The 72,089-nt window shown below is 41.9% G+C and overlaps 1 protein-coding gene across 1 annotated transcript; it reads right to left on the bottom strand.

Moving 5' to 3' along the window:
- Positions 1 to 15,772: 15,772 nt before the first annotated feature.
- LOC124798999 (zinc finger protein 628-like) lies at positions 15,773 to 54,474 on the bottom strand. Its single transcript, XM_047262535.1, has 6 exons — positions 54,363 to 54,474; positions 41,735 to 41,908; positions 37,361 to 37,714; positions 30,347 to 31,087; positions 24,042 to 24,428; positions 15,773 to 17,779 (listed from the first exon to the last, which is right to left on the bottom strand). The coding sequence occupies exons 1-6, from the start codon at positions 54,405 to 54,407 to the stop codon at positions 17,369 to 17,371; spliced, it is 2,112 nt and encodes a 703-aa protein (XP_047118491.1). The 5' UTR covers positions 54,408 to 54,474; the 3' UTR covers positions 15,773 to 17,368.
- Positions 54,475 to 72,089: the final 17,615 nt, after the last annotated feature.

The following is a 72,089-nucleotide window of genomic DNA, read 5'->3' as shown; positions in this document are numbered from 1 at the left end:
AAAAATAAATTATGCGTCATATTGATTATGATGATGATGATGATGATGATGATGACGATGACATGTCACAGACTGTTCCACTTGAATAATAAATGCTTTATGATCCATAAAACGCATTTTACGTGAAATCAATTGAAATACACGGTAGCCCTGTAGTGTAAAAAAAGTATGTCGCACAGTAGAGAAGAAAAGCTACCTTTCTCTACTTGCATCGAAGTTTCCAACTTAGCATTTCTTTGTTTAGAAACTATTTCCGTAATTTGCTTTCAGCTGCAATTATTTGTCATACACTTGTTGGTGATGCCTTCTCCCTAGGTTTTTTCTTGTGTAAATGGTAGCTACGTCATAATGTTTAGGCGTCAGAGGTGGTCATGCATTATACTAATACGAAACTGAAACAAATGGTTGTACTATCACGAAAGTGAAACAAATGAAATGGACTCCTAGCTCAGCTCCAGAATTACAGCTACGAATTCTTTTCTTTTTGTCTGTATTTACAGAAAATACTATTAAATGTCAAATACTGTACATCTGGCTGGTCATTAACATTCAACGGTTTGTATTAGTGGAGATGTATCCAGTGTTATGAAATAATAGCATTTGTTTTAAGTAGTGACAGGGTTTGGCAAGCATGTACTTGAATTGACCGCCGAATGATAAATTGTGTAGTTTAACTATGATCGGGAAATGTATACTTTACAGAGACATGGAGCTAGGATAACGTAGCTGTAAGCGAACCCTAAATAACGTTTCGAGCTCATCTGAAAAAGGCGACCCCACATTGTAAGGGAGAGGAAGACGAGAACATTCTTGGAGCTTATTTTAGTCTTTATCAGTTTTGCATCCAAACCTACTTCTTTCTACATCAAAAATTTTAAATTAGTCGTTCATAAATAGATATAAAGCGAAGTGAATAATGCTACATACGACATTAATAAAACATTTTACTTTCGAGACAAGGACATGTTTTCGTATGTCGTCTATCACTATGGCAATCAGGTATGTATATCGAGCACAAAAGGTTGCGTTGATGATATTTCTCAAGAGACAAGTCTTGGTATTCGAATGTTGTGTTATTGCAGCGTTAAATTAGTACCTGTTGTATGGGCATAAAGCCGTTAGCAATAATAGAGTCATACCTCTCTACAGACTTTCACGCTTACAGTTGTAGGTGCCTACGCATTCGTTAAATAACGCCACTCCACGTAGATTCTTACGAAGTGACCCTCCGCGTGGTTGTTCGAAATACGTGAAGGGTTATCACCTGAAATACCGTGTGCTCAGTCTTTACAAGCTAAACAAGAGAGTGGCCTTTCACTAAACTCCAATCAAATGTGTGTGTTGGCATGCCCATTGCAACCTCTCGCAAATTTCGAGCGATGTAAGCGTGTAGCTTGGAAGATCGGATTTGGATTTCATCAGCATTCTCTGTCTTTGAGTATTACTATCAATAACTAACGAACATCATTGCATTTGAGGGTGAAGTAGTGAATCCTATGGATGCCGAAACTGCGGTTTCACATTTTTTTATTCATGTCATTGTGAGTAGTTTGAAAGAAACTGTGTTACGCATTCTTTATAGTGCAGTCACGTTAGAGGAGGATCCTCAGAAAATAAATATGGGGACCAGTCCATGACTGAGGAGAAACGTAGGAACTGAATCGTTACTGTATCCAGAAGTACTATAGTCACTTTATTGTCTAAAGTAGCTCAAACACCAACATAATTTGTACCTTCTCGAATACAGACATGCCACAACAAAAACGATAAGGATCATGTTGTATCTAACATTCATGTATCCGTTTGAAGCCACATAGCAGCCATGTAGGTAAGACGGGACATAGATACTGAGGCACACGGTTGTCGAAATAATTAGTTTCATCTAATTCGACACATCTCGTTTCTGTTCGCTCTCTTATGTAGGAAGCCGTATATTTCACATTTCTGCGTTCGCTCACACTGGCTCATTCCATTGCAAAGTGAGAGTAATCGGTCGTGGCTGCTATTGTAATGCACGGTTAACTAACGAGTACCTGATGAGTAATACAGTGTTTTGGTCTGTGAATAGTGACAAAAGCAAGAGAGGAGAGAATGAATCGCATGAGGAAACGTAACCGGCTTCCATTCCGAGGAAACAATTACACATACGTGCACAACAGTTAAATGGGTAATTTCTTACGATTATTGCATAGTTTTTCAGAACTCTAGTGTTTACGGGCTGCTCGCCAACAGCTGACCTGTTTTTCTGGCCATATTCCAGTGGTCCAAATTATTTCGTGCCAGCAGAATTCATCCAGTTTTCCTCAAGCCGTTTACCAGTCAGAGCCACCAGTTAGACGCCTCGATCGCGAATATTGCTTTTGTCCTGCAACCGGGCTACGGCTGATAGCGTTATTGACTTTGGGTGAAATAATTTCTCTTCTCTTGTAGACCACCTTTTCCCCATTACAAAATCCTTGATTGATATTTTACATTCCATGGTTCTAGCCTTGCTTCTGACTTACGTTTGTACACGTTTCTTTAATAACTAATTCTTTATAAACCCTTTTGTTAGTTACTATTGTTTGTCCATTTGATTTTAATGCACTATACAGGGTGAAAGCGAACTCCACCAATCTTGATTGTTTGTTTACGGAACTTTTTCAGAATACATTACTTTTGGTTTATTACGCTTATTTATTTTTCTATCACTATTGCACTCAAAATATCTGCAACTGTTGACGGTTTGCGATGTGTGTTGTTTGGAAACAAACATGTACCACTCAGACACGGTGCTTGGTGTTAACAACAGAAGAGCTCACTTCACTATTCACCTTGAACCATGTATTAAGTGGTGCTCGGTTCACACTCTGGAATGTTTCTCCAGCAGTGTTAGTTATACATTAACAGTGACAGCAATATGAATAAGTTAGTTGATGGAGAGCTGCAAAACATGTAGAGGAGAATGCTCTGTGATGTGGTCGACACCGGTGCGCGAACAGCTCAAAATAGCGTCCTTGTACCGCTATTCAATTGTATTCACTAAATCCACCCAGAAAACCAATTACACATCAGTAAACCTACCTTAGTGCTGTGTGTATACTACCGGAAAAACAAATGTGCGACATAACTTAACAGTGCGGAATTCTAGCTTGAGGGAAAAGAGCGACAACCTTGAGTAAATGGACAAAGTCGTTTCCTAACAAGACACAAAACGCACCTAGTGACATTTCCAAGACTGTGCGGATGTCTTCAGTGCAATGCAAATATAAATGAGAAAATGTACGATACGTACTTATACTGTTAATGACAACCGGAGGAATTACGGGTCCTCACACCAAAATAGAAATCCTTAGAACAGTCAAGAACTTATCGGTGGATCTGAGCTTCATCCTGTAACCTTGATTATCTTCATCTTCCAAGACTTCTCATTTGCCAGATTTTGCCTCTTTTCTTTCCCTGACTCGTTTGATGCAGCCCGCCACAAATTTCTTGCCTGTGCTACCATTTCATATGAGACTAGCACCTACGTCCTCAATTATTTGCCGCATGTATCCAATCCCCTGTCTTAATCTACAGCTTTTACCCTCTGCAGATCCCTTTAGTACCATGTAAGTTATTCCCTGATGTCTTAAGAGCTATTTTGTCATCCTGTCCCTTCTTCTTCCCTCGACGATTCTGGGGAGAACCTCCTCATTCTTTATCTTATCAGCCCACCCAATTTTCATCATTCTTCTGTATGTTGTTCTGCACAAAGCAGTTTCACGGAGTTCACTTCCTAGTAAATGTATGAATGTACTTCAAAGAAAGATTTTTGCTTGCGCTAGTCTATTGACTATCCACATATCCCTCGGGTGGTGGGTGACATAACTATACCGATACGTCAGAAACACTAGGCTGCATCAAAGCTTCGAATTCTAGGACTTCGTCCACACCTGGAACACCCTCTCCTCCACCTTGACAGTGCCAGACCACACAACGAGCGCTGCGCCATCAGCAACAATCCGAAGCCTAGGGTTAATTATCAGCGATCGCCTTCCACATAATCCAGACTTGGTCCCATCCGGTAGCCGTCTGCTTCCAAGAACACCTTCCAGGACTTCACTTTAATAGTGCCGAAGCGCTGCAAACAGGGGTGAGGTAATGGCTCCGTCAAAAACGTCAAACATTCTACAGTGACAGTATCAACAAACTGAGTATCGTTGGGACAAATGTGTACGTCTCCAGGGTGACTATGTTAAAAATAAATGTGTAGATATGGAGGAGAATGATGTAGAATGATATTAATGTTTATTGTATTTTAAAAGACTTTAAGAGTTTTCACATAATTCGGAGGCATTACTTTTCAGCACGCCCTCTTTCATTCCCAGTAATTTGTTCCTCTAGACAGATGTATGATATTACCAAATTTATTTTGGACAACAATGCTCTCTTTCCCTCCACTAATTTGCTTTATATGTCCTCCTATACTTTATACAGTTTTATCTTCCCCATATCGTGTGTAGAGATAAATTATGACCATAGTGTCACGTTAAAACTCTTCTTAATTTCACATTTACATCCATAACGAATCTGAAGTATGGTGCAGCTGAATCACATTCTACTAGTTATAAGTGACACTGGTGTGACTACGACATAGTACAGCAACTAATGCAAGAAACTACTCTTTTAGAAGCATCTATAACAAGTTCAATCGTCCGACTTCGTTATATCTTTCCATGAACTTCCTCCACAGGATCACTAAATATTCACATTTATTGTGAAATTCCTCCCTATAACGTTCTAAAATGATATTGCGTACATATGCAGCATCGAAGTAAGCTTCTTAATGTTCTGAGTGTCAGGTTGTTAGTTGCGGGATAAGATCTGTGGCGTGCAGGTGGCCAGTAGGTGGAGAGAAAGCCACACATTTGCTAGGTCACTCCTGCGACTCTACTACCTGCTCCTTTCACCGTTTAGCTGGGGAGGAGTCCGCACAACAGGTACATGACGTAGACTGATGTACAGGTCTTCAGATTGGTATGGAAAATTTCATTAAACAAGCTCATAGCGTGTTATATTTTTTTCAGGTTTAATGCCTCCTGCCGCAATCAATACTAGAGGAGCAGTTCTCTAATTACGCTGGATAAATAGATAGGAGTAAAACTGCAGTAGTACTTAGTAATTACTTGGTGTATTCAAGCAGTAGTTCAGATTGGATCTCCAAACAACCTGACGTTGGTTCAGTTTTGCGAAATAAATCAGCAATTTAAAGAAAACCAGCAAAAAAAGAAAAAGTGTTGGTGAGTATGAGTGGGAGACTGTGATTCTTAGTTCATAATATCGCTTGTTTTCCTACTATTCTCCTCTTAGGACAAATTACTTCATCAGTGAAGTGCGTTTGTTGACTGTCTGAAATTGATCCACCTGCCATTTTCAGCACCACTTCATTAGACACAACTCGTTTTTTGGCAGCAACAAAATCTCGAAATGCGGAAATAGGAGGTTACACGTTGCTATCTGTGTCTGACGAATTAGCTGGATGTTCCATCAAACAATCCTTCAGTTCCGCCAGTTTTCCGTTGTGTAGAATCTTCTTTGTGGATGGATGCACTGTGCCGCAGAAGGATGCCATTTTGTTTGCAGTCCAGGCCTTGTCGACCGTCTTTTTTGAACCAGCTAGATAAAAAGTTTTCGTCAATTATTGATTTACTCTGCATCCTGCAAAGTACATTTAACGACCTGTGCAAAGGAAGCAAGATGTCTGTTGTACGTCCCGTCATTACAGACAGAGCACAATCCGAATTTGAGAAGAATGGAAGATGTAATCGTCCGCAACCTTCTCAGAGATCTATCCAGAAATAGGCCTTAATAGAAAAAGGGCAGCCACGAATCAGCATCATACTGAATAGGAGTCCAGTGTCTTAGCTCTGTACTACTAGCTTGCTTCGTCTGATACAGGTACAGCTTTGTTTGAGTTTTCGTTTCTGACGGGACGTAGTGGAGCTAGTTCTTACCCCATTTAATAAATCGGCACATAAAGCCAATACGACTGTTTCTCAAAAATTCATTTTTGCATTTGATTTTGTCGCCAGTCAACAAAGTAGATATTCATCACAAGTACTTCTCATAGTTTATTTTTCTTGTAAAATGCAAACCTTTCAGTTGATGCACATACTCTGGTCAGCCAGAAAATTATGACCACCTATCCAATAGCAGGTAAGTCCACCTTCGACGCGGATAACAGCGGCGACGCGTCTTAGCATGGAAGCAATGAGGCGTTGGTTGGTTGCTGGAGGGTTTGACACCACACTTGAAGACACAAGTCATTTAATTCCCGTAAATTCAGGGAGGGGGGGTAGGGGAGGCGGATGGGCTCAGTTTTCATGTTCAGTGACATCCCAGGTGTGTTCGATAGGGTTCAGATATGACGAGCTGGGGGGTCAGCACGTCAATTGGAGCTCGCCCATGTGTACCTCGAACCACTCCATTATACTCCTGGCCTAGTGACATGGCGCATTGTCTAGTTGAAAAATGCCACTGTTGTAGGGAAACAAGATCGTCATAAAGGGGTATACGTGGTGTGCGATACTCCTTGGCCATCGTGGTGTCTTGCACGAACTCCAATGGATCCATGGACGCCAACGTGAATGTTCTCCCGACTATAATGGAGACGCCACCAGCTTGTCTCAATCCAGTATTACAGGAGCTGTTACCCTGGAAGACGACGGATTCGCTCCCTCCCATAGGCATGATGAAGAAGATACAACGTTCTGCCACTGCAACAACGTCCAGTGCAGATGGTTACGTGCCCATTCCACTCTTAGTTGCCGATGTGATGGTGTTAACATTGGGACATGCACTGGTCGTCCGCTGCGGAGGCCATTCATTAGGAGTGTTTGGTACACTGCTCTATTTTACCAGTCTGCCCAGCCTACGACGCTCGGTATCAGTAATGACGGGTGGCTGTCCAAGCCCCTGGCGTCTGGACGCGGTTTCACCTTGGTTTTGCCACGTGCTGAAGGCATTCGCCACAGTACGGTTTCCGAAACGCTCGCGGCGAGCTTCGGGCCATCAGAATCTGTCAGACTCAGATAGATCGCCCGCATTCCCCATTCTACATATGGACAGCACACATAATGATATTACGTGCACTGTGCGTGGGTCCGGCTACCAGTCATTCTTCGCCATGTGTCGCTGCTGTCGCCTGGACGGGTTTATATCGATAGTATGCCGATCGTCATAATGTTCTGGCTGATCATTACGTATCTCAAGACATTTCATACAACTTTAAAAGGCTTTCTCGCTGTCTTGATATATGATAAATATTTTGGAATTCCTTCATGTGACGGTATTTGCTTACTGGGGGTGGCAGCTAATCCAGTGAAATTATATAAGCACAAAAATCATATATCGATACATGTAAGACTGAGTAATAATTGGGGAAAGTTACTACATCATATTTAAACAAAACGATTTTGTTTTCAACTGAGAAAGTAATAGATACCAAGAGACAAACTTCGTGGTCTATACAGCTATTTTCCTTAATTTCTAACAAAAAATCAATGGATAGCACAATTGATGCTTTTTTAATGTTTAAATTATGCAATGCGATCACTAGCATGTTCGTCCAAGGATGAATAATTTGAAGATGTCACTGTGTTGCACGAAGGTATCGTTATCCCGGCTGCAGGTGTCTGCAGGAGCAGTTCTATAATTAGACAAGGGCCTGTGCCGAGGGTCTGCCGCCTTCCACGTGACGGCAGCGTTTAGTGGAACAACATCGTCCCAGAATCCTTTCCGTTGAGATAGTAGCCACCGTCTGTACGTCGTCACCATGCTCCACGCTAATCAGTGCAACCAAGATGTGGCTAGTTTTGCGTGTCTGCAACACGTGGCGGTTTGTAGTACGTTTTCCAGTCTGCGTCACTCTACAATCTTGCTCTGTACCAATACAGAACACTAAGATTTCTGGAGGACCTTTGCAAACTCTTCGTTTTATCTGTCGTATTCCAAGGATCTTCTTAATTCGCCTGGTATATTACCTCCTTAATTCAGAAGCAAGAAGACTACGCAACAATTGACTCGTTTGTTTGATAGAACTCCCCTTGTACCAATCTACTACTACTGTCACTACTTGCACATTCCAGTTATGAAATTATCCTGATTACAATTTACCCACAATTTAATTCGAAGCAAATAAATTTCATTTCTCTCTTGTCTCGATTTAGCCTTGCCATATTCGTCAAATTTGTCGCCAACGCTGCTATTACGTTCTCTGTGTTGATGGTAAAAAAATACCTATGAAATAATAGAAATCTGAAATTTTCAGTTCATTAAACTTTCTTTCAAAGTTTTGTTTTTCACTATCAAACCTTGTGCCCTTATTATTAATTTAAACTTGCTCGCTTAATCTACGAGTTTTGTACGAAAAATGTCATTTGTTTCAACATAGTATGTGATCCCAATGCATTATTACGAATATTACAGCAAATGTTTCTGACCGCTATGAGCAGTTCCCTAGAGTTAGAAAAACCTCTTTCTCGAGCTGTGAAACCATTTTGCCGGTTATCTCTTAAGTAAACTTTATTTCAACAAATACATGCGCCACCCTTTTAGCATTTCACACCACTGATGATGTAGCATCTGAATTAAATTAGGGACATGGTGGTGAAATATGCATTTAATGGTACTATACCCTGTCAGTCCAAAAGACTAAATTAACGAAAAAAGAAGAGAAGTGAATAGCGCAGTTTTAATGCTTCAAGTGTTAAAACTTTCGCACTTCAGTACAACGCACAGAACGTTCATACAAACGTGTTAAGCTGCAAGCAAAGTCTTTTGGCATTTTGTTCAACTCTTGCGTCACATAGGAATGAATGTTGATTTAATGCATCGATGCGCTGACATTACAGGTGGAGTTCTACACTTTGTCGTTTCTGCTAGGTTGACATCAGTAACACCATGCCTGGTCACCTGTGATCATTTTTTCCAGAAACGGAATGTCCTCGTTTTTCTTTTCAATCAAGTCGCTGCTGGCGCCCACGTTTTGTTGTCTTTATTCGGAAACAAGGTATGAGGGACAAACTTTGTACAATATTTTCTCTCCTTCAAAACTTTCTGGAGAATGTTTCCAGAATGAAATTTCCACACTGCAGTGGAATTTGCGCCGATATGAAATTTTTTCGCAGATTAAAAACCTGTGGTTGACCGAGACTCGAACTCGGTATGTTTGTCTTTAGCGGGCAAGTGTTCTACAAACTGAGCTACCCACGCAAGACTAACTGCCCTTGCCCACAACGTTACTTCCACCAGAACCTACATTATATTATCAAAAGAATCCCGGCACCCCGAAAAACATACGTTTTTCATATTAGGTGCATTGTGCTGCCACCTCCTGCAAGTACTCTTTATCCGCGACCTCAGTAGTCATTAGGCACCGTGAGAGAGCAGAATGGGGCGCTCCGCGGAACTCACGGACTTCGAACGTGGTCAGGTGGGTGTGTGTCACTTGTGTCACATGTCCTTACACGAGACATCCACACTCCAAAACAACCCTAGGTCCACTGTTTCCGATGTAATAGTGAAGTGGAAACGTGAAAGGACACGTACAGCACAAATGTGTACAGGCCGACCTCGTCTGTTGACATTTGAAGAGGGTAGTAATGTGTAATAGGCAGACATCTATCCAGACCATCACACAGAAATTCCCAACTGCATCAGGAAGCTCTGCAAGATGGGAAAACTTGGATTTCATGGTCAAGCGGCTGCTCATAAGCCATACATCACGCCGGTAAATGCCAAAGACGCCTCGCTTGGTGTAAGGAGCGTAAACATTGGACGATTGGACGGTGTAAAATCATTGCGTGGAGGGGCGAATCACGACACAAAGTGGCGATCCCATGGCAGGGTGTGGGTATGGCGAATGCCCGGTGAACGTCATTTGCCAGCGTGTGTAGTGCCGTCAGTAAAATTCGGAGACGTTGGTGTTATGGGGTGGTCATGTTTTTCATGGAGGGGGCTTGAACCCCTTGTTGTTTTGCGTGACACTATCAAATCACAGGCTTACATTTATGTTTTAGGCACCATCTTGCTTCCCACTGTTGAAGAGCAATTTGGGGATGACGGTCGCATCTTTCAACACGATCGAGCTCCTGTTGGCAATGCACGGCCCGTGGCGGAGTGGTTGCACGACAATAACATCCCTGAATGGCCTGACCTGCATAGAGTCCTGACCTGAATCCTATAGAACATCTTTGGGACGTTTAGGAATCCGAATTCGTGCCAGGCCTCACCGGTGGACATAGATACCTCTCCTCAGTGCAGCACTCCGTGAAGAATGGGCTGCCATTCCTCAAGAAACCTTCCAGCACCTGATTGAACACGATTCGCTGATGACATTGCTATCCTGAGTGAAAATGATGCAGAATTACGTAATCTGCTGAATGGAACGAAAGTCCAATGAGTACAGAAAATGAATTGAGAGTAAAATAATGAGAACAGCGAGAAACTTGACATCAGAGCTGTGGATCAAAATGTAGAACAAGTAAAGGAATTCTGTTAAGAGGCAGCAAAGTAACTCATGACGGGCGCAGCAAGGAGGACATAAAAACCATATCAGCAATGGAAAAAAATATCATACCTGGCCAAGAGAAGTGTTATAGTGTCAAATGAGGAGCTACTTCGCACAATCGGCGAGGAAAGGAGCATATGGGAAACACTGCCAAGAAGGAGGAAAAGGGTGTGGAGCATCTGTTACAACATCAGGAAATATCTTCCATGTTACTAGAGGGAACTGTAGAGGGGTAAAACTGTAGAGGAAGACAGAGATTGGAGTACATCCAGTTTATAACTGAGGACATACGTTACAAGTGCTGTTCTGAGATTAAAAGTCTAGCACACGGGAGGAATTGGTGGCGGGCGGTGTCATTAAAAAAAAAGTTCAAGCCTTTATTTTAAAAGCAGCGTTATTAGATATCTAAATATTGGCCGTTAATTCTTTGGTGAGTAGGACTTTCATCCTGTAACACGGACTTTCCACAGCTGCGAGCTTCCTATTGAACAAATTCGTTGACTGTTTCCTAGTAACATTTTCTTTGCAAGAGGTAAGCAATCACAGGACTCAAGGCGGCGCGCAGGTAAGCTCCTAGGTGAAAAGTTTAACGAACTAAGATGGTGAACAGAACACATTTATTCAGAAAGTAAGCGTACTCCTGAACTTAAACATGAAACATATTCGATAATTCTGGCGTTATGGTTGTGTAAGGAAAAACTGAATTCATCATAATTATTCAATGGAGTTTGGGCTGGGTCAGGAGCGCCACATCGAAGCAGATACGCTCATACGCTAAGACTCAGACATTTATGGAATTACCTATAATAATATTTACCTTTTCCGAACCAAAAGTAAGACGTGAAAACTGGCTTCTGCCTCGCTGCGAAAAGGAAATACTACGCTAGTCGGGCTCACAATGCACGGAGTTAATCGCATCCTGGCAAAGTTCTGCACCCTTTGAATTTAATGAAATGATGCGAAGGTAACACTCGCGAGAAACGCATAACGCTCTTCAAAATGACTTGAACTTCTTCCCGTACAAAATCGCCTTTTAAGAGCGCGCCAGAGCAGCACCACGCGCTCTCAGCCAGCAGAGCCGCTCTGCTGTGACTATACTCGTCGGGGCCCTGGTATCTGTCGTACGCAGCCACGAGAGCCTGCGGTACGCTAACGCTTGCAGTTAACGCTCCAACGCCTACCAGCCAAAGCCGTTCCCAGGCTTCTGTCGCAACGCATCATAAAGAAAGTCGTTCTGAATTTACACAGTTCTCGTGTTTGTAATTACACCAACATTTATGCAGTCTAGCGATCACTCATGGTTAGGACCTGTCATTACAGATATATGGTGAGCTGAATGTCTAATTCAACGAGAATGAAAATGGAAGGTATTCAATTTTCGTTCCTCAGCGTGAAGTGAGGGAATTGGTGCTGAGAAAATAACTCTTCAAAATCTGATACATCCACAAAATCATATCAAAGATGGATTAAACCACATAATTATATGAAGTGTGGCTTCATTGTCAGCCTTCAACCTCCGTCTATAAATTTCAGCCCCTACACTTTTCGCTTCAATACCAAGTTTGTCTATTGACGCCTACTAAACTTTACCGTCTTTTAGACGTTTTGTGCCATAAAGATCTTCCACAGCTTATTCCTTATTCGAAGCAGCTATCTAACATTGTGTGGCACTACATTATTGTATTGCTTATTGTTAGTGTTTTATTTCCATATAAAGGTGCCCTGAAGATAAATACTTAAATAAAAAGGTTTCTTGCTGCTAACAGTCTGTATTTACATCCTTCTGCTGCAGTCAGCATTTTTGCGCCCAGAATGGCAAAACCGTTCAACTACATTCACCATCTCATTTTCTGACTCCCTCAGAGTCCCATTATTTAATTCGACTACATTCTGTCACCGTTCTCCTATGTTTATTGATGTCCATCACACAAACTTTTTTCGAGACGCTGTCTGCTTCAGTCCACTCCAACTTTTAAGTATTTTGCCGTCAGTGACACAAATACAAAGTCATAGGTTAACCCATTTTTCTTTTCTGTGAACCCTATCTCATTTCTAACTTTCCATATAGATTCATTTACCCGTGTGCATATGGAATAAATGGCGGATAGTCTACAACCCAGTCTCGCTTTCTTTTCTAAGGGGATCATCTCTAATGAATTTCTCCCCTATAGAAAGGAGCACTTCTTACTGAATACAGAATTGTGAAGTTTATGGACATTTCCACTTTGCATTTGATCACAAATTTAGTTTGAACGTAATGTTTCACAGGTGTCATGGCCCCCTGTCTTTTTAAAATGCTTCAGGATACGTGATGTATTCTTATTTTCCCTACTTTTTTCGTAGACATGGGTTGAAAAACACGGATGTATTCTAGAAGATTCTAACTACCGGATCCTAAGTCGAGGTCTATCTAGAAGACTGTTGTTTAGCTCCACCGTAGGTCTCATGATATATTTGTTTACTTCTTCCTTGCAGAATTTGAGGTACATCTGTCTTATAGTTTCTTGTATGTAGTTCTATTCCACTGTATGTATTATCTGCGTTACAACTGACGGAAATAAAATAATTTACGACCGAAAGGAGCTTTCGAGGAGACCAGTTCAAAGCAACACCGAATAATATACATCATTTGCTTCAACCCTTACCTGCAGAAATTGGATGTACACTCACGCAATAAAATCACAACAATTCCTTTCTGTAATGGAGCCAATGAAGCCTAAATGTTGGGATCTGCCAAATACAGATTCTCTTAGGAGGTATCTCCATGGTTTAACAGCTGCATAGCGGTGTGAATACGGAAAACTATACCCGTCGGGCAGACATTGGTGAAGATAGGTGTAATGGATCCAGAAATAACTTCCAGTGATGACGAAATTTCTAGGATTCATGTTCTGAAAAAAAAAAATAGGTGTACCTATTGGAAGGGCCAACGGCTTTACCGCAGTGCTGACACCGGTTCCTGTCAGAACACAGAACTTAAGCGATGTCGGGCTTGGCCGGTACTTGGATGGGTGACCGTCCGGTCTGCCGAGCTGAGTTGGGCAAGCGGGATGCACTCGGTCCTTGTGAGGCAAACTGAGGAGCTACTTGACTGAGAAGCAGCGACTCAGGTTACGAAAACTGACAAACAGCTGGAGAGCGGTGTGCTGACCATATGCCCAGCCATATCCGCATCTAGCGACGCCTACATGATGAGGACGACACCGCGGTCGGTGAGTACCATCAGGGTCTTCCGAGATCTGTTAGGATGGAGTTTTACCCATTCGAAGGAATATGGTTTTATACATGAATGTTATTGATCGGCTGTGAGTAACCGAAGGGGAGAGAACTGCAGAAGTTGCTTCCAAGGAGGCAACCTTAGTGTTGTAAATTGCATAGTGTTGAGCTAATAAGTTCGTAGACCTTCTTTTGCGATTTTCCGGAATGCTCAATTTTTATCATTCATTTACACTTTTCTCCTAAATGACTGAAGTTAAATTCTCCAAAATTGCCACTTATAATTACAATCATATTCTCTGCCGCTCTTGCCTGCTATTTTCGGAGAATTTTAAAATATAATCACTATATCTGTAGTGTTTCATCTAAATTTTTAAATGTATTTCTTATAGCACGAACTGTATGACTTTATTGCCAATGTAAATGTATGGTATATTCGGAGACATTTGGAGTTAATATTATTTGCTTTTATTCGATTTTCACGAAATACTCGTAATGTGTGCGCGACAGATGGCCTGAACGTCAATAAAAAGTAAGTAATACAGTATATTAAGCGCCTCAAGAATGATGTAGTTTAATGCAAGAGATAGATGTAGGCAGCTGTAGTATGATAGTTCCCAGCAGCTTAGTTAACAAAGTTTTCATAACAATGTCTCTCGGCTGATACTGAGTACGTCGTCAGGCTCCCGGGATTTCCGACAGTCTCCCTCGGATTGCCAGCGACTGCAGAGTTGCACTAGAGGAATCTTATGACGTTGCTTCCAAAGATGAAAATGGAGCTGCAAGAGCGGTAAGTAATATTAAGAAAGTGACTTTGATGGGGGGGGGGGGGGAGGGCGGGGTGGCAATAAATTTTAAGGAGAAGCCCATTTCCTGTGCTATTGTAGCATGATTTTTGTGCTTATATCGTAGAAATGAAAACACGGCACTTTGTAGGAGTATATTAATGTTCTTTACTTATGTGATTAGCAAACATTCACTTTGCGTAGGTTTTAACCATACGCTTTACGTCAACTTATGTACATCACTTCATAAGTGTTTGTAGTATCGGATTCATCTTATAAATATGTGGCCACACGACATTATCCATAAATACTTGTGGTCAGAATCCACATGACAATGGTACACCATCTCATGTCATATAATAATAACTGCAACAACGAGTACTGCAGCCTGAGAACTCAAATGGTGTCACGCACGTGCCTGAAAATGGCGCAACGTCAGAAGTAGCTAATCGCACAAATTAAATAGAGAACATTAATGTACAGCCTACAAGGGGCTATGTTTTCGTTAGTAAAATATTTAGAGGCTGTGGACCTCCACAGAAACGAAATGTATGTTGTAGAGTTTGTGGGTTCCTTGGAATACTCTTTTGGTCTCAATACCTTCTACACCAACTTGCAAAAGGCTGCTATTAACTATAGTCTTGTTGATGCAAAGACTCAAGGTACCCTCCTGCTAGATTCTCTCGTTAGAAAGGTCCCACAGATTCCAGAACAAGAAAGTATGTATGAGTATATAGTGAGTGTTGCAGTGCCAGCATCAGTTTTTAAGATGACATTCCCTGCGGAAACCAGTTCCCGTAAGAACTTGTGTGTCTGCGTGGGAGTGGAGGAGGATTGCTGATCTCGAGATACAGTATGTGTGATGCGCCTTTTGATCTAGATTAAAATATCAAACACTTTTTGTCACAAATACTTTTAAACACGGACTCTTCCTTATTTAAATCCTTTCTCTGTGTTTATTTACATAACAATTTAACAAACTACTACCTACCTGTATTGAACTTCAGAACCTTAGGAAGAAAAGTTTCCGAGTTTTCTTTTACCCCGCTGTTACGCAAGAATATAAATAAAACTTGTAGCAACATGTAAGGACAAAGGCGAGGTGTTGCAGCAAATACCACTGAAGTCTTTGCTTATGTCATTGTTAAATTAAGTGTTAGAAGCTGTTGTTATTTATCTCGTCTTATTCACCAGATAACACTTTTTAAAAGCAGATGAACTGAAAAACGTAAAGGTAGGAAACTCAATACAATTTTATTTGATTTTTTCTTTGAAGGCTACGTACAACGACCATATGGGTCATAATATATCGTTTTCTATTCTAATAGTGACACAACAATAAGTTCAGTTTTTCGTTGCAGGTACATTGCACGATCCGTATTTCGCGAATTGTATAAAAATAACTTATTTTAATTTTTTCTTATATGATGTGGAGTTTATTGTTCCCTTCTCAGTCTTCATGTAATCAGAGTTGTTGTTTATAACGTAATATAACAATCATCAGAAGAACTTCGCAGAAGTTGATATGTTTTAAGCTCTTTATGTGAAGACGATTTTCCTATTAAATGAGACTTTCAGCATATACACTCGTCCCAAAACATTATGAATAATTTAAGTAGTTCATGTGATACCAAGTGAAACTTATACACGACAGTATCCTCAAATTCGAGTATCAAGAACGTGTGACACAGCAATGAGACAAATAATTCTGCTTGATAACCGTACACTTTCAAATAAGCAAGGAACTGTTACTGTGGCTATAACACCAACAAAGAATGGTACGATTTCCACTGTGGCCAACTTTATAGATATTGTTTCACAGACCCAGATGAAGATACTGGGAATTGCGAAAAGTTTACGCTGTTTCATTGACATTACAAATATCGATGAAAAAGAAAATACGCGAATACAGGAATATGAAACATACGATAATATAGCAATGTCTTATATATAAAGAAGAATATTACGTAGTGATGAAGTGAGGAATATGTCCTGAACTGTTCGGTTACTATACTTGCTGCTGAATCCAGTGCGTTCTTTAGTCGGTGTGTGCTGATTGGTGTCCATACATCATGTGTTGATAATTCCTTTTGCTTTTCTTCCCCCTCTTTCCAGTTATTTTATGAGTTTCACTCCTCTGAGGGTTTGTGAATTCATATCTGATTTTCGCCGTCGTTATCGTTTCGTTAAATGACACATAAGTTTTACCTCTTAACCAGTGGATATACTGCTCGCATTTCAGTACTAGGCGGTAATTGGTCACGTACTGCGACAAGGGGCAGTTGATCGGAGCTCTTAATTGGCTTTCATTTTTTTCTAACGTCATAGGACGGTGTTGGTTGTCTTAGACGTTAAAGCTATTTATTGAGGTATGCGAAGAAGAGTCTATGTTATTCCTTTAGAGTTCAACACCTTGCTACCTAATATTTCCATATGTACCTGTAAATCTCCAAATCACTCCGCACTAACACAGTTTACAGTCATTCACAATATACTTTTGCTGTTGTTCTCATGAGAAGAAGATGGCAATGGTGAACTTTCTTTTCTAGCAAATTACTATGACACCAGTTGTTGGCTCAGTACGCTCCTGAGTACACTAATATTTTTGATTTTATATCTTAATGCTCAACATTTTTTTTGGTCTTTAAATCGGTTTTGTCGATTTTCGCTACCAGCGTAGTCGTAGCATTGCGAGGTGAACGATTGATCCAGCGCCGTATTACGCATTAGTGAATGTGTGCCTGAGAGGACAGTGAACAGAGTTCTCGACGAAATTTCTCTCGAGGCATAGGTGACATCCGCCGTCACATACAGATGTACGGTCGCTCGGGCACGATTATGTGACGGCGAACTGTGATGCGCCGATGTTTTGTGGTGGTAGCGAGATCGACAGAGGCGGTGGTGGCGCCAGTGGCGGCGGCGGTGGTGGCGGCTGCAGGGGTGGTGGTGGGAGTGGCGGTAGGGAGGTGACGGTGGTGGCAGGGACGACGGATGGCGCCGTGCTGATGATAACGCTGGTGATGCGCGGCGGGCCGACGGCTCCGGGTGGCGGCGACGACTCGTCGGACAGTGCGAGCTGGCCTTCGTCGGCGGCGACGGCGCCCACGTGGCAGGCGACGTGCGCGCGCAGGTGGTCCTTCTTGGAGAAACTGCAGCCGCAGTGCGCGCAGAGGTACGGCCGCAGGCCCGAGTGCGACCTCGCGTGCAGCGCCATGTTGCTGCGGTCCGAGAACCGCTTGCCGCACACCTGCGAAACACACAGCATTCAAGGACAGGGCGCGTAGCGCGTGTACCGCGTCACGGCATGTCCGACACCGGACCAAACGGCACTGCTATCCCCTCCCCGCCCATACGTTCCGTGCAGGGGCCTTGTCTTCCAGAACCTCCCGTGACCGAGGCCTGCTGAAAGCATAGTGCTTCTCACTTTTTTCTGTAACGTATACCAATAAGGGGGACATACCTACAACCAGCCACACTTTTGTTGAATTATCATAACCAGCTTTTGGCCTAAGCCTTAAGACTGCAGCACACGTTTCTATTTCCAATAAGTGCTTCCGACGAAATACAAGCTTAAAAGCAAGCGAATCCTAACGAGTCAGCGACGTTGTTCAACTTTCGCAGTTTTGCAGAACATATTGAGATGTAGTGAAAGCTGTTGTAATACGATGCACCTGTGAAATGGTTTCAAGAAATGGTGGTTCTATCTCATGAGACCGTTAACGCAGTGGGCTACGGCGACAGTCTGGAAATTGATAAGCACTTCGTTAGAGTCACATGATCGGATCTTTTTTTCTCTATCTAATCTTCTGTCAAGCACTAGTATAGATACAACGATTCATGTTTCTTGGGAAATGAATAATAATATATTAATGGTGAGGAACAATGGAGGCATGGAAAGGAATTGTGATGAAATGACCACTTCAGTTACTACTGATTTCTCTGTCTTAAGGCTCTTCAATTTTCTGCAATCTACGCAGCTTTCTTCCGATATCTTCAAAAGTCTATTTTCGATGTACGTTTTTGTCTCGATATCTTGGACTAACAAAATGACCTTTTTCCAAAACGTCACCATTTTCTTGGAGCTTAATGTTTTTTAGTTATCCTATGTACGCTGATAGAAAATACGTTAAAATTACTTGTACTAAATTCTTTTGTCAAGTGTGTATTAGGGGAACTTCATGAATCTCCGTAGATCACCAGTGTTCCGGCTACTAGGGATCCATACACGTAGTGCAGTGGTTGCAGGGAGCGTCCGACGAGAACGAAAAAGTGGTGTAAACAATAAAAGTATATCAGATAAAACTGTATAATCAGGTTTAACACTACTTTCTACTTTACTAGAAAAAAATGAAGAAAATAATCTTTGAAAGAGGACTACCCCCTTAAACTTAATGCACTTTAAGGGTGTTTTCACCAGACTTTAATTAGAGTAATCCTAAGACCTAAAAACTCCATTGTCTGTCGTTATGGCCTATTTACTGTTGTTGAGTCGGCCATAGTGCCGCTTGTCCATCAGACTTACAATAGGGACAGTACGAAAATGGATACAGTTGTCCGTAACTAGCCACAATCAAGAATTAAAAAAGAAGATACTAATGCAATTTATGACGAGATACAACCATTTTATAACTCAAATAATTCTCGATCGTTGTCCGTGGGTGCAGATTAGCGACATGTTGATTTATAACATGTGTACACAAAAATCCTGCTTCAAGATCGCACATTTTCGTTACTGATTGTCAGTTTCTGCTTTAAAGACCTGTCTTGAAGTCTAATGTTTTAGTTCTAACATTATAACATATTTGTGATTAGTGATTAACGTTATTTTATATAACCAACTACGATTTTTACTTTAGGTATGGTACTTCATATTACTCACCATATATGTGTATTTTTGCATTTTATTGTGTCACGTTTAATATTTTGTAGGTAAAACCCGGATCTGTGGTTATAACAATATGTAACTTTCAACCAGTCACTGCTTTTGTATGAGGCATAAGTTCTAGAAGTAACTAACAGAGCATCGAATTTTAGAAACACCTAGACCATAAGCTACATTTGTGTTATATATGTATTTTATGAATTTTAGATTTTTGTTTCCGAATGTGGTCAACCTCACCAAAATTTTACACAATAAACTGGAATACTACGCGACAGTCATTGGCTTATCGTCTTTTGACATATATTGTACATGTCAGAAATTCATATTGTGTAACAAATAGCTAAGCATAAGATCACATTGATAAAATTCTTGTCTTTCGAGATTATATTCTCTCTTCTGTAACACTTAATAGTTCCGTTCTACTATTATTGGTTAGCCACATATATACTAGTTGGCTGTCATAGCCATTGATCGAGCTTGTTGCATTTATCACCTACACCTCGGGTTACGATATTATTTCGTCGTAATATTCAATATAAAGTATTTATGTATCCTGGTTAGTAATATTGTTTATTTTCTTGTATTTAAAAAAACTTTCTGTCTCCAGTAGTAATTTCCTCGCGTTCAGTACTTCTTATTTTTTATTAATTAAAGCTCAGATAACAGTGTTTATTCACTATAAATGTACTGATATGAATATAATTTATCATATTTGTATGACATAAATTTATAAAGAAACTTAAATTGTATTTATATTCTTTATCTTATTAGAGCCACGGCTGTATTAAATTAATGGATAGTAGCGCTGTCTATCCGGCAAAGTTATCTTGTAGCCATGAGGCCACCACACCTCAGCCAGCTGGCTGACGGCTGTCTCACAGACACTCCACTGTTTCTGGAATGAGTGTTAGAAATGATATCTTGTTTTCATCCACACTTGGGCGATGCATCTCTCATTGCTGTCGATCGTTTGTATACATGAGTGGCAAAATGGGCCCTATAACATCATTTGATTAGTGATTAACGTTATTTTATACAACCAAATAAGATTTTTACTTTAGGTATGGTACTTCATATTACTCACCATATATTTTTGCATTTTTATTGTGTCACGTTTTAATATTTTCCAGTTATGCCTACAAGATTTTAATTTTACCTTGGCGACATAGCTCTAACAAATACAAAGATGCGAAATGAATGTCACAAACTGAACAACATTTTAGATTGTTATGTACTGCATAATGGGAATTCAACTATTGGATCTATTTTTATTATTCACTTTCTACATCCAATATTCTGAATTTTTAGATCTGAAAAATGGCTCGGTAATGAGCCGAAACCGGTAATGAGTAAAGAAAACTTCCGTTCTTGACCTAGGAGTTTTCTCGAATCACTTTTAAAATTCTCGATCATTTGAGTGTGGCCCAATCAGCTTTGATATAAATTTTTATTCTTTGCCCCTATAGCTGTTATTTATTCAGATTTCACTGTGTCTGCTATCATTTATCGTTATGTGATAAGCTGTTGGTTCATGTTGGGTCATTGGTACATAGTGATAGTTTTGCTGTTCTGTTCCTGTTTCCTATTACACTTATGCCAATGTTTCCTTTTAACTTTATACATGACGCTTGTGTTTTGGACACCATTGGCCTTCCCCTCTTGCCTGTATAGACTACAATTTGGTAGTCGCCTATCGTTATTTGTGGGAATGATTGTGCGAACAGATCTCAAAAGATTTATCACAGATGCAACTTTGCAGGAATCCTTTGGTTAACAGCACGTCATTATGCCACTCTGCTCCCATAGGCGTCTAGAAGAACATGAAACATTGTAGGGAGAACCTAAAGTTTTCTGGTGCGTGTAAATGTTGCTGGTGCGATACGTTACAGAAGGCGCAGTAGACGTTTATAGGAACTGCTACTTCTTATTCACTACCTCATTGGCCTTGTTACTGATAGATTGTATGGTACTGGATCCAGCTTAAAACGGGTTAGGGCTATGGAGTCGCCGACGAGATTGTCGTTGTGTGTCTTATGAGGGTTATATGTACCATAGTGCGATCTGCTGTGATACAGGATATCCAACAGGGAGCGACACTGGCGGGGAGAATATTTCCCCTTCGGTGCGTGGCCTTTGTTTGCGTAGAAATATTGTGCAAATCCTTGTAACGCGACGCAATTCAGTGTGTTTGAAGTGAAATGGCGAGATACAATTATTCTAAAACTATACTGATTTTCTGATGTTCAAGTTAGTAAACAGAGTACAATTCATTGTTCGATAGATAAATTTCGAAACGAGAAGTGTTCTTGGAAGGACACTCTGGATAGGGTCGAGCATACATACTCTGGGGAGGTCTCCTAGAAAATCAGTCCGACGACTTTCGCAGCAAATAGGAATTTTCTACAGGTTTGTTCAAACGACTAGAATGTTACTGAAATAAAAAAAAATAAAAAAAACTGCACTGTAGAATTGGGTGCGTTAAGGAGAGATTGACCCTCATCTAAATTTCTTTTCGGACGAATCATGGTTCCACCTAAGTGGAGACGTTTATTAAGAAAATAACCTTCATTGCTGGTCTGAAAATCTTTACATAATACACGACGCACCTCAGTATGGACAAAAAAGTAGGTGTATGATGAGCTATTAGTTGTGAGAGCTCCATATTTTACCCGGGGACACTTGACAGTGAGCGATTTGTGTAAAGTATTTGGCGACCTCTTCTTTTTCATCAACATTCTTTTTTTTACGAGTTACATGAGACAGAATGTGCCTTCGCGACTAGGAATCTGCGAGAGCACAAACAGCTAACATCTCATTACAGGAAATTCATGGTGTGTTCCAAGATAGAATTACTACTAACAAGATACGGCTTCCTCATTACCCCGATTTAATTTCCTGCAATTTTTATCCCTTGGTGGGGGGAGGGGGGGAGACTCAGAATAAACATTCATCTAGAAATTGCTGCCATTCCACAGAGACAACTGTGGCGGGTAATGAGCAATTTCCTAAATTCGTGCCAGACACACTTGAACAACGAAGGGAGACAGTTTTAGCAGCTCCTTGCTTAATATAGATAATTTATTTTTACTTTTTAAGTGTCAGAAATATGCGACAAACCGTAATATATTTACTGCCGACTTCCTGTCACCCGCAGCGCGGGCACAGTAGCCGGCCTCGCCAGCCGGCCGCGCTAAGCCAAAGCGGTTGCGTTAACGATTCATCACTCTGCGTAAGCAGCGATCAAAAGACTCCGCTCCAAGACTGCTCAGTCCAGAATCGGTAAGCCAATCAGACAAAATAGCCGTGAGCAAGCATTACAACGAAAGACCACCTTAAAGACATCCGTTTGCTAAAATACCGCATCCTGGTGCGTGAAGAATCAACAACAATGTGGTGCACATCCTCGCCCGACAGGAATCTTCGACACTTCAAGACTTTTTTTTAAGGGTACGAAGGCGTGATAATCGCCTGGGGAGAGATCATGACTATAGGGCGGAGGATCGAGTGTTCTCACATGAGTTACCGTAACTTCTGCATTCCGACATTTGCGATATGATGACGTGCACTGTTAATAAAAAACATGGCCCGTCATTACCGTCTCTGGTGGTTTGCGACAGAAGTGCTGCCCAATACACATTCCCGTCGGCAACCATGGAAACAATGACCGAACGATGGTCGTGTTTGTACGCGTTTGGTAATAACGTCGTTGTAGTTCACGTTTGCATTTACCACACGCAAGTCGGAAAGGCGCGAATACAACACTAATCACATGCCTTCGTGTCGGTGCTTATAAACCCGCATCGGAGTCGCACTATGTTCCGTATAAGCTGCAGCAACGTCTTGATCTGGAAACTTTTCGATCGTCCGTTATATTTCTGAGTGAAAACCGGGACACAGTCTTGGACTTTACTGTTTCGAGCTCAGACCCGTCCGCCTTTCGTGCAGTGACAGTACTGCCAGCATAGTCTCTCGCTGATTCTTGCCGTGTTTCTGTGTGAATGTGTCAGGTGATATGCTGGTAAGGACATATAAAGCTGAGGTTCACCTGTAGTATTTTGTCAGTATTACTCCTTTGCGTCATGGTACCGTTGACTTGTATTAACTCACGTAGTTAGTAGGCCAATTCTATTTTCCCAATCACTAGCATTGCTTCGTGCCTTATCCTAATGTTTTAGTCTATTTCTATTTCTGTCTACTGAACGCACTCTTAGTCAGTTTGCACAGAGCGTCTCTCATAGAACTATTTTGTACACAGGACGGTAGATTTCATATCACTCATGGATGGAATGACGTTAACTTGGTTTTCTTTTTCTATGCAGTCTCTTGTCTTCTGGTTTACATAGTTTACGTTTTATGCACCTTAGAAACGTGACAATATGCAATGTTTTGTATGTCTATACCTATGTGTGTGTGTATGTGTGTGTGTGTGTGTGTGTGTGTGTGTGTGTGTGTGTGAATGAGAGAGAGAGAGAGAGAGAGAGACAGACGCACAGAAAGAAACAGATAGATAGATAGATAGAGAGAGCGAAAGAGAGATAGAAAGAGAGAGAGAGATAGATAGAGAGAGAGTGAGAGAGAGAGAGGAAGTCTACCTTACTGAATTAAAGGAAGGTAGCAGAGCATGTACCTGACAGACGAAGGGCTTCTCTCCCGTGTGGGTGCGCATGTGCTGGCTGAGCAGCACCTTGCGGGAGAAGGCCTTATCGCAGACGTTGCAGCGGTGCGGCCGCTCGCCAGAGTGTGTGCGCATGTGCATATTGTAGGCGACGCGCTGGTTGAATCGTCTTCCGCACTCGGTGCAGGCGTACTCGCGCTGGTCGCGGTGGATCTTCATGTGCGAGCTCAGGTAGCCCCGGTCGCTGAAAACCTTGCCGCACTCCGGACACGATGCCTCGAATTCTCTCGAGCCAGAGTGTAGCGACAGGTGGTAGCGGTAATTTCGACGCTGGCTGAAACGCTTCCCGCACTGGGTACACAAATGCGGCTTTTCTCCCGTATGCGTACGTTCGTGTACCTGTTGGCAGACAAGAGTTCCAGATCAGGGTACTAAAAAGTCACGCAGCAACAAGTAAAGCAATTATATACTTCATTTGAAGAAAGTGGTATTTTAAAATCGCCGAGAACTGCTGATGAAATTAGTCCTTATTCATTATCATCTTTAGGACGCACAGATCATCACCAGCCTGTATGGCATCGTTCGTACTGTGGAGTCAAATATGAAATTCTGCATATTCACGCTCCATCTTCCTGTCTGGGTTGCACTTTGCGTAATAACAATTAATTTCAAAGCAGGTTCTTAAATTACTTTCTTCACATACTTAAGGGCTGTAGGGCAGCACTGGCACAACACATATTCATATTGTTATAAATCTGCGTATCTCACGACATGATACTGCACCTCAGAACGTGAAGGTTGATTGGATATCAACCTTGAAAATGAGACTACTGATATCAAAAAATGTTATTCATTGATGAAGTGTGATGTTTACCTGAAGGAATCTTCGTCGGATGAATTTTGGAAATTGAAGGACTTCTCTAGTATTTTTATTCGCTATGCTGAATGACAGGTCTCTTTAAATACGTAAATGGAATTTAAATCCATGACAAAGAAAATGAATCCCTCAGAATACGATAGCAAACCTAAGGGTAAACATCTTCAGTCTCTCATACCGTTTAAATACTTAGGGGTAAAAGGACGGAAAATTGTAAAAGTGGGTTAACATCGAAAATCAGTAATGTGGACGCTGAATAGGAGGCAAGTATGGAAAAATCTATGAAAATGTGTTATATCTGTAAAGGAGACAGCACAAAAAACGCTACAGTAACAAGTACCGTACCTAATTTGCCATAAAGTGTTTGCAGCCATCATCAGGCAGATGTTAGAGTAGACATCCAGTGCAATGGAAACAGGTCAGTCAGTACATATCACACGAAAGTGTAACGGAAGCGTTCGGCTAAACCCAAATCATCGAAAGAACGCAATGCTCCCGTTTATTAAACTCAGAGAACCGATGCTGTAGCAAGGCTGTCCAGGAATTCTGCTGCCTCCATCATATATCCAGCACACAAGTTAAACAGGGTAATATACGATACAAGGGATGAATAGTTATTAATTTCCTCTCTTCACAGGAAAAGAAAATATCACAGTTACTCTTTGCCACGCGTAGTTTGAATGAAGATGTAGATTTTGAGTTCACCTTCAACACGACATTAATCGTAAGAATATGCTCTTATTACTGTTATCCCAACTACAAAGGAAAACACTGCAAATAATTTCATCCTGATTCCACTCAGATTCAATCAAGTGTGAGGAACTTAAATTCTTTGACAAAGATATGCGTTTAATGGTGTGCGTCTCATTTTTATCAGAAACAGTACAAAAGAAAATTTCGTTACATATACAGACATTTTACTTTCTTTCTCGGTCAAAAATTTCTTCATTAGTTCGCAGATCATGTCCGTTCATTAGATATGTGCTATTCGGGGTGTATCATAATTAATACTGAAAACTGAAAAGCGTCAAACTATAAGATAATGCTGAGAAACTGTTCTTGCTAGCATGAGTTTCCAAACGATCAGTTTACGAGATAACTGAAAATGTGTGATCAGGACGAAATAATGTCAGAGTTAGTACAAATGTACTCCAACAGTGAACTTTTACAGTAAGTCTCTGTTTGATTGGGTTCGAATCTGACGTAAACTTACAAGCTGCTCATGGGACTACATCAGCAACGTTTCTCTTTTAATGTGAGCTTAGTACTCTTAGCTCATCGTCTCATTCGGTCACATACTGCTCCAATGAAACTTCATTGTCGAATGTACGCTCAATTCTTGCGGTGGGATCTTCAACGATTATTTAAGGTTGTTCCACTAGTAAGATGGCATACGTGGTGCCATTACAGAGCAGAAGTATACGTCGAACATGGCACGTACATTGATCCCCAACATCACTTGACCCCAATCCTCCAGAATTTTTTGTCTGGCGTCATCTGATCCTGAAGCGTACAGCACTCACGTTGATAGGATTAACAAACTGGAGCAGCGAACTGTATGGCTCGGTCAAGCTTTATAATATGATCTGGGGGTATTTGTAATAATTGTGCCTTCACACCTCAGACGACTGCAGCAAAGCAACCCAATGGTAAGGCCACACGTAGAATGCTCCAGTTGACAGATATGATAATAGAGTACATCTCAAAAGATAAAGCGCTAGAGTACCAACGTATTTCTTATAAAGGTAAGCATGCGTGAAGTTTGAGGCAAATGAGATGGACACTACATGGAAAAGCTAATATTTGAAATATATGTGAGATAAATGGGACAATATTTGATGCTGAAGTCAGTGACGTCTCTTATCGAAGGAATCAGAAATATCTCGCAAAGAACTGGACTGAGGACCCACGCTTATTGGAATGTTTTTCCTCCTCTTATCTTGTACTTTTACCAAGGTCTGTTTCCACTGTTAATTGAGATACATTTTGTATAACTGTGTAATATGATATAGATGAACATACCGGGTGTTTCTAATTAATGTGCTCCTACTCACGGAGGACCATAGCGGACTGTAACTGGAGCATCACAGCGAAACTTCGTGAATATGCTAAAGCGTCAATGCGGAACAGATTTAAACTTAAAATTCTTCAAATTGTGGCCACCAGTTGCAAATCCGGTGCTGTAACGAGTGAACAGCATGGCTACTTACAAAAGGGACCATGCCTGTTAATGAAACTCTTTTTACGTGAAAGGTAGAAATTACAGTACCGCAGAGAGAGATTATCGCCGACTGGAAGGTCTGTGTAGAGGCCCAACGTCATTAAATGGTTTAAAAAGATGATAAATTCTAAAACACACGTGAGATTGGTGTGGTATCTGGAAGAGAAAAGCGTTCTGTCCCATTGGACGACACTCACGAGGTTCCTGTGAGTGCTCTGGGTTGTGCTAGTGCTCGTGCAGTGTCACGATATTTGTTTATCACATGGTGAACAGTACCGAAGGTTTTGCGGTTTATTTTACACTGGTACCATAGCAGACGGTGCAGCAACTGAGACCTCATTGTCTGCAGAAAACTTCTGAAGTTGGTCTTCTGTTTCTGGCATGGATTAAAGTTGATGAGATTTGGCCGAGCAATGTTTTATGAAGTGACAAGGCACACTGTGCACTATAGAGTGCACTGAACACACGAAACTGCCGAAATTCGGGTACTGTTAAACCTCGTGTTGTGCACTAAGAGGAAATGCAGTTGCCCTGTGTGGCTGTTCGGCGTGGATGCACAACCACTTTTATATTCTCGATCCTTTCGTCTTTGAAGAGAATACTCCCAGAGGACGTGTCCCGTGTACCATCACGTGTACACGTTATAGAGACCTCCATGTACAGCATGTACAGCATATAAATCCTGCTTTGGGAGAGCGCAGCTGTGTGGAAACCACTGTTTTCGTGCAAGATGTGGCAACACCTTATGTCACTCGCTCAGTGGAATATCTGCTTAATGCGACCTTACATGAACCTGTTATTCAAGAGGTTTTTCAGATACATGGCTGCAAGGTCAGCTGATCTGAATCCATGCGACTTTTGGGCCGGTGGGTATCTAAAAGAACGTTCGGAGTCTACCTGATCTGGTGACCAGTATACAGGAGTAAGTTGCTAACAGGAACTGCTGCGAGCAGCTATTGACCAGATCGTTTAACGGATGTAGCATCTCGTCCACGTCTCTAGTGCTCATACTGAACAATTTGTGCGAACTAAGCCATTATCACTTTTTTTACATTTTCTGCGCAAATCCCGTTGCTAATCCATTACACGTGGAAACATTTCTCTACCCTTCGTTGCATTCATAGCGCCAGATTTGCACCTCGTGGCCAAAATTGGAACTAATTACTTTTCACCTCAAATCGATTCCGCATCAAAACGTTACATCTACCAGATTTTGCTTCAATACTACGATGATACAGCACACTCTGGACCTCTGTAAGTATCTGCGCTTTAATTTTAACCACCCAGTATTAGATCCGTATTTTCCCTCGTCCTATACTGACTGCAAGAGATTGAAAATGGTTTTGTAATTGTAAGATAGAATTTGCGACCTACCTTGAGCGAATAACGTGTCGCGAACTTCTTGCAGCATGTCTCGCAAATATTTTCCTTTCCGTCCTTTGATTTCGATTTTGAGGGATCATCTGGAGCGTTTTCCTCAAAGAATTGTCGCTGCTGATCTTGGGGCAGCAGCGGCGACTGCGTCTGAAGTGGTGGTTCGTCGCTTGCCCCGTAGGCAGGCTTCGTGCTGCGCTCGTGTTTGAGTTGGGGACGCTGGCTGTCCTGCCGCTCGTCTGTGGAGGACACGGCGAACGACGCGCCGTCGCTGGGCTGGGAGCCTGTCTCCGGCGGCAGCAGCTCGGTGAAAACGCGCGGCGGGCTGCTGGCCTGGACGGCCGGTCGCTGCGTCAGGGAGACCTCCTCCAGCTGCTTCACCAGCGCTGCCGACGTGGGGCTCCAGGGCGGCTGCGCCCTGCCAGCGGCGAGGGCGGGCCCAGGGGAGGGGGCGGGGGGTGGTGCATGCGCTGCGTAGCGGGGGCGGCCGTCCGGGGGGCTGAAGCGGGCGAGCTGCTGCTGCTCGTGGTCGGGGGCATCCGACGATGGGAATCCCCCACTGGAGGGTTCTTTGAGTGGTGTGCCCCCATCTTTGGGATTAACCTGCACAACGAAACGTTTTCAGTTTACACCACTATGTACTGAGAAACCATTTACTAAACATTGTATTCAGTCTCTACATTCAGAAGTGACTCAGTTGGTCTCTGATAATAATTGTCATAGCTCAGTCGTAGTTAAGGCAGACAGCAGATTTCCTTTAATCGGTAGCATACTGGGACAATGCAGTGGGTCTACAAACGATATTGCTTGTAAAACACTTTTGCGAGCCCTCAGTAAATATTTTTCAAGTGTGTGAATCTCTTATCAAAAACGGTTATTTGTCGATATTGAGCGCAACTAATGTGGGGCATCACAAATAGTCACATGTTTGTTTGATCCAAGGGGAAGCGTTACAAATAATCAGAACAACATCAGCCGGCAGAAGCCTGATGATAGATGACAACTATCTTACGAAAACCAACTTACATACTTTCAAGAAGCAGTGTTAAATGAGGAATCAAGGAACGTGGCACAACTTCCTCTGCAATTCTGTATATGCTGTATGTTAAAATATTTGTGTCCTGCTGCAGCGTTTAATGTTTACTCATCCCCAGCTTGCTAAATTAGCCGTTGGTGATCGTTTTAATTGATGTCATACTAATATCTTCTTTTTCAGAACTTGGATTTACAGAAGCAATTGTTGTGTAGATGTTCGAGCTAAAATACATTATTCTGGTTCTTTGCATGAACTTCATTGGCGAGTATCATGTAACATTACTTTTTAGATTATGAAGATCATATATTTTCGATATTTTGTTTCGGTTTTTTACTTTTATATAATCGAATTCAGCTATTTCAAAATGAACTTGCTGTTGTCGGAAAGCGAAATACCACAAAACGATGCCAAGGATCAGTAAAGATTGTCCCACTTCGGCCCATAATCGAGCCACCAAGCCATCTCCTAACACGCAACTCCTCAATCTTCTAAATATATGTTTTCCACAGCATGTAAAATAGTACAAGTAGTGAGTTATTGACAAACATTTCACTCAGTACATTATTTCAGCTAGTGACATATAGGTAAGTAAGAAACAGTTGCAAAAGAGGAGCATTGTAGGTTAAATGGTGAAACAAGAGCAGGTTGATAATAGATGGTGAGAGAACATGATGAAATAAAATAGGCGAAGTTTGTTAGTGAGTTAGCGGTTATTTACTATCAAATAAGGTAACTGGTTCACCGTAGGACAGCACACGGGTACCGCTAAATTGTACCACAAGCAACTGTAGTTGAATATTAGCTCTAACCTGATGTTGCAAGGGCAACGAATACGGTTGCGTTTCCCAGGGAGGGACTCTTGGCTGAGGCGAATGGTGAATGGAACCATCTTGGTCATCCGACTTAACCCACAATCCAGTAAACTTTTCTGCTTGGGAGGCGGACGTATTAGCGTCGTAGCGGCAATCCGCGCCGTGGGGCTTGCTGCCAGGCGCTACGTGACCCTGGAGAGAAGTGTCGGCGTGGGCGGTGGCCATCGGAGCCGGAGCGTCGTGTTTGGCGACACTGGCCGGTGTCGAGTAGCCGGAGTCGCAGCCTGTGTCCGAGTCGCCCCGCCTCTGGACGGCTGGGCCCAGCTCCGTAGAGGTCGGCTCCGCGCGCTCCCGCAGGCGAGGGAAGCTCACTCCCGGGAGATGCGTCTGCGGAGGCGGAGGCACGTGGGACCAGTCCACCGTGGAGGGCTGTTGTGGAAGGGGAGCGGGAAGTACTGGTGGCGAAAGGCGCAGGCCGTCAGCAGTCGGTGGCAGAGAGGATACGGGCGGAGGTGGTGGCGGCGGTGGCAGCGGTGCGGACGGCAGTGGTGGCGGCGCCGGGGGCGGCATGGCGCTGGCGCCCGGACCGTCGGCTGCTGCGTCATCAGCCTGGTTACCGTCGATGGACGAGTCTTGCGACTGGCTAACGGGTGAGACACTCGAGCAAATCGGTGTGCTTCCCATTGTCAGAAGTTCGGCAGTCTCGTTGATGACTTTCTCAGACGGATAATTGGTCTCCTGCGATCGTGAAGTACAAAAGATCAGTTGAATACTAGTAAATCTAGTTTAGCAACAACAATAGTAATGAGAATCTTACAGGTTTTTATGTTTCATTTCGCCCTAATTTTACTATTATCATTACCCATTCGAAGCAGTAGAGCGAGCAGATGAAGTACAAGGTGTGCTGGTGCTGGGACAGAGAGGGTTTCCAGCTCTGAATAAACGCGACCGGCTTGCAGATCCGGTACCTATCTTACAACCGAGGAAAACCTCATGAAAAACTTGGTCGCCTCTAGGGACTGTAACTATCTTAATTTATTTCTGGGACAGTGTCATTCATCCTCCCAGAAAAGAAATTAAAATTTTGTTTATAAGTTTTTGTATGTACTGTATACCTTGCTTCATAGAGCCCATTAAATTCAAATGTGACCTAAAGCATTAAAACCCCTAAAGAGTTACGGTACGTCGTTACAAAACGAGATCAGTGGAAAAGCTACAGCGTAACAAGAAAATAAATAACCTCGCTGTACGTTCTGGCACTGAAATATAAAAGTCAGAAATTTCTCAAGAACCTGATTCGTATGATGAGGTCAAGGAATAGATTACTGAAAGAGCTAACAAAGTTTACGCTATATTTCAGCTTAGATCTGAGGACATTATCTTTTACCTAGGAAAGCTTTGGAGAAGCTGCCTATGTTGAAAAATAACTGCACATATCGTAAATAGCATGGTCGTACTCTGCCAGGCCGAGAAAATTCCTTTTTACTCTAATGTGTTTTGATGGCAGTTCAGAGTAATTAAATTGTCTGCTTTCGAAGTTGTGGTTATTCCACTACCCAGTAAGGAAAGCTGAATCTCTTAAGGCTTTGGAAACAGAACACGGCAGAGTTACGCTGCTCAAGAAGGACATACCAAAACCTGAACACTTTGCCCATTAAAAAAAAATGTTATTTCAAATATTTTGTTTTCCGTTAAGATAGTTTAGTTAAGTTCACACAAATGTAACATTACTAATAGATATAATTTAACTTCATAAAGAAACCGGGTAATAAAGTTGCATAATAAAAACATCTTGTCCATTCAGTGACTGTAGTATTAGATTGGTGTATAACTTCGTAGCGTTTTCCAGAAGTTTAACAATGAACACAACAGAGAGAAGTCTTCCGAAGTAAGAGTGATTTAGGGTGTGCCGCGGGGGAGTGTCGTAGGACCGTTGCTATTCGCTTTATATATAAATGACTTTGGGGATAACATCGGAAGTTCATTGACGCTTTTTACGGATAATGCTGTGGTATATCGAGTGGTTGTAACAATGGAAAACTGTACTGAAATGCAGGAGGATCTGCAACGAATTGACGCATGGTGCAGGGAATGGCAATTGAATCTCAATGTAGACAAGTGTAATGTTCTGCGACTACATAGAAAGAAGGATCCTTTATCATTTAGCTACAATATAGCAGGTCAGCTACTGGAAGCAGTTAATTCCGTAAATTATCTGGGAGTGGACATTAGGAGTGATTTAAAATGGAATGATCATATAAAGTTGATCGTCGGTAAAGCAGATGCCAGACTGATATTCATTGGAAGAGTCGTATGGAAATGCAATCCGCAAACAAAGGAAGTAGGTTACAGTAAACTTGTTCGCCCACTGCTTGAATATTGCTCACCAGTGTGGGATCCGTTGATTGAGGAGATAAAGAAGATCCAACGGAGAGCAGCGCGCTTCGTTACAGGATCATTTAGCAATCGCGAAAGCGTTACGGAGATGATAGATAAACTCCAGTGGAAGACGTTGCAGGAGAGACGCTCAGTAGCTCGGTACGGGCTTTTGTTGAAGTTTCGAGAACATGCCTTCACCGAGGAGTCAAGCAGTATATTGCTCCCTCCCACTTATATCTCGCGAAGAGACCATGAGGATAAAACCAGAGAGATTGGAGCCCACACAGAGGCATACCGACAATCTTTCTTTCCACGAACAATACGAGACTGGAATAGAAGGGAGAACCGATAGAGGTACTCAAAGTACCCTCGGCCACACACCGCCAGGTGGCTTGCGGAGTATGGATGTAGATGTAGGAAGACGTAGATACACATAACAGAGACTTTAGTCATCTGTGATATACTCTCCTCCATTATTAACAACAGTCTGCCGACGCTTGGGATTCCGCAGCAGTCCGGAAAGCAAATTTCAACGTTGATGCTTACACCTTGGGCAAGTAATTCGTAGTACACCAAACCGTAGCTCTCCCACCAGACGCATAACGTTATCTGTTGCGAATCCACGCAGGTCGTGTGCGGGTAGTTGCTACTTTGCGTGGACTCTACCATTGCTTTCTTTTCCTCATGTTAGCATAAAGACACCACACGATACAGTAGAGGAATGATGGATATTGTTCCCGAGCCAACTGATGCCGACGAAGCAGAGATGCACATGTAGGCACCAACTGATTTTTGTTTTTTTGTCTTACTGCACGCGGTACCCATGCACACGATTTTTGAATCTTCACCATTTCATGCAAATATTCCACAACGGTGGGATGATCACAGTTCATCACACGTACCAGTTCTTCATACACTGACGTGTCTCATTGTAGATTAATGCGTTTAAACGATCTTCATCACACCCTGAAAGTCTATCTGAATGTGGAGAGTCATTAATGTAAAAACGACCCTCCTTAAAACGAGGAACCGTTTTATTGTCGTGCCCTGTCCAGTGCCGTCATCCATATACAAGGCGGAAATGTTTATGGCTGCTTCCGCTGCTGTGATTCCTCTGTTGAGATCAAACAGAGGAATATTCTGGAAATGTTCCTATTTTTCCACTAGGCGCTCAGTTTCCCAGCGCAACGTCCTCAGCTCCTCTCAGTGTCTCCAAATGACGACAAAATGTAGACCTGAATGTTGTTGTTGTTGTGGTCTTCAGTCCTGAGACTGGTTTGATGCAGCTCTCCATGCTACTCTATCCTGTGCAAACTTCTTCATCTCCCAGTACCTACTGCAACCTACATCCTTCTGAATCTGCTTAGTGTATTCATCTCTTGGTCTCCCTCTACGATTTTTACCCTCCACACTGCCCTCCAATGCTAAATTTGTGATCCCTTGATGCCTCAAAACATGTCCTACCAACCGATCCCTTCTTCTAGTCAAGTTGTGCCACAAACTTCTCTTCTCCCCAATCCTATTCAATACCTCCTCATTAGTTACGTGATCAATCCACCTTATCTTCAGCATTCTTCTGTAGCACCACATTTCGAAAGCTTCTATTCTCTTCTTGTCCAAACTGGTTATCGTCCATGTTTCACTTCCATACATGGCTACACTCCAAACTAATACTTTCTGAAAAGACTTCCTGACACTTAATTCTATACTCGATGTTAACAAATTTCTCTTCTTCAGAAACGATTTCCTTGCCATTGCCAGTCTACATTTTATATCCTCTCTACTACGACCATCATCAGTTATTTTACTCCCTAAATAGCAAAACTCCTTTACTACTTTAAGTGTCTCTTTTCCCAATCTAATCACCTCAGCATCACCCAATGTCATTTGACTACATTCCGTTATCCTCGTTTTGCTTTTGTTGATGTTCATCTTATATCCTCCTTTCAAGACACTGTCCATTCCGTTCAACTGCTGTTCCAAGTCCTTTGCTGTCTCTGACAGAATTACAATGTCATCGGCGAACCTCAAAGTTTTTATTTCTTCTCCATGGATTTTAATACCTACTCCAAATTTTTCTTTTGTTTCCTTTACTGCTTGCTCAATATAGTTATTGAATAACATTGGGGAGAGGCTACAAATCTGTCTCACTCCTTTCCCAACCACTGCTTCCCTTTCATGTCCCTCGACTCTTATAACTGCCATCTGGTTTCTGTACAAATTGTAAACAACCTTTCGCTCCCTGTATTTTACCCCTGCCACCTTCAGAATATGAAAGAGAGTATTCCAGTTAACGTTGTCAAAAGCTTTCTCTAAGTCTACAAATGCTAGAAACGTAGGTTTGCCTTTTCTTAATCTTTCTTCTAAGATAAGTCGTAAGGTTAGTATTGCCTCACGTGGTCCAACATTTCTAAGGAATCCAAACTGATCTTCCCCGAGGTCCGCTTCTACCAGTTTTTCCATTCGTCTGTAAAGAATTGGCGTTAGTGTTTTGCAGCTGTGACTTATTAAACTGATTGTTCGGTAATTTTCACATCTGTCAACACCTGCTTTCTTTGGGATTGGAATTATTATATTCTTCTTGAAGTCTGTGGGTATTTCGCCTGTCTCATACATCTTGCTCACCAAATGGTACAGTTTTGTCATGACTGGCTCCCCCAAGGCCATCAGTAGTTCTAATGGAATGTTGTCTACCACCGGGGCCTTGTTTCGACTCAGGTCTTACAGTGCTCTCCCATTTCATCTTCATCTACATCCTCTTCCATTTCCATAATATTGTCCTCAAGTACATAGCCCATGTATAAACCCTCTATATACTCCTTCCACCTTTCTGCCTTCCCTTCTTTCCTTAGAACTGGGTTGCCATCTGAGCTCTTGATATTCATACAAGTGGTTCTTTTCTCTCCAAAGGTCTCTTTAATTTTCCTGTAGGCAGTATCTATCTTACCCCTAGTGAGACAAGCCTCTACATCCTTATATTTGTCCTCTAGCCATCCCTGCTTAGCCATTTTTCACTTCCTGTCGATCTCATTTTTGAGACGTTTGTATTCCTTTTTGTCTGCTTCATTTACTGCATTTTTATATTTTCTCCTTTCATCAATTAAATTCAATATTTCTTCCGTTACCCAAGGATTTCTATTAGCCCTCGTCTTTTTACCTACTTGATCCTCTGCTGCCTTCATTACTTCATTCCTCAAAGCTACCCATCCTTCTTCTACTGTATTTCTTTCCCCCATTGCGGTCAATTGTTCCCTTATGCTTTCTCTGAAACTCTGTACAACCTCTGGTTCTTTCAGTTTATCCAGGTCCCATCTCCTTAAATTCCCGCCCTTTTGGAGTTTCTTCAGTTTCAATCTGCAGTTCATAACCAATAGATTGTGGTCAGAATCCACATCTGCCCCTGGAAATGTCTTACAATTTTGAACCTGGTTCCTAAATCTCTGTCTTACCATTATGTAATCTATCTGATACCTTTTAGTATCTCCAGGATTCTTCCAGGTATACAAACTTCTTTTATGATTCTTGAACCAAGTGTTAGCTATGATTAAGTTATGCTCTGTGCAAAATTCTACAAGGCGGCTTCCTCTTTCATTTCTTCTCTCCCTATTCCTACTGACGAATTCCAGTCACCCATGACTATTAAATTTTCATCTCCCTTCACTACCTGAATAATTTCTTTTATCTCGTCATACATTTCATCAATTTCTTCATCATCTGCAGAGCTAGTTGGCATATAAACTTGTACTACTGTAGTAGGCATGGGCTTTGTGTCTATCTTGGCCACAATAATGCGTTCACTATGGTGTTTGTAGTAGCTGACCCGCACTCCTATTTTTTTATTCATTATTAAACCTACTCCTGCATTACCCCTATTTGATTTTGTATTTATAACCCTGTAATCACCTGACCAAAAGTCTTGTTCCTCCTGCCACCGAACTTCACTAATTCCCACTATATCTAACTTTAACCTATCCATTTCCCTTTTTAAATTTTCTAATCTACCTGCCCGATTAAGGGATCTGACATTCCACGCTCCGATCCGTAGAATGCCAGTTTTCTTTCTCCTGATAACGACGTCCTCTTGAGTAGTCCTCGCCCGGAGATCCGAATGGAGGACTATTTTACCTCCGGAATATTTTACCCAAGAGGACGCCATCATCATTTAATCATACATTAAAGCTGCATGTCCTCGGGAAAAATTACGGCTGTAGTTTCCCCTTGCTTTCAGCCGTTCGCAGTACCAGCACAGCTAGGCCATTTTGGTTAATGTTACAAGGCCAGATCAGTCAATCATCCAGACTGTTGCCCCTGCAACTACTGAAAAGGCTGCTGCCCCTCTTCAGGAACCACATGTTTGTCTGGCCTCTCAACAGATACCCCTCCGTTGTGGTTGCACCTACGGTACGGCCATCTGTATCGCTGAGGCACGCAAGCCTCCCCACCAACTGCAAGGTCCATGGTTCATGGGGTGGTAGACTTGAATATCAACAGTGAATTACAGACAAATGAACAGCCAGCCACCAGAATACCAACATCCAAACAAAAACGCTCTCTAATAATTTGGCACCCCACTGCAGGAGAGGGAGTAAACAATGGCACTTGCAATGACTGGCAGCGGCCAGTAAAGCATACCATGCGCAGGTCGTCGCTGTGAGGCGCGGACTGCGTAGCCTCGCCGATAGGGGGTGTCTGCGGGGCGGCGGGGCTGGCGTCGGCCTGTGGCTTTGGCGTCGCCTCGGCGTCGGCGTCGGTGGCGGCGGCGGCGCCGCCGTCAGCGGCAGCGCACACGCGCAGCGCGGCCGACTGCAAGAGGCGCACGCCCAGCGCCGCCGCCGTGTCGAGGAAGCGCGGCAGCTCGCCGGCCGGCACGTGCGTGCGGCCGCGGTACATGAGCTCCAGCAGCCGGCGCATGTCCTCGGCCTCGACGCCGTGCAACACCACCGTCACCGGTTCGCCGCCGCAGCTCGGCTGCTCCAGCAGCACGCGCTGTAACACACGGCCGGCCCTCACCTCACCTCATTTCACCTCACCTCAGTACACCTTACCTCACAGCCACGCACCGCCCCCGAGCTACCGCTTGTCTGGCCGCGGCAGTCGCTCAGCATCATTCGAAACGGGTCGAACCGTTATATATTTCGTCTGGACCACAAGGTCAAGGATTGTCCCGAATCACCGCCTCTCGTTTCTGTGGACCGTGTTACGTAATAGTGTACGTGATTTAGAACCTACACTCGCCTTCCGCTCAGCCAACCGATCTGCAGTGAGACGCTGTTACTGTAAATAAGCAGCAAAATCTGATACTTTGATATAATGGAATTATATGTTCATGGGAACATACGACTCTCAACTTCATTTTCGTTCAGGATAGAAGCAGAAATAATGATTTACATTTTATGCCTATATAGAGATTTGAACCATGTCCCCTGCTTACTAGGCAGCTGTGATAACCACTACACCACATTGGCACTGCAGTTCAGACACATATCGTTGTCCAGTGCTCTCCCTATCAACTCACATCCTGGCCTCGGCACGAATTTTGATTCATTACTTCATCTTCTATCCTTATCGAGGATAAAGCGAGACCCATATGTATCCAAAAAAATATAATTCCATCATGTCAATAGATCACTTATGCTTGAGCTACGGACAGGATTTCCCCATTACGTACAGAGCTGTTGTACTATTCCAGTAGCGGAGAGCCTCGGCAGTGCTGAAAATTTAAAAAAGGGAAAATGGGCTGCAGGTGTGAACTGAAGTTAGTGTTATGGAGGGCACTCGACTAGGCAAGTCCGTGCAGCTATCTGAGTCATAATGCCACGGTGGTGTAGCGCTTAGCCCGCCTCCAAGCAAACGGGAGACGTGCATTCAAGGCCCGGCGTTTTCACGAGTTTTAATACAATACTTCTGCTTCTATCCTTATCGAAATTCTGATACGTTCGTATTTGCGTTCACGGTGGTTACAATTAAACCTTCTGTACTTGAGAGAGCCCTCACGAGAAACAAGTGATCTTAGGACAACGAAAGTTCAGGAAACAATCTGTAACGACATGCGTAAGGGAAATAAATTTCCGCATAAGAGGGTAACATTTACCAATTGCGTACCAAATTTACGTTCCAGGTTACAAACGCCTCTCAATCTGACGACCAAGCGCATCCACGACAGCCTGGAACAGCACTGGAGATTAGTATGCTGGTGCGCAAAGCAACGCGGACCATGGAATTTTCAGGTATCATGACACAGCTCTTTCACTGCTTGAAAATCGCGCTTTACGTCCTTCATTGTCAGCCATGGCAACAGTAACATATAAATCAATATGTGGTGGAGCTCGCCTACAGCCTACCCCAGGAACAATTTTCAAATCGCCCGCTAACCCGAACTTCCGCATCATGTTCCTCAACCCCTGTGCGGAGAAAGGACCCCTTAGTATTCCTTAACTCTGGAAAGCAGCAGCAATATTGCCGTTCATGCAACGTGAGCTTTCACGGTCAGTACTAACTTCGCTTGAAACTTCCGTCTTAATAAGCCTAGATCGATGAATATAACTTTCTCCTAACATTTCCTATCCGACTGCACTAGACATCTTCAGAAGTCAAGCGGCAGCTGTAACCAGGACTCGAGGAAGCGCCCAGTATATGGCCAATGTAGAGAGCACAACGAACCATCACATGTCGTCGGCTGTGGGATTATTTCTGTTAATGCCATCATCGAGTACTGAATGCAATCAATCGTCATTCTTACTTTCAATCGACAATGTTGGCATTACCAGAGGTAATATCATAGCCGACGCATGTAATTTCCTTTGGTGCCCTCTACACTGCCCATAAATTCGGCGTTCGTTTGAGACCTAGTTGCAGTCTCTGCTCTAGCTCTGAAGATGTCTCCTTCACTCGGAGACGAAACGTTAGGAGAAATTCTATACATCAACCACGATCTTTTTGGCCGGAAGTATCAAGTGAAATATTGCTGTTGTTTTGATAAAACAGCTTTTCGAGTAAAGCCCTGCTGACCTTGTCCAGACCCAATTTCACTGTCTGCAACTGTAACGCACACCGATCCTCTCATTTGAGCCCTAAGTCGCCGTACCAGTATTGGCATCCAACGGCAGGTACTGCAACGCACAGACCTATCCTGTTGATTACCAAAACGGCAAATAGTTTTCTGTCTATATTGGGTCAAACAGTGAAAGTTTAATTACGACCACCCTATAGCTTGGCTAACCTGGCGGCGATACTTTGACTTGAGTCCATGGGCACGTTACGAGAGAGCAGTGGTTCTAGATGGGCGTTCTCGAGACACCACGCAAGTGCAAAAGACAGCGAAGAGAAGGAACATTTAGATCAGGTGACCTGCAGCCACGAGTACATGAGGGTTGTCCAGGACAGAGGCGAGTGCTACCGTGTAAGAGCGACAAGCTTTCTTGTCCGGAAGTGTCTATGTGATAGGTAACTCACATCAACACGTCGGTTCCTCACTGTCATTTATTTGCTCGTCTAGAGCATTTCCATTAACAGAGCTGCTTCTAGTACCACTACGAAAGTACTTCACCCAGACGGACCATTGTGGCGATTATCAGCTTTGATATTAGTGGGGGACTGGGGTAACGTGGGGGGGGGGGCGGGGGGGGGGGTTGGTTGGTTGTTTTCGGGGAAGGAGACCAGACAGTGAGGCCATCGGTCTCATCGGATTAGGGAAGGACGGGGAAGGAAGTCGGCCGTGCCCTTTGAAAGGAACCATCCCGGCATTTGCCTGGAGCGATTTAGGGAAATCACGGAAAACCTAAATCAGGATGGCCGGACGCGGGATTGAACCGTCGTCCTCCCGAATGCGAGTCCAGTGTCTAACCACTGCACCACCTCGCTCGGTGCGGGGGGGGGGGGGGGGGGGAAATCAGTAGACAGAGGAGTAATTTTGGTGCGATTCAGTGTTTAGTGGAAGTTCAAATTTGCAAAATGGGTGGTAGCGGTAACTCGTGAGTGCATTGAGTATTTCTAGTAACTAGTAACTGTAACTACTCCACTCACGTTTGGAGAGTGTATTAGTCCTCAATGTGCACTTCCCCTATTCAAAATGATGCGTACTGTGATTTAGTAAAGTTATTGTGGCGAAGCAGCGGAAATTCTGCGTTCATGGTAGCTGGCGATTCAACGACATACGTTACAGATGGGGACGGGGATCTTGATCTTTATATCTCAAGAACAGCAACAGAGTAAATGATGCTATCGATCCGTTCTCTGACGAGCTGCTGTGTATCTCAGAGCACCATAATTACGTAATTACGGTTTTACTAATTTTCTCTTTCTGGCAAGCAGTCGTAGGGGACTTGCGAACGATTGATTGCAACCTGTCTGTATGGTACAACTGTATGAGTGTGGCGTCCTAACAGACAATTTTATAAAACAAAATTATATGCAGCTAATAAGGCAAAATGAAACAAATGTGGACATAACCAGACAAAGTTATTTGAAGAAATATTATGTGCCCCACAGCCAGTAATCATTTAATTCGGTCTTGAAGAAATTGGAGTACCTGTTGATGATTTGTGTGATCGAGATATGCTATCAATTTAAAAAAACTTACCTTCGTCATAACGACGTTCATTAAGGAGTTATTTGAGAGGTAGATTACGTGTATCAAACAATTTGTCAGTGATGAACAGAGTGTAAAAGCTATTAAAGTTCAAAAACAAGGTAACAATTTCCTATTCAACAAAAGCTGAATTTTGTAACTTCCCTGAGTAATTTGACGCTCCCAGAATCACTGCCGCTTCCTGTTAAATTCTAGATTTTACCGAATAAAACATTGTGTGCGACGCCATCAACTGTACAGTACGGAATATGGCCTTCATGTTCTCTGGAAACAATTATGAGCTGACAAGTATAATACGAAATGACGTTTTACAGTCCTCAGGTGTCACCCCAATACGGAGACGAATGTTTTAAGGGCTGTCTGTGGTTGTACACACGTCCACGTAATGGAGCCTCTTCGAGTTTGTTACGGTGGCTCACCTCTAGGTAGGCACTGCAGGCAGACAGTATGACTCGATGTGCCTTGAAGCGGCGTCCGGGACACCACACCGTCACGTCCACGAAGGCCTCTCCAGAGAAGTAGCGGAACAGGTGCGACAGCACCACGGTCTCGTGTTTATCCCAGCTTACCAACAGCATCTTGCCATAGGACATCTGAAACAAGTATATTTGCTCTCCATGAGACAATATATGGACAGTTATACGGTGATAGGTAGATTCAAGCTGTTTACACTTCTTACAAAGAACTGCAACAGACAGGCATGAGTTTGGGTCATCACAGTAGTCCCTGCAAGACAACACTGTACGAAGATCTGTCCGTATCCAGAGCACTAATTAATTTTTCGCAAACTTGTAACAGTATAATCACCACTCTAGGCAATATTAATGGTTTTACCTTCACCATACACACAGCTATAATAACTAATAGGCTGACAGTTACCAACGCACTCATAGCACAGCTGAGTTTCATTTGCTGAAAGGCTCCAGTTTAGTACACAGGCAGTCCGAAATCATGACTACTTTCACGTTAATTGGCCAACAACTCATAGTAATAGATTGGTTTCATCCGGATGTCAGTGGCAGTTTCTACGTAGGAAACTGACAAGACAACGTTTTCCTGGTAATTTATGTGCCGTTGTCGCCAAATGACAATTTCGGAGCGTTCAAACAAGAGAAAATATTTGACAAAGAAATCACAAATGATACTAACGATGTTTTAATATTGAAGTTGAAGTATAAAACAATGTCTAAACATATAATGATGTACCAATGAGACGAAAAATTTCTTCAACGAAGTAACCACGAATATTCATATTAGAACACACGTAAACCATCTTCAAAACAAAATAGGCCATTCAGAAACTTGGTACCCAACATAATAAAATCAGCCTTAAAAAACTGTTCTACTATCGATATTATAATAACCAATACAAATTTCCGACATAAAAGTGTTATTCATTAGCGTACAGAGCTGCTGAGAACCTATGTACATATTTTATTGATACTCGTTTCGTTAAGATTATGTGAAAAAGAATTACAAAATGTTTTGAATGTACGAAACAGAATTCAGTTGTTATGGGTTAGTCCCCAAGTGATTTTCATTTATGGTCTTTAATGTTAGAAGGCAGAGTCGAACCTGGTGTTCACCAGAAGGAAAAAAAAATTACTGAAAACGAGCATTCTTTAATGTCTTCGAAAGACTTTCCTTGTTTACTGCATCATTTCATAAATTTCATATTATGAAGGATATTTGTAATGCTTGTTCTGTAATACAAGCCGCATGATATGATGTATTAATGTCAATTTTACCTAATACTTTTACCTACGATTTTACGCGTGTACTATCAATGTAAAAATAAGCCTTTGGGTTTGACTGCGGCCTTCGAACCATGGATTGTGTTTGTGCCCGGTGGTGGTCAATGTAATGTTGTGTATTGTTTATTCCTTGCATAACTGGAATTGGTTACCGAAGGTTACATATATAATGTAAATAGAAAAGACAAAACCTTTTATATCATTCACCTTATTTTATTTTATTCATTGGCACAGTATGTGAATAATGTATAAGAATAAAAGGACTTTTATAGTTTAGCATTGACTTACTGCGTGTCATGTCATAACCTATGATATTGTATTATTATTCCAAGGGATAGGTTGACAATGTTTTACCTTGCAATGTCAACACAGGGTTTATTACGAGACGGCGGGGCAATCGTCCACTCCTGGATTTGCGTGTTTAATTTAGATGTTAGGTAACGTTTTTATAAAAATTTCTTGTAATGTAAAACAGGAATTTCCTATGACATATAAACATTATAAATAAATGACAGTCGGTTCAGCAGCGCCATAGAAAACTAACAGGCACCCATACGCGTATTCACATATGTATGTGAGAGACACCTACCGAGGTGTCTGGTGACTTCTAAACATCATATTTGTCATTTAGCTTGTGTCGTTGAAGTGAAACATTAGACACAGGCTGTCATATCAATGAGCGTAGCCGGCCGGTGTGGCCGTGCGGTTAAAGGCGCTTCAGTCTGGAACCGCGTGACCGCTACGGTAGCAGGTTCGAATCCTGCCTCGGGCATGGATGTGTGTGTGATGTCCTTAGATTAGTTAGGTTTAATTAGTTCTAAGTTCTAGGCGACTGATGACCTCAGAAGTAAGTCGCATAGTGCTCAGAGCCATTTTGAACCATCAATGCGCGTATTTGTTGCTCACAGTCTGACTTCCTTGTGTGATAAGCAGTTCGTACGTATTGGTACCATATTGTGCAACTAGTTGCGGTTAATAACAAGGTATGTCTGTAATCATGAAGCATCTGCAAAACAGTCATGCATACTGTCTGTAAATATTTTCTGTAAGATATTTAATTTGTTATTTTAGGTGTGTGGTTTTAGAATGGGCGAATCAGCTCGAAACCGTTAACCAGTGCAGCAATAAAATATATGTTCATGCAAATGAGACGAACAAAATACAAATATATCAAATTTTTCTCAGTGCCAAGCTGTTTCACATGGTTCTATTAACGTACTGCGAGTTCTACCCGAGTGAGGGAGAGTCTATATAGAACGAAAAAACCATTAAAACAACCATCTTAACTTTTCTCTATTTTTATTAACCCAATCTCGAAACTTTTTCTACTAACGGGCAGTTGTAGCTAGCTAACTTCAAAAACATGAAGCAGTATTACACGACAATTACCAGCAAGGATATGTAATGATCATTAGCTAAAGAATCAAAACAAACATTTTCAAGACTCTTAAGAGAATGTGGGAGGTAGTTCAAAGCTTATGGAATGAAAGGAACTAAACAAATAATGAATTCAGCGGATTGGCACCTAACATAAAGTAACGTACTGATAAAACTGCTAAGTAAAACAGGGATATGTGAACAATTAAAGGTGAGTTCGGATTAATTTTGTAACTGAGGGTCGGTTACACTGGCAAATTTTTGAACAAATTAGTTGTTAGCCTTTGCGAGTCAGATTTAATGTCTGCCAGTATGTACAACGCCAAGCTATTGCGCTTTTTCATAGTGGATTAATACAAGCCAAACGACTTCAACAAATTGACGTAGGCACGATTTTAGAACTTTCTCCTTCCAAAAGATATAATGATTTTACGTTGTTGACGATAAAACAGAAACAAAAGAGTAATTCAATGGTTATCGTATTATAATCTCAAATAATTTCCGTTATGAAGAAGAGTGGTCTCACAGATTTTTTTCGGTGTGACTGATTAATGGTACGTTTCTGGCATACGAAGGAACTGTTTATTACAAAAGTAATGGTGAACCAAATATACCTCCAGTGTTCACGACTGTAACAATAGTGAGGGAATGATAACAAAAACACCCTCTAATGTTGAAGAGTGTGACTGAAAGTATAATAACAGAGCGCCTCGGTATGCATAACCCAGTTATCGTCTGTAAAAGTTTGAATTCAGAACAGATCAGCGTATTTATTCGGAAGCAGGACTGGAGATGTACTTGAGGGCTGTAACTCGTCCTATTGGTGCGCAGAAGGGTAGGGAGTGGAGGCAGTGAGGAATTCGGTGGTAGTGAAGAGAGCAATTCCACAGCATGAAATAAAGCAACACAGTCCATTTCCTTACTTACCGAATTAATAAACTAACTTACGTTAAGGACAACACACCCATGCCCGAGGGAGAAATCGAACATCCGACGGAGGAGTCGTGCTAACCATGGCAATGCGCCCAGACCTCGCGGCTACTCCACGCGGCTGACATCATTAATGACAGACTTCGTCAACAGTTAATGTACGTAATACAGCCTAAGCGACACTCATTCTTACTACATACCATACGCGAATGGGGCTGGGGAAGGAGAAACAGGTAGAGGACCTTGAAGTTCCGTCTGCGGTACACCGTAAAGTTGCTTGCGTGGTATAGGTATTGGTGCAGATGCACGAGTGTGCGGGACACTGTGGATGCTGGACAACAGTAATACTGTTTTGATACGAGCTCTGTTAGTTTTTGTTTTTGTCAGGTATTACTGCTCTTCTTGCGTTGCGAAATAGTTTGCCCATTACCTTCGGAAAGCTTTCGCATCAAAATAACGCTATGTGGAGTATACGTTTATACAAACATACAACTGTATCTCATACAGTAACAACTCAAACAACAATATCTCATAAACGTTACATTAAATAATTAAATTAACACTCAGCTTTATATGATGCATGTTTCGCTTTTGTGTAACACGACCTGTAGGAAAACGATATACCAGAGCGACAATTACAACGTCTCACCTATAGTTGAGAGAACTGAAATGTGGAATTAATATTTTACAAATAAGAGTCCGAAATATTAATATTAATTTTAGACTGTCGAGTTTCCATGTTCGAGGTACCCAAGAAACACTACCGTGTAATCGTTAAGAGACAAAATTTCTCCTACAGGGCCCTAGGCAATACGCACCTCCTTTCCACTCCCCCTCCCCGACTCAACTACCATGCCATTCCCAACAGTGCTGTCTCTCTCTCTCTCTCTCTCTCTCTCTCTCTCTCCCATTTGTCCCTCTCTCTCTCTCTCTTTCGTCTCTCTCTTTCTTTCTCTCTGTCTCTGGCTGGCTGACAGCTTTTACTGTCTTCCCACACCCTGTAGCAAAGCTCTTACAGTCACTAGAAAAGTAAAGTACAAACTATAGCAGGCAGTATGTGAGTTACTGGATGTAAGTTCCAGTTTCAAGTACATTTAACTCTGGATATTAGCTCATTTGGTCTCCAGCTGTTATCTTCCAACGGTTTCTCCGATATCTTTTACTCCGTGCCCTGACAGAGTATATTTCGATTCATCAGGGCACTGATCTGTATCACGTCATCGTGATGTGCAGTACATACGTTTTGATCCTTACTGTCAAGACGGTGGTTGAACTCGTTAATATGTTGAATTTTCGAATTCAGCAATGCTTCTAAATTGCCAGATATGTATGGAAATTTGTTGTAAGTGTTAATCTCTTTCTCCTCCCCCACCCCCTCCCCCAGCCCCCTCATCCGCCCTGTTCTAGCCCTTCTCCTGTTTCCTCTCTTTGTTCTTTGTCCATGTCTTCCTCCTCCTCTCTCACCATACATGACCTGCTCTCCTCTCTCTGTCAGTCGGCTCCTCCACCTATCTAGTCATCTCCTCCTGCTCCTGCCTCCTGCATCTGTTCGTCTCCTTCTTCCCCCTGCTTACGTCCATTTCTCGCCTCCCTCTCTCCATCTCCACCCCTCTCCTTAACCTTGAGATTTGTTTACCTTTGCTGCAAATTCGGAATCCGTAATAGTATTCTAATTATAAATCGATAAACCATAAATACAAGCCAGCCGGGGTGGCCGAGAGGTTCTAGACGCTACAGTCTGGAACCGAGTGACCACAACGGTCCCAGGTACGAATCCTGCCTCGGGCATGGATGTTTGTGATGTCCTTAGGTTAGTTAGGTTTAAGTAGTTCTAAATTCTAGGGGACTGATGACCTCAGTAGTTAAGTCCCGCAGTGCTCAGAGCCATTTGAACCATAAATACAATTTTCCTGTTTTCTGTGAAACCCGACTGCCAGGAAGAACACAATACAGCTCATTATCGTGTATACAACTTTTGTTTAACAATGTGCGTAATGAGAAGTCGTATTTATAGAAAAAACTATTTTTTCAAGTATTTGAATGCCCTGCTGCCGTGATTAAAGTGTTTGTATAGCATATCGTATAAAAATTTGAAGAAAATCGGTGAAGAATTTTTTGAGATTTTTGGTAAAACGTTTCCCCTTTACATAATACGTATGTATTTACGCAGTTGTCTCACATAAAAACCTGTACGTCTCACTGACCGATACTTCGAACATCTTTTGTAAACAGGCTACTACCTGTTGTTTAAGGTTATTATTATCTATTTTTTTAGTTAGTTGTATCTAAAGCGAGAAGTGTACCTGTTTTATGTGGGACGTCCCGTATATTGCCAATATCAAAATATATAAAGATGCCCATTAATGCTGATTTGAGTATCACATAAAATATGACGTAAATGAGCTCAAGAAAATTTCGAGTTCTTTTAGTAAACTGTTACCTGTTTAAATATCACAAATATATTCCGCTTACTTATGTCCGAATGTTCGCTGCAGTTTAAAAGTTTGAAGCAAATCGATCAAGTATTTTTCGAGGTTTTAGCTAACAACATTAAACGACGACTTATGTTTAAGGGGTAGTATATATATGGCCATACATAACGGTGCAATCGCACTACAAGGTTTTTCTTTTCCAGAACGAAACACAGGAGTATGCTGAAACTGCAGTCCCTGGAGGATGGAAAATGGAATAAGGAACTTCTTGCAAATTGAGTACTTAGAACTGGTGTAGAAACAAGTGAAGAACGGAAAATAAATAACTCTGAGCATATTAAGTAGATTATATTGGCACTGATGTTGGCATAGAACTGGGATACATTCAGACTCAGTTGTGAAATGAATTACTTGATGTAGTAGCTATTATCGACACCAACAGTTTTCATTACATTGTGTATGATAATAGACATTCGTGTGAACAAGGCTTGAAAAGCGCACAGGCATCCACAGAGACGATAGCATGTCAAAACCATGGATACGATAACTCACTACTTTGAAGCCTCACTCAGCTGTAAGGTGCAAGGAACATGAAACAAATAAACTGAAACATGAAACAAATAAACTGGTTGGCTTTTGGACAAAATATACTGTAAAACCAAAGTTTCATGTTTCCGAGATCAGTACCTACCACCACGCGCTCATCTCAGCCAACGTTTGATAATATCGATTATGACCCTGGTTTGTATTTGCACCTGTATGAGTCTACAGAGCGACCTGGTTCCTAGATTTCAGACAAAACTACGTGGAATTCATTAATTCTTTGGGTGTTGCAAATACAGGTTTGAAGAGTAAGTCTTCCTGGGCTATATCAATATACGCCCACCATGGGGGTGATGGCATACCTGTTTTCATTTACGTAGTTACACTTCCGATCGTCTCTCCAGATATATACTCAGCTCGGTTAGCTCCTTTTATCATAAACTTATTTAACAGTGTTTTCGACAGCTCGAGTTGCAAAGAGGATCTTGTTGGCCAACCGAGGATACTTCTGCAATCACATCCAGTGGATAAATTTCCATTGACGGATGATCTTGGCTCAAAGACAGTCTTATTACGAGGATTACGCTTTCCAGTTATGTGAATGTTGCCAGGGAATGTTAAATTTCACTGAGAGACTCACATATTGGATTTATTGTTAAATGCAACAACACTTATTACTTGAGAAAAAAGACTATCGTCAGTACACTGTAAATGAGATGTACAAAATAATGGCTGTGGAAACCATTATTTTAACAGAGGGAAGAATACATTATTTTAATCACTAATACAAAAATGTTTGTAGGTACTAAACGTAAATTATTTGGGTGAGAATCAAAGAATAACTGAATTGAATATAACCAACTGTGAAAAACATATATATATATATATATATGGTGATTTTTGCATTGGGACAAGTGATGTCAATTCTATCAGCACCAACTTTATAACAGATACAGGGAAACTGATTATGATCAATATGTGTGTATCAGAAGAGACAGCATTATTATATATATATATATATATATATATATATATATATATATATATATATATATATATATCACAATGGCTTCACAATTTTCTGAGTAGTTGTTTTTACTAAGTATATGTGTAAAGGGAAAAAAATGTAATGGTAGGGAAACCTATCCAAGAATAAACAAGAAAGGACATAACATCAGTGAATATTATGCCAGTAGTAAAAGTATTTACCTTAAACACTTAAGAACAGAACAAATACAAAACAGGGAATCAAACATATGCTTCAGATATATATGCTTTAAGTGAAGACAAATATACACGAAAGTACAGAAATATGAGGAGACAGAAAAGAATTTGCTGGCAAGACAACAGGAAGATAAACCTTAATAAAGGGAAGAAAACTTTTTATTCAACAGGAAGAAACGAACTAACTGGTAATAGATATGAGAAACAAAAATCTGAGTAATTTTCTGGATGTTTTGCAGAAGTAATAAATTACATTAGTGGCAAATAGAATTATAGATTTTTATAGCTTTCATAGTAAATGTAAAGTCAGGCAAAAATGGAGACTTGACCAGTTGCACTTATATTTAATGTAATAAAATGAAAAGAATACATCTAACAGAATATGGAAAAAAGTCACATTTTGGTGCATAATGTAAGACATTTCTAAAATAATAACCATAAGATGTTGCATAATGGCATAGACTATCATGTTAGGAGAATACATTTGCTCTAGAATAAGAACACTCTATATAATTAACATACTTCTCTTTAGCACTGTGAATACTAGAGAGAAACATGTATGTGTGTCAGTTACAGTAATGTGAATAACGAAGTTTGAATAAGGGAAAAGGTAAATATATTCTGGAAATCAAGAGATTGAAACATGTTTATAAACCTCAAAAGTTAATAAATAAATTTGATTTATAAATTATAGAGCGCAGCAATCAGTCGTCTATTATTTGCAGGTTTTATTTGGCAAATCCAGATTTCGGCTAGTGCCTAGCCGTTATCAATGCACTATTTCCTACTCTCAATAGATGTCAGTTCCCTGTTGTTCAGGCATCAGTCACAGAGAGAGCATTGGAATATACATGTATATATATTTCACAATGGCTTCGCAATTTTCTGATTAGTTGTTTTCACTGAGTGTATTTGTAAATGGAAAAAAATGTAATGATAAGGAAACCGTTCCAAGAATAAACAAGAAAGGACATAACATCAGTGAATATTATGACGTTAGTAAAAGCATTTGCCATAAATACTTGAGAATACAACAAATACAAAACAGGAATCCAAACATATGCTCTAGAATAAGAACACTTCACAGTTACTGACGCCAGAACAACAGAGAAATGACATTTATTGAGGCTAGAAAATAGTGCACCGATAATGGCTAGGCACTAGCCGAAATCTGAATTTGCCAAAGAAAACCTGCAAAAAAAAAAAAAAAAATAGGTCGACTGATTGCTGAACTCTATAATTTATAAATCACATCACAGTCGCTGATTGCACCCACGGTCTTAATGGAAGATAACCTCATCAAATAAATTTGAGTTTAGAATGTAAATTATGTTCATCACATTAAGTCTTGATTTGAAAGTTGCTGTAAAAGTTAAATAAAAGCTACAATTTGACACTCTATCAGGGCCGATTGGACAAGATTTCAGACAACATGGGACTCATCATTGGCGTCTGTCCTCTCACCTTTCCCCCATGCACTTTCAACCGTGTCTGTCTTCGCTACTAACTGTGATACGCACTGTACACAAATCTTACACTAATTGCGGATTGTCCTGTAGAGATATCTTACAGTTGTTGCGCTTCTGGTGCTCCTTGAGAGGTGCGCTAGAAGCGCCACACCTGTTAGAGCGGCGGTTTGTGTCTTTAAACCGGTCTTGCACAGTACTTAAGTACTGCTGATCTGATCCTGATTCCCATCATAACAGTGTAGTTTTTTAGTATTCATGTAATAATTTCTAACATTGTAATGCACATAAAGAGTTTTTTAATAACTGTTTCAAGGTTGAAGTCCATTCACGTAAGTAATATCATTTTGCCAAAAACGTAGAATGGAATAAACCTACAATATTAACACAGCATAAACAACTAAAAATCCTTCTAGTATGGAACACTATTCAAGAAATAAGCGGATACTGTAAATATACTTGTCTGATCCATGTACATTAACAGGGAATGCACATCAATTTTAAAAGATTACGTAGAAAAAATATTCTATCATGAAATTGGCAAAACTAAAACGTTTCTCTTCGTCGTGTGGATCAGGCGGTAACTGCAATAGATGAGAGAATATCTTGCGAATAAAACCATACAGGTATTGAGAAAAAAGTAGAAAAGTAATGTAGACACAAAGAAATAACAAGAAATGATTAAGGTAAATGAATACCTAAAGTAAAGGTAGTAGAGAAGAAATAGGTAAATCGCATGAAACGGATTCCACATTTACAGTACATTTAACACACAAGAATGTTAATTTCTATCTCGCACTAGACTTACTAACTCACCGATAATTGAAGTAGATAAACAATATTTTTCAAACAAGGCACACTGATAAGTTATTAGCGTGTAGATCAATGTAATGTGCTATGTAACATACCAACACTGCTAACGCCGTAAAACAGTAGAGATACTTCTTCTAACTATTCCTTACACATCTTGAAAGTATAATTCAGAGGAGGACTTTATCTAACTTTTCCATAAACTGGCTTAAAGCAAGTTAAGTAAAGGAGAATCATGGCTAAATGATTAAAATTGAGTGCAGAACTCGTAAGTTTCATATCAACAGAAAATCTTGGAGGAAACATCATCTGCTTTTGTTAAAGCTCAATCTTTCTCCAGTGCTGCTGGAAGAGATGCAAGTTAACTGTACAACAAATAGCGGATAGCGGACACGTGATTTCCGTATTGATGTTAGATATTTATACAGTACCTGTGACCAAGACGTATTTGTAACTAGCTTCACATCCTAGGTACGAATAGCACCAACAGAAAACAAAGTAACCTATGACTGTATTGCAAACAATTAAAGAACAAGCCAAACTTCACATTATTGTAATCTGAATGAAGAATCTCACATTACATTAGCAGATCTGTATCGAAACATGAATAGCTTGTTTTCTATGATAGTATAATGACTCTTGTTTAGCCCACATATAGTTTCCATTTTAGTCTATTCGATATATAAACACTGATAAATGTCACGAAGATCTCACAACCATTGCCTAAGACTATTTGACATATTCATATCAATTAATCAAAACTAACATTTTTCTAAGATGACCTTATTGGTGAGATAATGTAACAATTATGTCATTAAAGTTGTCTATTCAAATTGCATAGGCTGTAAGTACACATCCAGCTAATTTGTGCTCCATTTCATCTCATAAAGTAACACTGACGAGTGTTATAGGAGAAATGAATTTTACTTGCTCTGTAACTGATTTAAAGTTTCAAAGCCAAGGGACAGTCTCTCACACAAACTTACAAAATGACAATTTGTCTGTTGGACCAATATGCTTTGTTTAGCGTTTGCCATGTCCCAGTTGAAAGAGAGCTACGTTGCTCTTTAATGAGTTTAGCGATTTTTTGTTCCATTCTTCGGCTATTACTGCTGAGTATAGATTCAATGCAAACGAAATCCAAGGCATTGCTTCATGTTTAGCACAGCACAACTGTGAATGTCAGGAGTATCTTGAAAGCAATTTGCAGTAACACTACACTTACTACTTAATGAAGGGCTGCGCTAATGGAGACACAAAGGAGCTAATATCATACATGGTTGTAAGGAGGAAAGCTAGGGTAGGAAAGATGAAAAATTGCTGCACATTTAGCTGGGGGCAACGGTAAGTTACTAGAGTAGTAGAGTGAAAGCATGTTAGATATGGTGATAGACTGAATGTTAAGGGAAAGGATAACTAGGATCTTAGATGTACAGGATTGTTCTGTGATGATGTTGCAAACTTTCATCGATGGTAAATGTACAAATGTGAGGTAAGGAACTGTGGTCCGGAAACGACCAAATCGAAAGTTATAAGTGAAAATCTTTCTGATACCTGTGATAGTGGACCTCCTCTACTGCAAGTTGTTTGGTATCCGTATTTTGAGGTGGTAGTATAGATCAAAACAACAAAAACGTTTCCAACAAATATGAGCTCTAAAGTGCATATCTTAAGAACTATGAGCACCTGATCACTATTGTTAACTGTGAAACATCCAGTGTGCAAGTGCTCAGAGTTCTTAACGTGTGAATTTTAGAGGCCATGTTGGCTAGTCAATTTTTTTCTTGGAAGAAAAGCGATAGCGGTAGAAGAAGTCCTTTGTCAGAGGTATCAGAATGATTCCCGCTTATAATTTCTGAATCGGTCGCTTCAGGGCCTTGGCCCTTCCCTCAAATAGGTGCATCTAGCCTTAGCATCCAATAAACCTTGTAACATCATCACGGAATCATCCTCTGTAGTAAATTACGTGTAGAAGGGGTACCAAGGACAAATGTCACAAGGCTACACCGCTACAGGAGAGGCGTTGTGCATCTCGGAGAGGTTTACTTTTGAGATGATGAGAGACAATGTTTCAAGAAGTCTCAGGAAACATATTACTTCGTCCTGATACGTCTCTCTAAATGATCACTAGAAATTATGAGTCATAGGAATTTTTGCAGACAATCATGTTTCCCATGCACCTTGTGCTAATGAAACAGGAAATAGAGGAAGAGGTCGTGGTAGTAGACATCCCATTTGCTGAATGTGCGGAGTATGGATGTGGATACAAACGTTCATTAGAAGGAACTGAATTTGTTTTCGAGTTAACAAAGGGCTAATTTCCAACGAGAATGTAACAAATCAGTTAAAAAGTAAAATCTCGTTTGTAGTTGCGTTTGTGGATCGCGAAATCCTTCTGCAAACACTGTTCTCAAAAAATAGTGCTTGCACCTGTGACGTTACGAAATTGTAGGATGTTAACGTATAGAACTTCATTGTTTCATAGCTCCATTTCCACAGCCGCAAACGCACCTTTGAAAGAAGGCGGCAGCTGAACAGCAGGTGTTGGGGCCTCATCCACGAGGTTACCCGCTATCACGCCAGAGAGCACTGGTACGAGCGAAGAAGGTCCGGTGGCAGTAGTTTGTCTTACCGGCTGGAGGTGCTGCGGGCCGCCACGGCATCTGCAGGCGCTGTGTGTCGAGGTCGGCGCGGCGGTCGCGGCGGCTACTAGCCGGCAGAACGCCGCTGCCTCCGGAAGCGTGCGCGCCTTCCCCCACCCCGCGCGCTCGAGCGGAGGCGCCCGAGTCCGACACGAGCGGCTTTCGGCTGCGACGCCCAATCCTGGCGGCACCGACGGCGGGGTCGTCCGGTGGCGCACAGAAGCGTAGCAGTGACATTCTACGAGGATAAAGCTCGACACCTGGGGTGAGACCTAGTAGTTATGCAATCAACGAAGTTCTACTGCTCGTAATACACGTCAAACATGCCACCTCTGGAATAACTTAACAAAACCCTGACAAGGGAACATATTCAATTACGACTCGTGTTTTAAGAATAAAAAAAGGGCACTTGTAAAACATCAGCCCCCTCAACCGATCCCATACGAAAATTAGGAACAAAATTCTGATAGTAAGCAGCCATGGCCTTCTGAAAGAGCAGCTTTTGAACGTTAGAGTGTTTGTCGTTCGCTCTGGACCCCCTGCAGTCACCCAGTGCCCGAGCCCGGAGTACTGAACAGCGTACTCACTAAGAGGCTGCTAGAATACGTTATTGTTTTGACAATGTTAACAAGCTTTGTCCAGGGTGCCAAATTCCGCGGTTTCTAACGTGCAACTGGAGCCAGAAATGCCATTACTTCGAACGTTTTTATGTGAAGATTCACAAATGCCATGTGAATGAATGAAACAAATTATTATGACTTTAAAGAAATAGCTTAGTGCTGTTTGATTATTAACAACGCTGTTCTAGGTTATTTTCTTTGAATTTTTTAAAACTGACTCTTTTAACTGGGAACACACATGCACGAGTAGCACTCTTCTTCTACGTCACTGCCACGATTAAACCGTAAATCGAAAATCTTAACCTGATATCTTAACAATTATTCAGTTACTTAGATGTCTTCATTTTCATTTTATAGTTTACGTAGAGCTACAGAATTCCAGTACGAGAGTATTGTTGAATAAATATTTAACGCATATGCACGTGCGGTTAACATAATATGTACTCACACTACTAACGTTCGCATCACGTGTCACTACCAAGTAACACAGCTCGATGAAACTAGGATCATACATAGAAAGAACTTCTACTGTACATTACAGAAGACAATCGAAAGAAATACGCAATGAGACGAATAAAAATGACACTCATTCAAAGACACCACGATTCATGATGGTCCACTGGACGTTACAGAAGGCAGAACATGGTTCTCAATATCATGTGTGATCATCAAGGTTGGTGTGCATGCTTTGTACGTTCTGCCATGCTGGCCACGAGATTGGTAAGGCTTTCTTGTGGTAGGGCGTTCCACTCCTCCAATAGCACGGTTGACAACTGCTGGACGAACGGTGGTGCATGTGGACGTGCTACAGCATCACACACATGCTAGATGGGACTTAAGTTGGGGCAACGGGCAGGCCGCCCATTCACGAAAAGTCTTCTGGTTCCAAGAGCTCCTCCACCTGTACTGTTCGATGAGGACGCGCATTTTCATCCATAAAAACGCAGTCAGGGTCCAATGGGACCTTGAAAAGACGTAAAAATGAAGTGAAGAGCAAATGGACTCCTGAGAAGATGTACTTTGGAAGGAGTACAGTCACAATAATGTTGACTTGTGAGTGTGTCGTATTCAGAGATCTGAATGTCAGTACGACCACCCACGTAACGTTATGCCTCTCCACTACTTAACATCTGGATCACCAAAACAATCATGTCTGACAATGTTCCACGGGACGTTCCGCGTTCCCACTTCTCACTGTATGAGAATACTTCTTCCATTATCGAGCATGACCGTCTTGGTTGTCCAGGTGTTAAGGTGTGGGGACTCGTGATGTTACATAGGCGTACTGACTTCCAAGTCTTTGAACACGGGACACCCTCTGGTCATCGTTATTGTATGAATGTACTCCTTCTCAAACTGCGTCTATTCAGAGGTGCATTCAGTCCTGACTTCATTTGTACGGATAACAATCGCATCTAATGGTACAGGTTAATCTCCCGGAAATGAGAGGAGATTTGGTGAATGCACTGGCCTGCCCGTACCGTAGACTAAAATCCTATCGAAGAGGTGTGAGACGGGTTGGGGAGAAGTACTGCAACATGTCTGGATGCACCAACGACCATCCAGCATTAGCCAACCACGCTGATTGTCCTACCACAAGAATTTGGTTTCCTTGTTAGTAGATTCTCCGAAAATAAACTGAGCAGTTAGAAAAAGTCATGCATGAAAAAACATAAACGCTTTTACTAAAAAAAGAATTTCGGGCGTGACACTCATAGTCGAATACAACCTTGGATCTGCACCCAGACCAATACTGACAAGGAAAACTATGAAATAAAATAATACTGTCACATTATACGTAGGTCCCAAATGATAATTCTATGGATTGTGTCAAAAAATTATCTAAGAATGAATATTGATTGTCAATTGAAAGTCATACAAATACAAATTCTCTACCTCTTAGTACTCATCCCATACTTATAGTATTACCTTTCAGGGAACAAGTGCACAAAATATTACCACATCGATACAGTTACAGGAAAAGGCCATAATAAAAATAACATTTATAATAATAGTAATAACAAAAATTGGGGATAGCCTTCGTGGTCCATAATACCGTACTCGAATCCATCAGAGAAGTCACACCAGTAAACAACCGACTGATGATCATGCGCGTTCAATGCGCCAACAAAAAATACACACTGACCAATGCACACTTCACTAATAACCAGAACAACAACAGAGACACACAGTCCGCGGATAAATTCTGGTCAACCCTTGGGAAAATATTATCCAAAGTCTCCAAGGACGACATAGGCGATTTCCATGCACAGATCGGCAGAGAAAAATGCACAGGAAAACAGTTGGAAATTATCCCGCACATAAATTCACCAACGAAAATGGCACACGGCTCATAGAACTTTGCCAGCAGCACAACCTCAAGCTCATGTTGACATCCCTCAGAAAATACCCCCAGAAAACAGAAAACCTGGCGTTCACCACTCCAGCAGTTAGGCGAGTTCCAAATTGACAATGTGGCAAACTCGTAGCCAGTACAGAAAGAGATCTATGACATACCCCCGGTACGCAGAGGAGCCAACATTGATTTTGACTATTACATAACACGCATCTAACTCAAGTTCACCCGCAAGAGAATTTTTGTAAGAAAACACTCCTACTGAAATATGACACAATAAATATCACTGACTCTGGAGTGAAAGAGACTTGGGAAAAAGAACATACCGGGTGATCAAAAAGTCAGTATAAATTTGAAAACTGAGTAAATCACGGAATAACGTAGATAGTGAGGTACAAATTGACACACATGCTTGGAATGACGTGGGCTTTTATTAGAACCAAAACAATTTGAAAGTTCAAAAAATATCCGACAGGTGGCGCTTCATCTGATCAGAATAGCAATAATTAGCAATGCAAAGTAACACAAAGCAAAGATGATGTTCTTTACTGGAAATACTCAAATGTCCACCATCATTCCTCAACAATAGCTGTAGTCGAGGAATAATGTTGCGAACAGCACTGTAAAGCATGTCCGGAGTTATGGTGACGCATTGGCGTCGTATATTGTCTTTCAGCATCCCTAGAGGCCGGCCAGAGCGGCCGAGCGGTTCTAGGTGCTACAGTCCGGAACCGCGCGACCGCTACGTCGCAGTTTCGTATCTTGCCTCGGGCATGGATGTGTGTGATGTCGTTAGATTAATTAGGTTTAAGTAGTTCTAAGTTCTAGGTGACTGATGACCTCAGAAGTTAAGTCCCATAGTGCTCAGAGCCATTTCAGCCAATTTTGAACCATTCCTAGAGATGTCGGTCGATCACGATACACTTGCGACTTCAGGTAACTCCAAAGCCAATAATCGCACGGACTGAGGTCTGGGGACTTTGGAGGCCATGACGAAAGTGGCGGATGAGCACACGATCATCACCAAACGACGCGCGCAAAAGATCTTTCACGCGTCTAGCAATATGGGGTGGAGCGCCATGCTGCATAAACATCGTACGTTCCAGCAGGTGTTTATCAGCCAGTCTGGGGATGATGAGATTCTGTAACATATCGGCATACCTCTCACCCGTCACGGTAACAGTACTGACGTTTTGCTGTTCAGCGCCATCTGTCGAACATTTCGTGAACTTTGTTTTTTTTTGTTGTTGTTGTAATAAAACTCCATGTCATTCTTAGCATGTGTGTCAATTTTTACCTCTCTATTTACATTATTCCGTGGTTTATTAAGTTTTCAAATTTATACTGACTTTTTGATCACCCGGTAGAAATGACTGGCAAAACCTCCGAAAAAAATCACAGATAAAGAACAAGCCCTCATTCCTCTGAAGAAGAATACCAAGCACCCTTGGTGGGACACTGATTGTGAGAATGCACTCGTCACCAGGAAATTGGGATACCAGAAATACAACACTAACAAGCCCCCAGAAAATTTACAGGTGTTCAACGATACACGAAAGACAACACCAAAAATTATTAGACCATCCAAGAGGAAATACCTGAAGGACCAGGTAGACTCTATAGAGGACAACTTCCGCAACTACAACTCAAGGGACTTCTACAGGACGTTTGCTGGGCACTTCCGAGGATACATATCGCCGAACCTCTGCTTTAGAAATAGTGACGGAAAATTGGCACTGACAGATAAGAACTGCAAAGTGCTAGCACAGTACTTCTCAGAACTTCTCAATTGCCCGAAACCCACAGAGAGATTCTCAGACGAACAACCTACAGACAGACACACAGACTTATTACCCCCGACGCAAGAGGAAGTCCACAGGCACATCCTGAGCCTAAAAAAAAAAAAAAAAAAAAAAAAAAAAGCAGGACATCTGGTGAAACGTCATAGTGGCCCAACTACTGAAAAACCTCGGACCAAACTCACTCAGTTCATCACAGACATATGGACTTCAGAAAAGTTGCCAGACGACTGGAAATGCGCACTGATCCAACCCCCACAAAAAGGGTGACCCCACAGATGAGAACAATTACAGGGGCATCTCACTAATGGTACTCTCAGCGTGCCAACTCCAAAGAACACGGATCCAACTGGAACATAAGATCGGCGACTACCAGGCGGGCTTCCGCCCTGGTCACTCCTGTGCAGAACAAATCAAAGCCCTCAGGGACAGTTATATTCACCTTCGTTGACTTCAAGAAGGCATATGACGCCATCGAACGCCAATCATTGTTCAGCATTCTATATGAGCAAGGTTTGGACGGCAAGACACTGATCAGACACTGACAGACACGTCATCTAAGGTGAAGTTCAAGGGGAAAATCTCCGAACCCTTTGAGATCAAGACGGGCGTTCGCCAAGGTGACGGACTCTCACCATTCCTCTTCAGACTAGCGCTGCATAACGTCATCAAGGAATGGTAGAGAGAGCTGCAGATACAAAGCCATTGGAAAGTAGTGCAACTTGGACGACCCTAAGACAAGCTGGGGGTCAGCTGTATAGCCTTCGAAGATGATCTGGCACTACTCACAGATAACGAAACTACAGCAATCAGACAGATAGTACTCAAAGAGTGCGCATAAAAAGCAAGGCTACAGATTTCCTTTCAGAAAACTGAGTTCTTCTGCACGAAATTAAACATTCCAAATTTGAACACAAAGTATGGCAAGATCAACAGGGTCACACACCTTAGGTACCTAGGTGAAGTGCTTGAACCGACAGGAAAATAGGAAATTACCTAGAACACTAGGTTACTGAAAATGAAGAGAGCCTTACACAAAACACAGGGTATTTATAACAAGAAATGTCTGTACAAAGGCACCAAAATTCGTCACTACAACACTGTAATTAAACCTGAGGTAAAATACGCTAGTGAGACACTGACGTTACACACAAAGACCGACTTTAAGAACATTCTCACACAGGAAAAAAATCATTAGGAAAGTTATTGCGCCAAAATTCACTGACGGTGGATAGAGGCTTCATTCCAGGGACACCACAGAGTTCTCCGACATCACAGCGGACATTAGAAACAGGCGACTATAGTTTTAGGGACACATAAGCAGATTCCCACAGACCAGACTCATCAAGAGAATCCTCAGGTACATCCAGAGACTCAAGACCACTACACCCTGGATGACACAAGTCAAAATTTATCTGGAAAAAGCTCAGATAGATTCAGCGGACGTCATGGACTAAGGCGTCTATATACACAATGTGTACAAGTGGGAAGTGATATCAGAGAAAACAGTACCTAAAGCCCAAACGCCAAAGTGAACCGAAGAAAGAAAGAGAGTCTTTAGTGAACGAATGAAGAAGTACTAGAAGAACAGGCCTGCAACGTGTAATAATAATAATAATCATAATAATAACTAGAAACTGTAATCGAACTTACTGTAGAAATCTGTTTAAAAATATGTGCATTTGTCGAGAAAGAAATTAGAGAATAGTACAAAAACAGCACTACTAGCGATTTTAGCACATGACCCTGACTTAATCTACCTAGGAAACGTCAAAAGAAATTATAACATTATTTTGTACCTGATATACCAACAGTGCAATAATGATAGTGTGTCGAACGCGAAAATCACTTATCGCTCTGCGGCTGAATGTTAAAAGCGATCCAAATGTGTAGCTGATTCTTTTCCTACCAGAATTACTACGTCGTTTACTGCATTACAGATACTAATTCATGCTGCTTTTTTTCTTCCACAACAGTTGACACGAACGCAGCTGTCACTTCGTCTTTCAGAAACGTCTTAGCACAATGCTGACAATTAAAATGCAACATCGTGAAGTCGCACGCAACAAACGTCAAAACCGAGCGAGGTGGCGCAGTGGTTAGCACACTGGACTCGCATTCGGAAGGACGACGGTTCAATCCCGCGTCCGGCCATCCTGATTTAGGTTTTCCGTGATTTCCCTAAAAATCTCTCCAGGCAAATGCCGGGATGGTTCCTTTGAGAGGGCACGGCCGACTTCCTTCCCCATCCTTCCCTATTCCGATGAGACAGATGACCTCGCTGTTTGGTCTCTTCCCCCAAACAACCAACCAACCAACAAACGTCAAATTGGCATGCTTGGATAACCAAATGAATACTATTTCAGCGCAACCGCACATAGAACATAGTGGATACGCCATCTACATTCTGTATAGGACTTAAGTCTGTCCAGCGGGTTGATCATCCACAAATCGCATTAGATTGTTGGTTATTTGTGAGAAGACCATGTTACGTGTTCTATAAGGGTGAGAAACGTCTACCTGCACAAATGAGAAATCATACGGCTAAAAGATCATGACCTACAGACACTGCTGCTTGTCATCCAAGATGTTGGTGCTGCCGCTGGTAGGAGCCTCAAGAAAGTTATGAGAATACAGAATAGATGTATGTAGGTTCATGGTTCCGTCCTCTCTCTCCTCTCCTTTATCACTTCTACCCTGCTGATACGCCGAAACATATCCACCAGTCCAGCCCTTTCAGTGTGCTTATGACAACGATTTCCTCGCCCTCTACCCTAGACACCAATAATCCTAACGATCCTTCCAGACCCACCTCAGTTTACCTCTTGGTGTAACCAATGGCCCCTCCAGATCAAACCATTAAAAACTCGGTCAACAAGTATAGGCCGAAGCACAAGCACCTGGCGCCTCCGTGACTTCTACCTTACCTTTTGCAACCATCCTGTCCAATAATCCTCGACCAGCAACTAACGAGGAAACCTCACCTGCTAACCATCCAACAGCAAGCCCACAACAAAGAAACTAAAACTAATAACAGGCCTGCGTTGGGGATAACACCCCTCCATTATTCCTCACACTTTTAAAACCCCGATCAACCCATTCTCTACTATGCATATTTCTCATGGATCTCCACCCCACCAAAGTTCTACAAGCCCCTCCAAATCATAGAACGCCATGCACCCTGTCTTGCTTTCCGCATCCGCTTACCTTTGTGCACATAGATCCTCTACCATCTTACTCTCTCCCACATCGAATACCTCCACAGTTCCTACACTCTCTGTGACCTATATTCCGATAACCCCACGGTTTCCCCTCACAAACAATGTTATCCTACCGCGCATTCAAGAAACATGCCTCTCCTTCCCTACACCTATACACGCTCCATATCCTGCCTCAGAACAACTTCAGCTAACTCCCTCTCGTAGAAAATGAGATCCACCCTGATATTTACCACTTCTACCAACTTCCACTCTTCCCCACATATCCCACTCCACACCAGCCCCCCCCCCCCCATCTTCTTTTCCCTCTCCATTCATCCCTATCCCTTTCTTCTTGTAAAAACTACCCTCCCCAGCACACCACACTGCTCCTCACTCCCTGTCTTTCCCACTCCCTATTTTCCGAGTATTCACTTCACCACCCACCTATTGCCTTCATTGTTTCCATACCAATCCCTTTACCATACTGAGCATGTACTCCCTTCTGACACTGCTTCTCACCCATTGCAGGTCATTCAGATTTTAAGTGGAAGTACAGTACATCAGTGTTTATCAGAATAATTTCAAATTTCGCAATGTGCTTTTAAAATGTATATATTTTCGTTTCTTTAGTTCTCCGTCCTTCTTTTAAATTTAAAATAACATAACGGCCCCAAATATTGATCTGTACTTTTAATTCGCTAGGCAGGAGAGATGAATACTAGGCCGCTGACAGCCTCCCCCTCCCCCCCCAACCCCATTTAGGGCGAGTTGGATGAAATAATAAAGTGAAAAAAGGTACCTAGACTGGTTATACTCAAAGTGCCACAGGATATGAACTGTCCCATACGAGTATTGCTCGAAAAGACTCATTGTTCACACATCCGTGTAATAACGTACAGCAGTGTGAAATGCCTATGGTGAAGCAATGGGCTTGTTTGCAGCAAGACACTTACTCGAAGGATGTGACGGCGTATGGAGCAGTATGGATTGTCAGCAGGGCGACCTTTGTTACGGCTTTCTTTCAGGACCGATTCGAGAACGTTTTTCCACGCAAGCAACTTTTCATTTGGCGTACTCCAGCCCCTCCCCCCGCCGCCCCCCCCCCCCCCCCGGTCCTTCGTCTCGTGCACTTACATCCGTGTCAGTTTTCGCTACCGATTGAAGTACGTACTGTATACAGATTTGGAACTAGCGCGCACGTGTCACTTAGGCGTCGGAAGCGGCAGCTACCCATCGTGAGACGTCCTGTTAGATATATAAGTTATGATGCCTCTGGCGCCCCTCTTGCCCTCGAGCCCCAAAGGCTTGCCGCCCCAAATGACTGCATGCGTCGCTTTGACCTTAATCCGGCATTGCTTCCATCGGCGCGACAATAGCTATAGAGGCATGCCGACAGTATTTCGCTCAATATCACTGGATACAGCGGTAGCACCACATCCTGTTTCGGACGAGTCCAGATTCTACATACATCATCAAGGCGGAAGTACACGTGTGCGGAAGCACCGAGGAGAGTGAACGTTTCCAGAGAGCATTCATCAATCGCTTACTGTCACAACACCTTCCATAACGGTGTGGGGTGAAATGGGACGGTACATGAGTACCCCCCATTAACCATGGACTTGCCGTTGGTGGGGAGGCTTGCGTGCCTCAGCGATACAGATAGCCGTACCGTAGGTGCAACCACAACGGAGGGGTATCTGTTGAGAGGCCAGACAAACGTGTGGTTCCTGAAGAGGGGCAGCAGCCTTTTCAGTAGTTGCAGGGGCAACAGTCTGGATGATTGACTGATCTGGCCTTGTAACACTAACCAAAACGGCCTTGCTGTGCTGGTACTGCGAATGGCTGAAAGCAAGGGGAAACTACGGCCGAAATTTTTCCCGAGGGCATTCAGCTTTACTGTATGGTTAAATGATGATGGCGTCCTCTTGGGCAAAACATGCAGAAGGTAAAATAGTCCCCCATTCGAATCTCCGGGCAGGAACTACTCAAGAGGATGTCGTTATTAGGAGAAAGAAAACTGGCGTTCCACAGATCGGAGCGTGGAATGTCAGATCCCTTAATCTGGCAGTTAGGTTAGAATATTTATAAAGGGAAATGGATAGGATAAGGTTAGATATAGTGGGAATTAGTGAAGTTCGGTGGCAGGAGGAACAAGACTTCTGGTCAGATGACTACAGGGTTATAAACACAAAATCAAATAGGGGTAATGCAGGAGCAGGCTTAATAATGAATAGGAAAATAGTAATGCGGGTAAGCTACTACAAACAGCATAGTGAACGCATTATTGTGGCCAAGATAGATACGAAGCCCACGCCTATCACAGTAGTACAGGTTTATATGCCTACTAGCTCTGCAGATGACGAAGAAATTGAAGAAATGTATGATGAAATAAAAGAAATTATTCAGATAGTGAAGGGAGACGAAAATTTAATAGTCATGGGTGACTGGAATTCGTCAGTAGGAAAAGGGAGAGAAGGAAACGTAGTAGGTGAATATGGATTGGGAGTAAGAAACGAAAGAGGAAGCTGCCTGGTAGAATTTTGCACAGAGCACAACTTAATCATAGCTAACACTTGGTACAAGAATCATAAAAGAATATTTATACATGGAAGAAGCCCGGAGATACTGACAGGTTTCAGATAGATTGTATAATGGTAAGACAGAGATTGAGAAACCAGGTTTTAAATTGTAAGACATTTCCAGGGGCAGATGTGGACTCTGACCACAATCTATTGGTTATGACCTGAGGATTAAAACTGAAGAAACTGCAAAAAGGTGGGAATTTAAGAAGATGGGATTTGGATAAACTGACTAAACCAGAAGTTGTACAGAGTTTCAGGGAGAGCATAAGGGAACAATTGACAAGAACAGGGGAAAGAAATACAGTAGAAGAAGAATGGGTAGCTTTGAGGGATGACGTAGTGAAGGCAGCAGAGGATCAAGTAGGTAAAAAGACGAGGGCTAGTAGAAATCCTTGGGTAACAGAAGAAATATTGAATTTTATTAATGAAAGGAGAAAATATAAAAATGCAGTAAATGAAGCAGGCAAAAAGGAATACAAACGTCTGAAAAATGAGATCGACAGGAAGTGCAAAATGGCTAAGCAGGGATGGCTAGAGGACAAATGTAAGGATGTAGAGGATTATCTCACTAGGGGTAAGATAGATACTGCCTACAGGAAAATTAAAGAGACCTTTTGAGAAAAGAGAGCCACTTGTACGAATATTAAGAGCTCAGATGGAAACCCAGTTCTAAGCAAAGAAGGGAAAGCAGAAAGGTGGAAGGAGTATATAGAGGGTCTATATAAGGGCGATGTACTTGAGGACAATATTATGGAAATAGAAGAGGATGTAGATGAAGATGAAATGGGAGATATGATACTGCGTGAAGACTCTGACAGAGCACTGAAAGACCTGAGTCGAAACAAAGCTCCAGGAGTAGACAACATTCCATTAGAATTACTGACAGCCGTGGGAGAGCCAGTCCTGGCTAAACTCTACCATCTGGTGAGCCAGATGTATGAGACAGGCGAAATAACCTCAGACTTCAAGAAGAGTATAATAATTCCAATCCCAAAGAAAGCAGGTGTTGACAGATGTGAAAATTACCGAACTATCAGTTTAATACATCACAGCTGCAAAATACTAATGCCAATTCTTTACAGACGAATGGAAAAACTAGTAGAAGCCGACCTCAGGGAAGATCAGTTTGGATTCCGTAGAAATATCGGAACACGTGAGGCAATACTGAGCCTACGTCTTATCTTAGAAGCCAGATTAATGAAAGGCAAACCTACTTTTCTAGCATTTGTAGACTTAGAGAAAGCTTTTGACAACGTTGACTGGAATACTCTCTTTCAAATTCTGAAGGTGGCAGGGGTAAAATACAGCGAGCGAAAAGATATTAACATTTTGTACAGAAACCAGATGGCAGTAATAAGAGTCGAGGGACATCAAAGGGAAGCAGTGGTTGGGAAGGGAGTGAGACAGGGTTGTAGCCTCTCCCCGATGTTATTCAATCTCTATAATGAGCAAGCAGTGAAGGAAACAAAGAAAAATTCGGAGTAGGTAATAAAATCCATGGAGAAGAAATAAAAACTTTGAGGTTCGCCGATGACATTGTAATACTGTTAGAGACAGTAATAACTTGGAAGAGCAGTTGAACGGAAAGGACAGTGTCTTGAAGGTTGAATATAAGAAGAACATCAACAAAAGCAAAACAAAGATAATGGAATGTAGTCGAATTAAGTCGGGTGATGCCGAAGGAATTAGATTAGGAAATGAGACACTTAAAGTAGTAAAGGGGTTTTGCTATTTGGGGAGCAAAATAACTGATGATGTTCAAAGTAGAGAGGATATAAAATGTAGACTGGCTATGGCGAGAAAAGCATTGCTGAAGAAGAGAAATTTGCTAACACCGAGTATAGGTTTAAGTGTCAGGAAGTCGTTTCTGAAAGTATTTGTATGGAGTGGAATATGGACGACAAATAGTTAGGACAAGAAGAGAATAGAAGTTTTCGAAATGTGGTGCTACAGAAGAATGCTGAAGATTGGATGGGTAGATAAAATAACTAATGAGGAAGTATTGAATAGGATTGGGGAGAAGAGAAGTTCTTGGCACAACTTGACTAGAAGGAGGGATCGGTTGGTAGGACATGTTCTGAGGCATCAAGGGATCACCCGTTTAGTATTGGAGGGCAGCGTGGAGGGCAAAAATCGCAGAGGGAGACCAAGAGATGAATACACTAAGCAGATTCAGAAGGATGTAGGTTGCAGTAGGTACTGGGAGATGATGAACCTTGCACAGGATAGAGTAGCATAGAGAGCTGCATCAAACCAGTCTCAGGACTGAAGACCACAACAACAACAACATGAGTACCTCTGGTTAGAACAGATGCGTTATACCTCTTTCGTGTTAACCTTGTGGCACACAGCGTCCACTATAGTAAACAGACGTTAATGACCACTTGTCTGGCGTTTTCAGTCACTTCTGAGACTGAAAATGCGCACAGTCCATTGCAGTGGCACGCCATATTGGTGTTGTGCTCTGCGTGAATTTGAAACCTCATGACTGAAAACACCAGCGAACTGGCTACTAAAAATGAAACCTTCGCTCACAGCAGATGAAGGTAACTCCTTTCCAACCGAAATGACCCCCTACTTTTACGAAATACAGGTATCTACAAATTGTCGTGCCTGAATAATAACGTCAGATTGCAAAATCTACAAGCACTGTGTTACCGATTTCCTTGTTGAGATCAACAGATTTATGGCGTTCCATTTCCAATAGTAATTTCCATGAGTGACAACACGGCATAAATGTCACATTATCAGTGTTTCATGACTCTGTAAAGAAAACGATGGCAATATTTTAATTGTTATTCAAGTTAATCAAGCAGGACGAGAGAACCCATTTACAACAACAATTAATGAAAAGCCCTCCACGTAATATCCTCTGCAACATAAAGTTTTGTTCTGTATCTTGCCAACGATCCGAATTTCACAAGATCAGAGGTTGTCACTGCGAATTCGTAACTTGAAGCTGGTGGGAATGTGTCTGTTTGTAACAGGTGCATGCAACGTTTTATCTTTAAGAGGCATATTTCGTATTGTTTGTGCTGCTGCCATGTGTCCGTGCACCTTGAACTTCATAACATTCCTTTGTGTCACAAAATTTAATGGTCGTTTCACCTAAACAATAGCTGGATGATATTCAAGCCATATAAGGGGGAGAGGTAGCGCTGCACCCCCATAAAATTATTATATTGTTCGTAAGGAAAACGTCATTTAGAATGGAGAAGTTACTAGAAAAATAAGCAAAGATACTGGTTTTCCAAATCGGTCGGTGCACGAGAGTGCACGGTACCCATGCGTTACAAAAAATCGGATCTCGGAAATGTGGTCTTCCAGAGGTCATATCAAGGTATGACAGAGGTAAGGCGTCAAATGTTTATCGTAGCCCTCGGCCTAGTGGCAATTAGTATGCCTATCAGATGAACAGGCAAACTGCAGCAATCCTGCAGTTGTTGTTGTTGTGGTCTTCAGTCCTGAGACTGGTTTGATGCAGCTCTCCATGCTACTCTATCCTGTGCAAGGTTCTTCATCTCCCAGAACCTACTGCAACCTACATCCTTCTGAATCTGCATAGTGTATTCATCTCTTGGCCTCCCTCTACGATTTTTATCCTCCATGCTGCCCTCCAATACTAAATTGGTGATCCCTTGATGCCTCAGAACATGTCCTACCAACCGATCCCTTTTCTGGTCAAGTTGTGCCACAAACTTCTCTTCTCCCCAATCCTATTCAGTACTTCCTCATTAGTTATGTGATCTATCCATCTAATCTTCAGCATTCTTCTGTAGCACCACATTTCGAAAGCTTCTATTCCCTTCTTGTCCAAACTATTTATCGTCCATGTTTCACTTCCATACATGGATACACTCCAAACAAATACATTCTGAAAATACTTCCTGACACTTAAATCTATACTCGATGTTAACAAATTTCTCTTCTTCAGAAACGCTTTCCTTGTCATTGCCAGTCTACATTTTATATCCTCTCTACTTCGACCATCATCAGTTATTTTGCTCCCCAAATAGCAAAACTCCTTTACTACTTTAAGTGTCTCATTTCCTAACTTAAATCTCTCAGCATCACCCGACTTAATTCGACTACATTCCATTATCCTCGTTTAGCTTTTGTTGATGTTCATCTTATACCCTCGTTTCAAGACATTGTCCATTCCGTTCAACTGCTCTTCCAAGTCCTTTGCTGTCTCTGACAGAATTACACTGTCATCGGCGAACCTCAAAGTTTTTATTTCTTTTCCATGGATTTTAATACCTACTCCGAATTTTTCTTTTGTTTCCTTCACTGCTTGCTCATTATAGAGATTGAATAACATCGGGGAGAGGCTACAACCCTGTCTTACACTCTTCCAACCACTGCTTCCCTTTCATGCCCCTCGACTCTTATAACTGCTATCTGGTTTCTGTACAAATTGTAAACAGCCTTTCGCTCCCTGTATTGTACCCCTGCCACCTTTAGAATTTGAAAAAGAGTATTCTAGTCAACATTGTCAAAAGCTTTCTCTAAGTCTACAAATGCTAGAAACGGAGGTTTGCCTTGCCTTAATCTTTCTTCGAAGATACGTCGTAAGGTCAGTATTACCTCACGTGTCCCAGTATTTCTACGAAATCCAAACTGATCTTCCCCGAGGTCGGCTTCTACCAGTTTTTCCATTCGTCTGTAAAGAATTGGCATTAGTATTTTGCAGCTGTGGCTTATAAAACAGATAGTTCGGTAATTTTCACATCTGTCTACACCTGCTTTCTTTGGGATTGGAATTATTATATTCTTCTTGAAGTCTGAGGGTATTTCGCGTGTTTCATACATCTTCCTCACCAGATGGTAGAGTTTTGTCAGGACTGGCTCTCCCAAGGCCGTCAGTAGTTCTAATGGAATGTTGTCTACTCCGGGGCCCTTGTTTCGACTCAGGTCTTTCAGTGCTCTGTAAAACTTTTCACGCAGTATCGTATCTCCCATTTCATCTTCATCTACATCCTCTTCCATTTCCATAATATTGTCCTCAAGTACATCGTCCTTGTATAGATCCTCTATATACTCCTTTCACCTTTATGTTTTCCCTTCTTTGCTTAGAACTGGGTTTCCATCTGAGCTCTTGATGTTCATACAAGTGGCGCTCTTGCCTCCAAAGGTCTCTTTAATTTTCCTGTAGGCAGTATGTATCTTACCCCTAGTGAGATAATCCTCTACATCCTTACATTTGTCCTCTATCCATCCCTGCTTAGCCATTTTGCACTTCCTGTCGATCTCATTTTTGAGACGTTTGTATTCCTTTTTGCATGCTTCATTTATTGCATTTTTATATTTTCTCCTTTCATGAATTAAATTCAATATTTCTTGTGTTACCCAAGGATTTCTACTAGCCCTCGTCTTTTTACCTACATGATCCTCTGCTGCCGTCACTACTTCATCCCTCAAAGCTACCCATTCTTCTTCTACTGTATTTCTTTCCCCCATTGCTGTCAATTGTTCCCTTATGCTCTCCCTGAAACTCTGTACAACCTCTGGTTCTTTCAGTTTATCCAGGTCCCATCTCCTTAAATTCCCACCTTTTTGCAGTTTCTTCAGTTTTAATCTACAGTTCATAACCAATAGATTGTGGTCAGAGTCCACATCTGCCCCTGGAAATGTCTTACAATTTAAAACCTGGTTCCTAAATCTCTGTCTTACCATTATATAATCCATCCGATACCTTTTGGCAGTACAGGGCCAATTTTAAATATTGCACACGTCCTCCAGCCCCGGAAAATAGATCATATCGGTTGGTTCTTCGCATTAGGTGTGCCTTAGTGTGGTTCTTAGGTAGCTTATAAAAGCCCCATTTGTTCATGAGAGGTTCCTGAGAAAAACCCGATAAATCCCGATTTTTGAGGGCGAAAAGTACTAATTAGGGCGATGACTTTTTCTATAATTTCTATTCGTGGAGATCGTTTAAATTTTCTTCAGATTTTCTGAAGATTATGTTTTCTTGGAACATTGAAACTTTTATCGTTATCATTACCTGGTACCGAAATCCAGAGGCTCAAATTTACCTTACTTATGCAGATAAAATATGCATTAATATCCCATCTGGGTTGGAAATGTCTTTTTAACTGATAAGACGAGGATATGGCAATAGTTCTACGGCCATCGCAAACGCTCTGAGATCACCAAGCTATGTTTTAATCAGGATTTCAACTCGCTTTCTCTGTATATTGGTCACTTAATGCCAATAGAAATATGCCCAAAGTAGAACCACAGTGACAGAAAAGGGGTTAAAATCGTCTTAACGTTCCTAACAAAATCACAGTCAAAAGACACGTAAAACTGGAAAGACTGCAATTCAGTAAAATATTTCTGATAACATTTTTAGTTATTTAGATACAAATCGTAAGCCGAGCGTTTTAGATGAATTGCGATCGATGAGCAAAGGATCCAGAGAAAATCTGAAGGAAACATTTTATGTTAACCTTATACATTACTGGAAACTGACAAAAGAACACCATGAATTTGTCTACCCAGAAAGATGAAATTTTATGGACACACTCTTGGGGACGTATACAACACACGATCACAAAGACAGAGCCATACCCACGTGAGTGAGGTCAACAGATCGTGCGCAGTGTCGACGCTAGTACTGTGTATACCCTCCTTTTGCAGCAATGCAGGCTGCAATTCTCCCATGAAGACGATCGTAGAGGTGCCGAATGTAGTCTTGAGGAATGGCCTGCCATGCAGTGTCCACCTGATGCCTCAGCTGGACAAGATTCCCTGCCGGTCGTGCAGACCACGCAAGATGACGTTTCATCCGGTCCCAAACATGCTCAATTTGGGACAGATCTGGGCATCGTGCTGGCCAAGGTAGTTGGCGTACACCTTGCAGAGCACGTTGGGTGGCACAGGAGACATGTACCCGAGCACTGTTCTGTTGGAAAAGGATGTCGCCGTTTGGTGCATGAACGGTAGCAAGACCAGTTGAATAATGGTTTCAGTGTACCGTTCACTGTTCAACGTTCCCTCTACTACCACCAGTGGAGAAGGGCCAGTGTAGCATATG

The sequence above is a fragment of the Schistocerca piceifrons genome, chromosome 5, assembly GCF_021461385.2.
Source record: "Schistocerca piceifrons isolate TAMUIC-IGC-003096 chromosome 5, iqSchPice1.1, whole genome shotgun sequence".
Lineage (NCBI taxonomy): Eukaryota > Metazoa > Arthropoda > Insecta > Orthoptera > Acrididae > Schistocerca > Schistocerca piceifrons.
The sequence above is the reverse complement of the archived record's forward strand: the minus strand, read 5'-3'. Positions and strand labels throughout refer to the sequence as shown.

Coding starts and splice junctions, on each gene's coding strand:
- LOC124798999 (XM_047262535.1), bottom strand. CDS start 54,407: ATGAGGCCCCAACACCTGCTGTTCAGCTGCCGCCTTCTTTCAAAG. Junction 31,088..37,360: donor ACAGCGACGACCTGCGCATG/GTATGCTTTACT, acceptor TCACGATCGCAG/GAGACCAATTATCCGTCTGA. Junction 17,780..24,041: donor AGAAGCCCTTCGTCTGTCAG/GTACATGCTCTG, acceptor TGTGTTTCGCAG/GTGTGCGGCAAGCGGTTCTC.